The sequence below is a fragment of the Humulus lupulus genome, chromosome 8 (genome assembly GCF_963169125.1).
Source record: "Humulus lupulus chromosome 8, drHumLupu1.1, whole genome shotgun sequence".
NCBI classification, from domain to species: Eukaryota; Viridiplantae; Streptophyta; class Magnoliopsida; order Rosales; family Cannabaceae; genus Humulus; species Humulus lupulus.
In genome coordinates, this window is record NC_084800.1 from 35,389,487 (window position 1) to 35,461,575 (window position 72,089).

A 72,089-nucleotide genomic window follows, 5' to 3' on the forward strand; every position below is an offset into this window, starting at 1 on the left:
TAAACTTATAAAATTCATAACTATTGCTATGAGTTTCCAACTAAGTCTCGGTTTGAACCAAAATCCACAGAATCTAAAATACTACAACTACTATTAGCTAGCTAACTAAGTAAAATTCTGGGACGCTAGAATGAACATTGTCACACTACAAGGAGAAGATGGTTGTTGGGTAGAACAATTTTGAAAGTAGGTTATTGTGCAAAATGTATAAAGCAATTACAATTATATAACTCGTTCAAAATTAATCAAACCACATACAAATGTTCAGATGAAGTACCTGGATTGGTCTTGAGGAATGTCACACAACCTTCGACATGTAAATGACTCAGGAATTTTGTGAAGACGACCAATAAAACACTCTTTAGAGCACTCTCATTAGAATACTCTTAGCAGCTGATATAAACAACTGCATAATAACAATGGTAAATGTTGCTGAAAAACTCTCTTAGTAATATTTAGAATTCCAAATGATAATGTAAAGAGCCCAAAAGAGGAACCTAAACATCATTAATTAAACAAAAAGAAGAATGTTGTGATATTTTTTCATCAATTTCACAAAAAATTACTACAACACAGCCAATCTAATACTATGTTTCTCTCAATCATTTTATCAAGATAAGTTGGTGGAAATAAACCCCTTTTATATTGCATTTTGCACAATAACCTACTTTCAAAACTGTTATAAACTGTTACAGATGGTCTAAAATTTAGACAGGTGGTCGAAAAAATACGACTACTGGTCTGAAATTTAGACAAGTAGTCTAAAATATTAGACTCATTTTCGAAAAATTAGACAAGCTGTCAAAAAATTCTGGATTTCTCTATCTCGAAAATAGCCGAAACCACCATTAATTTTTTCAAATTTTCAAGTTTTAACCTCCATAAAACCCTAAAAATAAACCTAAATCCTTACTTATACTTTCAATATACTAAAACAATCCTTTTGCATTTTAAATCTACAAAAACAATATAAAAAATCTCATATTTTATATATAAAAAATCCTTTATAAACCAATGTAACGCCCTGCTTCCTGAGAGTCGTTACTAAGTGAGTTTAAACACGTGCATTCAACTCGCTAATCGAGGTTTTAGAATAAATAGTGTAATTCAGCCATAAACAGAGGAAAAAGCTTTAGAAATAATTCCATTTCATTGAAAATCATAAAAGTTTGACACCTGGGATCCCAAAATACAGTTTAGAAACATTTACATCATATAAATCGAACCAAGTCGACTAAACGACAAAATCTAAGTTTATTTACAACCATCTCCCAAAATCCTCTGGCTGTGGCAGCCAGGCTAGCCCAACATGTACACGCCGCCTCACGCCTGCTGCACTCATGTTCGGTTGGCTTTCTCCTTACCCTTACCTACACCATAGAGCATCTGTGAGCCGAAGCCCAGCAAGAAAACCCACAAACAGATAACATATGCAACACATATATCAAGCACATAAACAGGCCACCAATGGGCTAAACACATACGGCCTAGCCGTCCCAGGAGTTTACCAAGCCCTGGGTTCGCGGTCCACACCGTGAGGATATCCCAGGTATCCTTTTAGGGACTCACCCTGGCAACTCGCACTCCACGTGCTCAACGCTGCTCCCGGCCCCTTGTCGTACTCGGCCTTGCACTCATCGTGCCTAATGTCGTTCCTGACCCTTTGCCGTTCCCGGCCCCCTGTCGACCTCGGCCTACACCGTTCCCGGCTCTTGCCGGTCATTTACATAATAGCATTCATATCATAATAAGCAAGTACAGAATTCTAGCAAATTCAGTCAAAGGGCTACGCCCTGCAGTTCAAACACATTGGGCTCAGCCCTGCATACAAGCTCTATGGGAACAAGGGTTTTCTTACCTGAGTCCCGAGCACAGTCCTCTAACTTGAGCCTCGCCGAAACCCTAGTCACAACACATTAACAATATCCATCCATCAAGTTCTAATTCATTAAATAATTTTAAACCATACCCCTAACCTCCGGGACCTTGAATTCTATTAATCCGGGTGATAGAATCCATCCCGAGCCTTAATCATTGAGTTCCCTAAACCTAAACACCCTTAAAAACACCAACTAGCTCTAAGAGTCGCGGCCCCACCCTCAAGCGCCGCGGCTAGCCTCAAAACGGAGACTAGCACTTCACTGACACCCACACGGGTCGCGGCGCGCATGAACTTCTCGGTCTCCCATGGCCGCGCGCGCACACGGGCCGCGGCCCTCACCTCCAAACCCAGATTTCTGACCCTTTTTCCTGTGTTTTCTTCAAGCCAATCCTCCCCAAAACTAAACTAACAATCCCAACTTATCACCCTAATAGTTTCTAGCACAGAATCAGCTTCAAAACCCAACAGAGACTAGCTCCAAATTCAGCCAAACCAACAAGAACAAACTACAACCTCAGCCAACATGCAAACTCAGATATTCAACCTTAAACTAGCTAATAAAAGTATACAATTCAACATGATAAAAACTTACCTTTGCTAGATAATACTTCTGAGCCAATCCCCTAGATTCCAAGCTACAATTCTCCAATTTTCCCAGCTTGTAACTCTGAATTTCCCTGGTTTTTCCTCAAGAGCTTTCCCCTTAGTGCAGCTCGGAGAGTAAAGAGAGAATATGGTAGAGTCTAAGGTCGATTTCTCCAAGTTTCCCAACTATTCCTCTACTTTGTTTTATTTAACGTAATCTATGTGGTTACCTCAAGGCTCGGGGTACCAAAACGTCCCCGATGGCAAAATGGTAAATCTCCCCAATATCCCCTCCTAGACATTCTATCCTCAAGTATACCTCCAAATATTTATTTTCATAACCCAACAACCCCATAATATATCTGTTATATTATTTCATATAATATATTATTAGATTAAATAATCTGACAAAATGTGATTTGTCACACAAATGTGATTTGTCACACCTTGTAACATATTATTGAGAGTCACAAAATTGGACACATGTGTGTGTCCAAATGTGACATATTTTGGAGTTACAAATTTGTAACTCCCAAATATTACCCAATAATGTGTATATTATATGTTACACATTTGAGATTGGATTTCATAAAGCCATATGAGAAATGTATGATAGAGATGTGATTTTAACTCTCATATTGTGTATGGAAGTTACAAAATCAAGTGGGAATAAATTGGAACGTTCTGAAAAAAAATTGAAAAAATTTGTTGCTGAACTTGACTGAGCGCCGCGTTGCCTGGAACATGCGCCGCGTTGCCTGGAACATGCGCCGCGGCCCTGGTGGCTGACAGCTTCTTTGAATTTTGGTTTTTATCCAATTTTGAACGTTTCCAACAGCCAAGTAACTCCCAAATCTCTATTTTAATTCCATAAAACATCCAATTAATCATTGGTAACAGCCATGGAGGTTTGTGGAATTTGAAATTCAAAGGGGTATCTCAAACTCTATAAATAGGAGTCTAATGCTCACTTGTATTACACACCATTTTTCATCCACAAAGCACTTGGCTGAAAAATACACCAAAAGGCTTGGTAATTCCAGAGAGCTATTTCCTAGAGAGATCCCTTAGTGCTTAGAGAATAGGGGGAAATAAGCTTTTGGACAAAGGTCTTGAACCTTGTTCAAGTTGGTGATCCCCACTACTCTACACTTTGGTTGTGTGAGAGTTAGTTTGTGTTTTCATTCTTTTGTTCTTCTTATTTACTTGTATTGTTATAGTATTGAGTTTGTAATCTTCTTCTTCTACATCTTTTTATTTACTTGTATTTTGAGCAATTGAGTTGTAATACTTATTTAATCAATATTATCTTGTCCATTGTATTTTTGCATAGAGTTGTATTTGGTTTTTCCATAATTCCATTGAGCAATAATATATATTCTCTAACAATATCTAATACCCAAATTACCCCTCGACTCGCCCCGAGTCGGATTCTCGACCCCGTTGTGACTTCCTGGCTAACCGCTCCCCAGGACTGTCTCAGATCATGCTGCACAGACATATCACATATATATAACATTTATCACATTTATGCCCCTAATATCCAGATGGGGCCCACATGCACATTTAACTCAACTAAACATGCATCATTATCATATATTAACATAATAATCTATTTATTGCCCTCCAAGCACACTAATTAAGGCCTTAAGCCTTATTAGCAAATTTTGGTCGTTACAACTATCTCCTCCTTACAGAAATTTCGTCCTCGAAATTACCTGAACAACTCGGGATACCGCTCAAGTTCCCATGTCGCTTCCTCAATTTTGTTGTTTCTCCACAGCACTTTCACCAAGGCGATGGTCTTGCTCCGCAAGGCTTTATCTTTTCAGTCAAGAATCTGAACCGGCTTTTCCTCATACGACAAATCCTGATCAAGCTCCAGATTCTCAAAACTTAGAACATGCATTGAATCTGACATATACTTCCGGAGAATGGATACATGGGAAACATCATGAACCCCTGATAAAGCTGGAGGCATCGCTAGTCTATAAGCTACCTCTCCAACTCGTTCCAAAATCTCGAAGGGGCCAACAAACCTTGGGCTCAACTTGCCCCAAACACCAAACCGTTTCACACCCTTCATGGGTGAAACCCTAAGGAACACATGATCACCAACCTGAAATTCCATGCTCCTGCGTTTCAGGTCTGAATAACTTTTCTGTCGACTCTGGGAGGCGAGCATACGCGCTCTAATCTTCTCAATCGCCTCATTGGTCCTCTGAACCGAACCATCTTTGGACCCAGATATCTCATCTCACCTGTCTCATCCCAATGAATAGGTTATCTACACTTCCTTCCATAAAGCATCTCGTACGGAGCCACTCCGATAGTCGCCTGATAACTGTTGTTGTACGAGAACTCGATCAAAGGGAGATACTTACTCCACGATCCCCCAAAATCAAGCACACAGGCTTGCAACATATCCTCCAATATCTGAATCGTCCTCTCAGACTGCCCATTCATCTGAGGATGATAAGCGGTACTAAACCGTAACTGCGTGCCCATAGCCTTCTACAGACTCTCCCAAAACTTGGAGGTGAAGGTGGGGTCTCTGTCGGATACTATCGACCTCGGAGCCCCATGAAGTCGAACAATTTCCTTCACATACAACTCAGCATACTGCTCCACAGTATAAGTTGTCCTAACAGGCAAAAAGTGGGCAGACTTGGTATACCTATCCACAATCACCCACACCGAGTCATGTTGTCCCACAGTTCTCGGTAAACCAACCACAAAGTCCATAGTAATATCTTCCCACTTCCATTCTGGGATCCCCAGAGGCTGCAACAACCCTGCTGGCCTCTGGTGCTCAGTCTTAACTTGCTGGCAAGTTAAGCACTTAACCACATAATCCACCACATCCTTCTTCATGCCCGACCACCAATATAGAGCTCTCAAGTCCTGGTACATCTTCGTCGTACCCGGGTGCAAAGAATAGGGAGTGGTATGCGATTCATCTAAGATCTCTCGTCGGATATCAGAATCCATTGGAACACAAATCCGGCCCTTGTACTTCAGTAACCCCTTCTCTGAAATGGAAAAGTCCTTTGTCGCTCCGACTAAGGCACTCTCCCTATGACCTCGCAACTGGGAATCTTTCCCCTGCGCTTCCTTGATCCTCTCAAGGAATGTAGACTGAAGAGTGATGTTGGCCAACTGACCAACCAGCAATTCTATACCTGCTCTGGTCATTTCCTCAGCTAACTTGTCAGATATCTGCCTCGAACTAAACAACTGTCCTGGGCCTTTCCGATTCAATGCATCAGCCACTACATTAGCCTTCCCAGGATGGTATAGGATATCACAATCATAATCCTTAACCAACTCCAGCCACCGCCTCTGGCGCATATTCAGATCCTTCTGAGTAAAGAAATACTTTAGGCTCTTATGGTCGGTGTATATCTCGCACTTCTCACCATAAAGATAATGCCTCCAAATCTTAAGTGCAAACACCACCGCTGCCAACTCCAAGTCATGCGTAGGATATCTCTGCTCGTATTCCTTCAACTGTCTCGATGCATAGGCTATCACTTTACCAGATTGCATCAGCACGCACCCCAAACCCTGTCTGGATGCATCACAGTAAACCAAAAACTTTTCATTCTCTGTCGGCAAGCTTAACACTGGCGCAGTGATCAATCGCCGCTTCAACTCCTTAAAAATGTTCTCACATCTATCCATCCAGACATACCTTGTCTTCTTCTTTGTCAGTTCTGTCAATGGCGTAGCTATTCTGGAGAACCCCTCAACAAACCGCCGGTAATACCCTGCTAAACCCAGAAAGCTTCTCACTTCAGGAACATTGCTCGATCTAGGCCAATCTCTGACCACCTCAGTCTTACTTGGGTCAACCAGAATCCCCTCCTTACTGACGATATGGCCCAAAAATGTAACTTGTGGCAACCAGAACTCACACTTAATGAACGTAGCATATAACTTATGCTCTCTCAACCGCTGTAAAACCAACTGCAGATGCTGCTCGTGCTCTGTCTCTGACTGGGAGTACACTAGGATGTCGTTGATGAATACTATCACAAACTTGTCCAGATAATCCTTGAAAACTCTATTCATCATGTCCATAAAAGCTTTTGGGGCATTGGTTAATCCATAGGACATAACCAGGAATTCATAATGTCCATACCTCGTTCGGAAAGCAGTCTTTGGTATGTCCTCCTCTTTAATCCTTAACTGATGGTAACCTGATCGGAGATATATCTTGGAAAACATTGTTCTTCCCTGTAGCTGATCAAATAAATCGTCGATCCTAGGCAGTGGATACTTGTTCTTAATGGTTAACTTGTTTAGCTCCCTATAATCAATACACATCCTAAGGGATCCATCTTTTTTCTTAACGAACAACACCGGAGCACCCCATGGTGAGAAACTCGGTCTGATGAATCCCAAATCAAGTAACTCCTGCAACTGAATCTTCAACTCCTTTAACTCCACCGGAGCCATTCTATAAGGTGTCCTAGATATTGGTTCCGCTCCTAGTACCAATTCTATAACAAAGTCAATCTCCCGCTGCGGCGACAACCCTGGCAGATCTGCTGGGAACAAATCCGGAAACTCACACACCAACCTAGTCTCACCCGGTCCAACCGACACCACCCTAGAGGAATCCACAATGCTCGCTAGGAATCCTATGCAACCTTCCTGCATCAGGTCTCTAGCCCTCAATGCTAAAATTATCGGTACACGCGGTCCAGTAACTGACCCCACAAACACAAATGGTACCTCCCCTTCTAGTTCAAAAGTCACCATTCTGCGATTGCAGTCAATCGTTGCCCCATACTTTGATAACCAATCCATTCCCAAGATCATATCAAAATCATCCATCTCTAACTCAATCAGATCAACAGATAGTTCCCTACCATCTACCTCTACTGGCAATGCTCTAATCCACTTCCTAGAGACTACCAATTCTCATGTTGGCAACAAAGTCTGAAATCCCCTAGCATACACACCACTAGGTCTACAAAGCTGATCTATCACTCTAGCAGATACAAATGAATGGGTAGCCCCTGAATCAAACAATGCTGTATACAACTGAGGGGCTAGCCTCCGCCTCAGTTTGTGTCAAAGTGAATACCTTGGCAGAAGCAAGACTGTCACTCTGCTTCTGCTCCTCCTTCTTAACTTGAGGGCAATCCCTCTTCAGATGGTTGTCACTCCCACAAACAAAGCAGGCCCTGATCCTGCACTCACCCTGGTGTCGTTGCCTGCACTGCGAACACACTGGAAAACTCCTCCAATTGTCACTGCCACCCGGACGGCCAGTGGAAGCGCCCCGTGCCCTCCTATCTGAACTAGGAGGAACACAGGAATCTGGGGCCTTCCTCTTCTGCTCACTAGAACCACCACCACGACTGAACCCAACAAAAGGAGGCATTGTCCTCCTGGCATCGCGCCTAACAGCACTATCCTTCCAAATCTGATCTTCGGCCCTCTCAGCAGTATGGGCCCTGTCCACCACCTGGCCATAAATAGTAGTCTCTGGATCCAGGGTAATATTCACATCGCAGGCAATCATAACATTCAACCCCCGCACGGACCTGTCCCTTCTTGCCGCATCAGTCGGCACTAAATCTGGCGCAAACTTCGCCAATCTATCAAACTTTATAGCATACTCCATCACTGTGGATCGATTCTGAGTCAGGTTGATAAACTCATCAACCTTCGCAGCTCGAACTTCCACACTGTAATACTTCTCGTTGAACAAGTTTCTGAATTCTTCTCAGGTCATAACGGATACATCCCTTCTCTGAACCACCACGTCCCACCAAATGCGAGCATCCTCTCTAAACATGTAGCTAGCACAGGCTACCCTCTCATTCCCCTGAACTCTCATAAAATCTAGAATTGAGGAAGTCATATTCATCTACTGCTCTGCCCGCAGTGGGTCTGATCCACCCTCGAAGGTGGGAGGATGCTGCTTCCTGAACCTCTCATACAAAGGTTCCCACTTATTCTCCATAGCAGATTGCACTGGCACTGGCGCTGCAACCTGCTGCACTGGCAGCCCAGTAACCTGAGGCGGGGCCTGCTGCCTCAACTGCCGCAACTCTTCCTCTGTCCGCTGCAGTCTTGCTTCCATCTCGGCAAACATCTCTTGCCAATTCTGTGGGGCAGGTGGAGGGTCCTGACCTTGGTTGTCATCCTCGGCTCTACTGCAGCAGAGTCTAGCTGATTGTCGAGGCATCTCAACAAATATGCCTGCAACCAACGACGTTGCTCATCAGGCATGATAACAACATCCAAAACCACCTCCCAAACACATCATTCATCCACAAATAATAACTCATATAACATATAACACACAACGGGCCATGCCCTAGCATCATGCATATGTTAACTCATTCAGCATGCTCTATATAAGATATGCAAGCAACCAGGGCATTCAAACACATATTCAAACATATTAGCCAATCTTACCAACCAACCCTAAGTTGAGCCTGTCACTGACAGCGAGTGTACATGTTCGGTCAATCTCCAGAACCAATAACCTTGGCTCGCTCTGATACCAAGTTGTAACGCCCTACTTCCTTAGAGTCGTTACTAAGTGAGTTTAAACACGTGCATTCAACTCACTAATCGAGGTTTTAGAATAAATAGTGTAATGAAGCCATAAACAGAGGAACAAACTTTAGAAATAATTCCATTTCATTTAAAATCATAAAATTTTGACACTTGGGATCCCAAAATACAGTTTAGAAACATTTACATCATATAAATCGAACCAAGTCGACTAAACGACAAAATCTAAGTTTATTTACAGCCATCTCCCAAAATCCTCTGGCTATGGCAGCCAGGCTGGCCCAACATGTACATGCCACCTCACGCCTGCTGCACTCATGGTTGGTTGGCTTTCTCCTTACCCTTACCTGCACCACAGAGCATCTGTGAGCCAAAGCCCAGCAAGAAAATCCACAAACAGATAACATATGCAACACATATATCAAGCACATAAACAGGCCACCAATGGGCTAAACACATACGGCCTAGCCGTCCCAGGCGTTTACCATGCCCTGGGTTCGTGGTCCACACCGTGAGGATATCCCAGGTATCCTTTTAGGGACTCGCCCTGGCAACTCGCACTCCACGTGCTCAACGCTACTCCCGCCCCCTTGCTGTACTCGGCCTTGCACTCATCGTGCCTAATGCTGTTCCCGGTCCTTTGCCGTTCCCAGCCCCCTGCCGACCTCGGCCTACACCGTTCCCGGCTCTTGCCGATCATTCACATAATAACATTCATAGCATAATATGCAAGTACAAAATTCTAGCAAATTCAGTCAAAGGGCTACGTCCTGCAGTTCAAACACATTGGGCTCAGCCCTGCATACCAGTTCTATTCAAACACATTGGGCTCACCCCTGCATACAAGCTCTATGGAAACAAGGGTTTTCTTTCCTGAGTCCCGAGCTTTCCGAGCACCGATGTCCCGAGCACAGTCCTCTAACTTGAGCCTCACCAAAACCCTAGTCACAACACATTAACAATATCCATCCATCAAGTTCTAATTCATTAAATAACTTTAAACCATACCCCTAACCTCTGGGACCTTGATTCTATCAATCCGGGTGATAGAATCCATCCCGAGCCTTAACCATTGAGTTCCCCAAACTTAAACACCCTTAAAAACACCAACTAGCTCTAAGAGTCGCGACCCCACCCTCAAGCGCCACGGCTAGCCTCAAAATGGAGGCTAGCACTTCATTGACACCCACACGGGCCGCGGTGTGCCCATCCTAGGGCCGCGGCCCTCACCTCCAAACCCATATTCTCACCCTTTTTCCTGCGTTTTCTTCAAGCCAATCCTCCCCAAAACCAAACTAACAATCCCAGCTTATCACCCTAATAGTTTCTAGCACAGAATCAGCTTCAAAACCCAATAGAGACTAGCTCCAAATTCAGCCAAACCAACAAGAACAAACTACAACCTCATCCAACATGCAAACTCAGATATTCAACCTTAAACCAGTTAATAAATTGATACAATTCAACATGATAAAAACTTACCTTTGCTAAATAATACTTCTGAGCCAATCCCCTAGATTCCAAGCTATAATTCTCCAATTTTCCCAGTTTGTAACTCTGAATTTCCCTGGTTTTTCCTCAAGAGCTTTCCCCTTAGTGCAGCTTGGAGAGTAAAGAGAGAATATGGTAGAGTCTATGGTCAGTTTCTCCAAGTTTCCCAACTATTCCTCTACTTTGTTTTATTTAACTTAATCTATGTGGTTACCTCAAGGCTCGGGGTACCAAAACGTCCACGAGGGCAAAATGGTAAATCTCCCCAATATCCCCTCCTAGACATTCTATACTCAAATATATCTCTAAATATTTATTTTTATAACCCGATAACCCCATAATATATCTAATACCCAAATTACCCCTTGACTCGCCCCGAGTCGGATTCTCAACTTCGTTGTGACTTCCTGGCTAACCGCTCCCCAGGACTGTCTCGGATCGTGCTACACAGACATATCACATATATATAGCATTTATCACATCTATCACATTTATGCCCCTAATATCCAGACGGGGTCCACATGCACATTTAACTCAACTAAACATGTATCATTATCATATATTCACATTAATTCATATATTAACATAATAATCCATTTATTGCCCTCCAAGCACACTAATCAAGGCCCTAAGCCCTATTATCAAATTCGGGTCGTTACAACCAACCTTTTGAATGAGTGGTGGCTAGGTTTGTGGAGAAATGGCAGCATCCGGTGATGAGCAGCGTTTGCCGGTGGTGGTGGTGGTGGTGGTGGCGGCGGCGGGAGATGATATTGGTTGTGGGTGGATGGGTGAGAGGAAGAAGATGATAGTTATTAAGGTTTTTATTTTAATTTATTATTATTTTATTTTAAGGGTAAAATAGGTGTTATATTATTTCATATAATATAATGTTAGATTAAATAATGTGACAAAATGTAATTTGTCACACAAATATGATTTGTCACACCTTGTAACATATTATTGAGAGTCACAAAATTGAACACATTTGTGTACCCAAATGTGACATATTTTGGAGTTATAAAATCAGTTACAAATTTGTAACTCCCAAATATTACTCAATAATGTGTATATTATATGTTACACATTTGAGATTGGATTTTATAAAGCCATAATGAAATATGGCTGTTGGAGACATGTTTTTAACTCCCAATAGGTGTTTGGAGGTTACAAAATCATGTGGGAAAGGATTTGGGACGTTTTGGAACGATTTAGAAAATGACAATTTTTGTGCTGAAACTAGGCTGTGGCAGTGACCACTGTCTTTCCCTGGCTGCGGCCTGGGGGACAGAGGCCAGTGGCCGCGGCCAGTGAGGCTGACAGCCTATTTGGTTTTTCAGTTTTTTCCAAATTGAACGGTTCTAACATCCCAAATAACTCCCAAATCTCCATTTTAATTCCATAAACATGCAATTAAACATTAGTAACAACCATGGGGGTTGGTGGAATTTGAAATCCAAAGGGGTATCTCAAACTCTATAAATAGGAGCCTAATGCTCACTTGTAAGACACACCATTTTCCATCCACAAAGCACTTGGCTGGAAAATACACCTTGAGGCTTGATTATTCCAGGAAGCATTTCCAAAAATCTGTGAGAGATCCCTTAGTGCTTGAGTTAAGGGGAAATAAGCTTTTGGACAAAGGTTTTAAACCTTGTTCAAGTTGGTGATCCCCAACCCTCTTCACTTAGGTTGTGTAAGTGAGAGTTTACTATTGTTTTGTTCTTGCATTTTTCTCTATTTCTTTTCTTCTTATTTTCATTTTCTATTTACTTGTAACTTTTGTTTAGAGTTGTAATCTTCTTTTCTTTTGTTTCAAACACATTTCCATTACTTGTAATCTTTTGTTTAGAGTTGTATCTTTCACCATTCTCTTCTTCTCCTTCTCCTTCTTCCTTTTTCTTTCTTTGTTTGTTTGTATTTTCAGTTATAGAGTTGTAACACTCTTTTTAATCAATCATTATTTATTTGTAATATTTTGCATAGAGTTGTATTATATTACCTTTTCCATTGAGGCAATAACATATATTCTCTAACAATCAAAAGCTTAACTCTATTTGTTTCAATGGAAGGGGAGACCATCAAGATCATGAACCAAGATCTAGTGAGGTTGGATAGGTTTGATGGATCCAATTTCACTAGGTGGCAAGACAAGGAGAAATTCCTTTTGACAACACTCAAGATAGCCTACATCCTTGAGTCATCCTTGGCACCTCTAGCCAAGCCATCTGACAAAGATACTCTCGAGGAAGTGGAGAAAAGAAGGAAGAGAGAAGAGGACAACCTTCTTTGTAGGGGTCATATCCTTAATGCCCTATCCGATAGGTTATATGACCTCTATACCAATACCAAATCCGCAAAGGAGATTTTTGATGTCTTGGAGAGTAAGTACAAGGCCGAGGAAGAAGGTACAAGAAAGTTCTTAATTTCTCAATATTTTGAATTTTCTTTCATTGATGGGAAAACTCTTTTACCTCAAATTCATGAGTTACAAGTGATTGTAAACAAGTTGAAAGTTCTAAAGATTGAGCTTCCCGAGGCCTTCCAAGTTGGTGCAATAGAGGCAAAATTACCACTAACTTGGAGGAGCTATAGGAAAAGAATCCTCCATAAGAATGAGGATTACACTTTGGAAGAGATCCAAAAACACATTAGAATTGAAGAGGAATCGAGAATAAGAGACAAGGGTGTAAATGAGTCTAAAGATGAGACTTCCAAGGCCAATGCGTTTTCACACAAGCATCCAAAGGGCAACAACAAAAAGGGTAGTGGGAACCCTTTAGGTCCAAAGAAAGATCATGGACAATTCAAAGACGTGAGAGGTCATTGTTTTGTTTGTGGAAAACTCGGGCACTATGCTAGAGTATGTAGGTATTGAAAGGACCCACGTGAGAATGAGGTAAATGCTATAGAAAAGGAAGAAGAGATCCTAGCATGATTAACATGTTTATGTGCCTTGTTGGGAAAAAATTTATTTTGTAATAAAGCTTGTACTCTTGAAAGCTATCAATAAAATTAAAGTATTATTCTATGATAATTCTTTATTTTTCTATGAGACATTTGTGAGAGACATTAACAAAGTTTCAAAATGAACGTGTTAAAATAATAGGTAAGAGTGTAGACCTATTATTTCATAATGTGATTATTTGTTTGAGAAATTCTCACATTATATTTATGTTCGCATTTTTATTTTGTGAAATACATAAAAGAAAGAGACTTAGTAAAAGTTGCTTTGAAAGAAAAGTGTCTTGCTTTAGCAAGTAAATGAATCAAGATAAACGTTGAGGTTTTTTTTTATCTTGATCTATTGAGTGTTTATCATGTAGCTTAAGAACTCAAGATGAACTTTGAGAATCATAGGTTTAGATTTATCTTGGAGGATAAATGACTTATTAGAAATGAAGAGATTTCTATTCTAAAGTGATATTTTATTGTCACTATGTGAGAAATGTGGGGGTGATGCTCCAAAGTTAATCAATTTATTTTGGTGTTAATTAATTGATTGATTTGGTCATTCTATCAAATAGGTGATTTGGAATTCCACATTCTAAATCACATTGGCTATATATGTATAGAATGAACAAATCTATACATGTTTGGTGTCTAAAGTCATTGTTTGTAATATTTTGATTCAAGAAGACATCAATTTAAAACATAAAGGAGAATTTTAGAAACAAAGAGGTTTCTAGAATTAATATACAAATGTTTATCTTGGATTTTAAACTATAAAATAGTGGGAGTGCTGACTATGGTCAAAATCACTATTTTAAAGAGGTAACTATTTTAATCAAACTATGGCTAGCAACAAAGTTTGAATAAAATAATGAGAGTGTCTAAGTATGCATACATGAGAAAAGAAATGATTCAAATGGAATCATTTCTACATCTCAAGGGATGGGACTTAGACTCCCTAAAGAGATTCACGGTTGATGGTAACCTATCTTAATACTAGTCACCAAACAAGTATTAGGTTCAATAGGTAATAACAAGTCAATCAAGTGAATAGTAGTAGTACTCAAATTTTGTCTCATCTAAGATATGAGTACTAGTGTGTTACCAAAATGAGGGTTAAAACCGAAAGGTTTTTTTAATAGAACGTAGTCTTGAGAAGACAAGTATTTTAGGGTAACAAAATACTGTAAGAGTTCTACCTATATAGACCTAGGGGTGGTGCCGTCCCTCATGAGAATTGGGAGTCATTCTCAAGAAAAGTCTATGAATGGAATGTGCACATGGCCATTAACGATGCAAAAGCGAGACATTGAGGTCTCAAGTGAACATAACAAAGGTGTGTGTGTTATTACCAGCTTGTTATGTGTTATCAAGGGATAGTGGTTCAATGCTTCGACAACCAAAATTTCAACAAACTTTGTGATAATTACACTAAGGTAAAATTCAAGTCGAAAGACATTTTACTTTATGCACCAATGCAAAGCTTTTTATAGAGAGTGATTATTTAATCAAGTGGGAGAATATTATATTTTAATATAATGTTTGATTGATTAAATAAGTGTTACAAAAAGTGATTATTCAATCTAGTGGGGGAATGTTATATTATTTCATATAATATAATGTTAGATTAAATAATGTGAAAAAATGTAATTTGCCACACCTTGTAACATATTATTGAGAGTCACAAAATTTGACACATGTGTGTGCCCACATGTGACACATTTTGGAGTTATAAAATCAATTACAAATTTGTAACTCCCAGATATTACCCAATAATGTGTATATTATATGTTACACATTTGAGATTGGATTTCATAAAGCCATAATGAAATATGGCTGTTGGAGACATGTTTTTAACTCCCAATAGGTGTTTGAAGGTTACAAAATCACGTGGGAAAGGATTTGGGACGTTTTGGAACGATTTGGAAAATGACAATTTTTGTGCTGAAACTAGGCTGTGGCCGCAGCCTGGGGAACAGAGGCTAGTGGCCGCGGCCAGTGAGGCTGACAGCCTATTTGGTTTTTCAGTTTTTTCCAAATTGAACGGTTCTAACATCCCAAATAACTCCCAAATCTCCATTTTAATTCCATAAACATGCAATTAAACATTAGTAACAGCCATGGGGGTTGGTGGAATTTGAAATTCAAAGGGGTATCTCAAACTCTATAAATAGGAGTCTAATGCTCACTTGTAAGACACACCATTTTCCATCCACAAAGCACTTGGCTGGAAAATACACCTTGAGGCTTGATTATTCCAGGAAGCATTTCCAAAAATCTGTGAGAGATCCCTTAGTGCTTGAGTTAGGGGGAAATAAGCTTTTGGACAAGGGTTTTAAACCTTGTTCAAGTTGGTGATCCTCAACCCTCTTCACTTAGGTTGTGTAAGTGAGAGTTTACTATTGTTTTGTTCTTGCATTTTTCTCTATTTCTTTTCTTCTTATTTTCATTTTCTATTTACTTGTAACTTTTGTTTAGAGTTGTAATCTTCTTTTCTTTTGTTTCAAACACATTTCCATTACTTGTAATCTTTTGTTTAGAGTTGTATCTTTCACCATTCTCTTCTTCTCCTTCTTCCTCTTCCTTTCTTTGTTTGTTTGTATTTTCAGTTATAGAGTTGTAACACTCTTTTTAATCAATCATTATTTATTTGTAATATTTTGCATAGAGTTGTATTATCTTACATTTTCCATTGAGGCAATAACATATATTTTTCCTAGGAAGCATGTGAGTGAGGACAAAACACGCTGAAAAGACTCGTGTTAGTTTGTAGGGCCAGTCGTCATTCCAGAAAGCAGTCATAGTGACGTGGGGTGTCACATATTCTCTAACAATGGGTAATACAAAAAAATCATTAATAAAAGAGGTCATTTAGCTAAAATGTTTTGAAAGTAGGTTATTGTGCAAAATGCACTCTAAAGGAGGTCTATTTCTACCAATTTCTCTTCAATTTAAGATATTTATTGTACAGTTAACTCTTGAAGTTTTTTTTTATATATTTTTTAAACTTTAAAGTGGTGAGTCATGAGTTATACGGTTTAGTGAGAAAAAACAGATAGTGATTAACTTCTTTTGACTTTAATTTATTTATTTTTCATTTCCAATGTAATAACAATATATATATATATATATATTCTAACGTTATTTTTTTATTGTTAATAGAAATTGTTATTATAGGTTAACATTTCAAATTATACTATGGGTTTGGTAATTGATAGATTTAATTTTATTAATATATCCTTAAAATATTTGTGTATATATATATTCCTATTATAATTTTCATAATACACTATTTTATTTCTCTTATTCTCTAAAAGTGAAATTCTCTCATATGCATTCTTTCTTTAAGCATTTGGATTCAATAATCAAAATCTTTCTATATAATTTTGCTAGAAAGCAAAAATCTCCAGCCTCCAGGTTATATCATTCTTACTCATTTTTTTATAATATTTTTCAAATAATATTTTATATTGTTATATTATTGTTGTTTTGTTATTTCTATCTTGTTATATTATTTTGATTTGCTTGCTAGTTTGCTTATTCTATGTAATAGTTTTAGAGTCAGAAAAAATATGTCTAATCGAAAATATGCTTCAGGATATGAGAAACTTAAAAATAAAAAAAGAATAGAAAGTTTAGTTCAATCACAAAAATGAGCTCTTGATAATTTTATTTTAAGTAGCAAGAATGATGCATTGAATTTGAGTAGTGAAACAATTGAAAAAAATAATTTGAAATCACTAGAGGATGAGTAAATTATGGTAGAAAATAACTTAGAGAATGAGAATGATGATGCAATTGTTAATGAAGATGGTCAAGAAAATATTAATGAAAATGAAGTTGACATAGAAAGAAAAGATATTCATGATAATTTGAGTAGTGATGTTTTTTATAATATTTATGATCCCGGATGGTGGAAAATTATTGATACTAAATTAAGAGATTTGTTAGTAGAAAAATGTCCAATTAGAATAAATGATATAATTTTTCCAAAAAATGAAAATTCTAGGCATTTTTCCACTTTTTATTACATGAGAAAATTATCGAATGGAGAAGCATATGATAGAAGATGGTTGGTATATTCTAAGGATTTTGACAAGGTGTATTGTTTTTGTTGCAAATTATTTCATTCTAATTCTACTAATAATATGAATCAATTAGGCAATGAAGGAATTAAGGAATGGAAAAATCTTGGTGCTAGACTTAAAACACATGAAACAAGTAATGAGCATATTGTTAACATGAATGCTTGGATTGACTTAGAATTGAGACTTGCAAATAATAAAATAATTATTAAAAGTGTGCAAGAACGAATTAATAAGGAGAAGGAACATTGGAGGAATGTTTTAGTAAGAATAATTGCTATGGTAAAAAGTCTAGCTAAGAATAATTTGGCATTTGGTGGAAATAATGAAAAGATCTATCAAGAGAACAATGGAAATTTTTTGAGTTTAATTGAAATGATTGCTGAATTTGATCCAATTATGCAAGAACATGTTCGACGTATTCAAAATAGTGAAATTCATAATCATTATTTGGGACATATAATTCAAAATGAGTTGATTCAATTATTAGCGAGTGAAGTGAAAAATACAATTTTGAAAAAAGTCAAAGAAGCAAAATATTCTTCAGTTATACTTGATTGTACTCCTGATTTAAGTTATCAAGAACAAATGTCTCTTATATTTAGGTGTGTAGATATCTCAACTAGTCCAATAAGAGTGGAAGAATATTTTTTGGGATTTTTAAAAGTGAATGATACTTCTGGAAAATGACTTTTTAGTGAACTCGCAAAAGAAATTGAAAATTTGAAACTTGACAATAATGCATAAGAGGACAAGGATATGATAATGGATAACATTATAGGAAAGCACCAAAGTGTACAAAAGAGATTATTAGAGTTAAATCCTAGAGCATTATATACACCTTGTGGTTGTCATAATCTTAATTTAGTACTTTGTGATGTTGCTAATTCTTGTGTTAAAGCTGTATCATTTTTGGTGTTTTACAACGTATATACTCATTATTCTCTTCTTTACCTAACCGATGGACAATATTGAAAAAGAATATATCTACTGTGACTGTGAAATCATTGTCTCAAACTCGTTGGGAAAGTCGTATTGAAAGTGTTAAGGTAATTAGATTTCAAACTCCAAAAACAAGAGATGCTTTGCTTGAACTAGCAGAAACAAGTGATGATCCTAAAATAAAGAGTGAAACTAAATGTCTAGCAACCTATGAATTAGAGAATTTTGAATTTTTGTTAGGCATGATTATTTGGTTTGATATTTTGTTTGTTGTCAATTAAATTAGTTAAAATTTACAATGTAAAAATATGGATATTGACAATGCTATAAATCAGTTAGATGGTCTTCTTTCTTATTTTGAAAATTATAGGAAAGATAGATTTGTTTCTGCTATGATTTCAGCTAAAGAAATTGCAAATGAGATGGAAATTGAACCTAAATTTTGTGAAAAACATGTGATTCGTAGGAAAAAAAAAATTTGATGAAATAATTGATGATGATGATGATATAGTAAAATCTGCTGAAGAATCATTTCGGATTGACTATTTTCTTTTTATGATTGATCAAATTATTTGTTCACTTAGAAATAGATTTAAATAATTTCAAGTGTATGCAAATATTTTTGGATTTTTATTCATTTTAAAGAAAGTAAAAGCATTGAATGAAGATGCTTTAAAATATCATTCTTTAAATCTCGAAAATGGTAAAAATATAATGGATTTTCTGATATTGATGGTTTAGATTTGTTTTCGGAATTAAAAGTGTTGAGAGAAATTTTTCCAAATGAAAATAACAGCTCAATTGAAATACTTGATTACATAAAAAAGATTGATTCATTTCCAAATGCATACATTGCTGATAGAATATTGCTAACTATTCCTGTAACAGTTGCTTCAGCAGAGAGAAGTTTTTCGAAATTAAAATTGATAAAGTCTTATTTAAGATCAACTATGTTGCAAGAACGATTGAGTGGATTGGCAATGTTGTCTATTGAGCATAATTTACTAGATAAACTTGAATACAATGATTTGATTAACAAATTTGCATCCCAAAAAGGAAGAAAGATAAATTTTTAAATGAATCAATTATTGTTGTTTATTCTTTTTTAATCATTTTGTTTTAATTGATATTCTTGTTAGGTTCTATGGCTTGGAAATTGTTCGTTATGAAAAAGTTGGGAGAAGAAAATTTGCTTATTAGAGAATTCTTCTACAACTTTGAATAATAAATTTGTAGTACTTTTATTTAGAATATTTAACTTTATTATGTGGGTGTAAAAATTTTATTTAAATTTGGATGATATATTAATATTAAAAATATAGTTTTTTTCTTCTTCATCAAAGGCCCCATTTTAAAATTTTGCCTAAGGCACTAAAAAATATTAGGTCGGCCTTGTATAAAAGAATGACAAACATATTAAATGAAAAATTAAATCAAAACATTATTTATAGTTTTTTTTTAATATATATATAATATGATAATTTTTTTATTCATAAATGATAATTTTTTTAATAATAATTAGGATTATATATTATATATTATTATAATAATATTTAAATATATATATTAATGCAAGTATTAAATATCTAGTTTTGTATTAAATATTATAATAATATTTTATAATATTTAAATTCATATTAATATGATTAGTAAAAAATTAGGATTAGGATTACATATTATTATTATAATAATATTTAAATTTATATTAATATAATTATTAAATATCTAGTTTTATATTAAATATTATTATAATAATAATTTATAACGTTTGAATTTGAATTTATATTAATATAATTATTATATATGTAGTTTTATATTAAATATTATTATAATAATGATATTTTATAATATTTGAATTTATATATATAATTAATAAATATTTATTTTTAGTTAGTTTTAAAAGTATATTCTGTTAAATATTTAGAATATTATATTAAAGTTAACAAAACAAACTATTAAAGAATTTTCGTTATCCACATATTTTTTATATAGAAGAGATATTCAATCACTTTAAAAAGAACTTTTCATTAATTAAAAAAGATTTTTATATAATAGTTATCCAAACACAAGAAATAAGCACATTTTAATCATCTTATACTTTTGATAGATATCAAATAATTTGAAAAAATAAATAAATAATAAATGTGCAAATATAAGTAAGATATCAAATTATTTATTTATTTAGATGACTATTATTTTTTTTTAAATTATTTATTTACTTTGTTTAGATATAATTTTAAAACTAATAGATTTAAAAAAATATTAGAACTAATAAAAAATAACAATTTTCATTGATCTCACAATTATAATATATCTCTTCTATATAATAAGTGTGTAGATAACATAAATTTTTTGTTTTAACAGTTTTTTTTATTTTTTTAATGTTAAATTTAACGGAATATTCTTATATTCACTACAACAAAAAGCAGTATTAGAGGCGGAGGCTTCCGCTGGTAATAATAGGGCATTCCGCCGGTAATGCATATTACCGGCGGGGGTCCGCCGGTAATAATCCACCTGTAATACTCGGTCGGTGATTAGGGGTATTACTGGCGGACTGACACCCCGCTGGTATTCTATTAATACCGGTGGATTAATAGGGGCGGGACTCCGCCGGTATAAAAGATTTGACTTATTTAATACCAGCAGTCCCGTCCCTAGTAATCTGCCGCTAATAAATAAACATAATTTAAGGAACAAAAAAATAAAATAATAACACCATTAAAATAGGAAACAACTTATAAAAACACAAACAAAATTGAAAAAATATGAAATCCAGAAACAAATCCCATTAAAATAATTTATTAAACAACACAATATACTTAAGAACATCATAAATCTGAAATATGTGAAATCTGGAACATATACAATAAAAAAAAATTCATAAAACAACATAACAAACTTAAGAACATCAAAAATCTGAAAACTGTCATGAAATCCATGCCGTGTTCAAACCCCATCAGTGGCCAAACTCTCTGTCATGGTCAAACCCACGAACCTCCCAGCCCCACTATGAACCACCATCACCTAAATATTAGAAAAACCAGTTAGAGAGAGATAGGTAGAGTGTGTGTGAAAGAGAGATATAAAGAGAGACTTACCATGTGTATCGCCGTCACACACCTCGGCCCCAACCATGGTCCAATGCACACCCAGAGGCCCTTAGCTTCGTCAACACCAAAGGCCACCACATTGGCTCCAGAGGGTGCCGCCACCAGCAAGACACAAAGAGTGACAAAGAGAGCGAGAACGAAAGAGAGTACAAGTAAGAGTCAGAGAGAGAGAGGGAGGTCTCAGACAGAGGGGCGGTGGTGGTGCTCGGACAGAGGGGTGGTGGTGGTGCTCGGACAAAGGGGAGGACTGAGAGAAGAGTGCGTCTGAGAGAGGGAGAGAAGAGAAATGAGAGGGACGGACGAAACGATGTGCAAATTTTTTAATATGTAAGATTATTAGAGGCGGGGACCCGCCGCTATTAATATTATCCCGCCGGTAATAGTCTTATTATCGATGGATATTTACCCGCCGCTATTAATATAATCCTGCCGGTAATAAACTATTAGCGGCGGGACCCACCGCTATTAATATATCCCGCCGGTAATAGTCTTATTACCGACAGATATTTACCCGCCGCTAATAAAAAAAAAAAATTTATTAATTTCCACATTATTAGCGGCGGACCTAATAGTCTGCCGCTAATAACCCGAATATTACTGGCGGACTAAGTCCGCCTCTAATTGTTCCGCCTCTAATTTTAGACTTTCTTGTAGTGATTTAACAGTAGTTTGTAAACATCATTTAAACTTAAATAAAATAAAAAATTAAAATATGATATTTTTGAGATATTTTACCATGATAATTATTTAAAAATAATATATAAGTAAATAAATTAAAAATATGATATTTTTGAGATATTTTATAATGATAATTATTTAAAAATAATAAATTATTAAAGAAATTAAAATATGGTATTTTTTTTAGATATTTTACAATAATAATTATTTAATAAAATAAAATTATATGTTTTATAACTTAAATAAAATTTAATTAAACTTAAACTCGTTTATTAAAATAATATTATATTAAACATATAATATAATTTACTGTCAATTAGCAACAATTTACTTTTTTAAAAAAACTAATGAGAAACATAAATTTAAAATCTACGTATAATATTTAATATTACATTAAACTATAATATATAATTTCTTTTTATCGCTCCCAAATTCAAAAACTAGAACATAAACTCAAAAATAAATTATTTAAACAAATTATTAAAACGAGATATTTATTTAAAATTTATATAATATTAATATAAATTTAATAAAAATAATTAATAAATTTTATAAATAAAATTAGAAAAAACGTGTATTACATATTATTTGTATTTAGTATATATATTTATATAGATTCAAATATAATTGAATTATAAGTTCACCGCCTATTAAAACAGAAACACTGATAAAGCCGACCAAAAAATTTCCTAATTATTAAAGGCTTTGAATGGCCGTATGCTGTCGCCAAAGAGTGACACTTGTGATTTACATAAATGAATTTATGAAACACTTAAAAATGTTCTATGAAACAACAAACCAAAAAACACTCAAGTATGTCCCATACACGTGTATAAAACCGGCCACATGCGTTGCATGTGATCAGCCAACGGAATTAAATGATACCACGTGGCACAAACACGTCTACGTACGTAGTCTCTTTCCTTTTTAACAAAAGTCAATCTTTTTACAGCACAACAAAAGTCAATCTTAATTCTTTTATATTTTTTTCCGTAAAATATAGTTTTTTTCTTTTAAGATGTTTTTTATGGACTGTACTATGTGGTATTAAATTGTAACAAATTATGTTTTATAATATATTTTTATATAATTCTATATTTTATATTTACTTATATTTATATATAAATATATAATATTTTTAATCAAATTCAATTCTAAACATATTATTATATAAAAAAATGTTATAAAATATAACTTTTTATATAATACGTTATATAAAAAATAAAAAAAAGTACTAGCGCATTCTCCTTAAGGAAAATGTCATAATTTTTTACATGGAATTTATATTTTTATTTTATATATTCTATTTACTGCAAAATTGAGAAATTTAAAAATTATTAAGAAATTGAACATTTTAACCCAAAAAAAAATATCATTAAAAAACTAAACTTAATTGTCATTGTTTTAAATTCTCAAGAACTTGATAAAATAAAAATGTTGATATACCAAACAACAATGAATACTAAAAGTGTAGTGTTCATGTTAAACATCATAAAACAGAATAAGTTCTTTTTAGAGCTGCAAGAGAAAGTAAGTTATAAAAAAATTATTTCATTATTTTTTTAATGAAAAACATAATAATTTTTTATTTACTCCAATATACTAATTATTATAACAGAATAATTTTTAAAAAAAATTAGAACAGAATAATCTCACAATTACTAACCCCACCGTATTTAGCACGATTTGCAATTAAAATAAACTAAAGATATATTGAAACCGGTCTATCAAAAAAAAAAACAATAATGACTTACCAAAATTGCATATATAAATATATATATTTCATGGGGGTCATAAGAAGGCATCATTACGGGGATCTTAATTAAATTGAATACACGAGGAAAACAACATGAACGTAGTTCTGACGACCATTAATTAAACGCCTGAAAATCAACCCATGCATTAATACATACAAAGACGGTGCTAATCTGAACTTAAAATTAATTCCAACTCCATTTTTTTCGGTATATGAAATCGCACCGTCAAACAAAAAAAAAATTCAAGAAGTAAATTTTTTATCCAATTTTGATTTCTCAATCATTTATCTCTAATCAATAAATATATGCTATATTATTTAGAATAAAAAAATATTTTTATACTCGAACTATGACCAATTCATATAGTACCCCCGAATGATTCATAATATTAAAAATTTCCTCCGAATTATGCTCGTTACACAATCGTGAGACTTCTGTTAGATTTTTTCCTAGATAACTAATAGAATGCAGATGTGGCATTTTGCTGCAGATGTGGCAATTCATATCGTACACCCGAATGATTCATGATATCAAAAATTTCTCCCGAACTATACACGTTACTCAATCATGAGACTTCTATTAGATTTTTTCCTAGATAACTAACAGAATAATGATGTGACATGTTGCTGCAGATGTGGCAATTCATATCGTACTCCCGAATAATTCGTGATATCAATGAACTATACACGTTACTCAATTGTGAGACTTCTGTTAGATTTTTTCCTAGATAACTAACAGAATGATAATGTAGCACTTTCCTACATATGTGGCAATGTCACATGTATAATAATTAGCAATTTTGCTGCTTGAACTTTGACCACTACCAAATCACGTCATTTTTTATCAAAAAATTTAATTTTTTTTATTAAACAAATAATTAAAATCTTAATTTTTTAAATAATCATTTTAAAAGATCAAGAAAATAAAAAATACAAATATTAAAAATCTAATTAATAAAAAATAAGTTATTTTTTCTTTTACAATATAAAATAAATCTATTTTAAAATAAAAATTAAAAATAAATCCTAAAACTAAGTTTTTCTACTTCATCCTTCTTCTTCTTCTTCACTACATCCGCTCCATCCTTCCCAACCACTCTAGGTTCTGCAGCAAGATGGATGGTCGGAGGACACGACGGAGGCAGTTAGAGGATGCAAGAGGAAAGAGGAATAGAACACGTATGTACTGCGCAAATCTTGAATTGAAGGATCGACGACGAGCGACGACCTATAGTAATATTAATGGTAATTTTCATCTCTAAGATTATACTATTTACAGTCATATATTTTATTTTCAGTGTTTCGTGGTTGTTGAAGATAGACATTTGTTTAATTTTACATATGAAATTACTAAAAAAAAAATATTTATAATATGGTTTTCTATTTGATGAACTGCAAATTTTTTTATAATTTGAAAATTTAAGTATTTTTTAATTTCTTAATCTTTTAAAATGATTTTTTAAGGTTTTAGTTATTTTTTTAAGAAAAAAATATTTTTTTAAAAAAATTAATAAAAAATGCACGATTTAGTAATGGTTAAAGTTTGGGGGGGCAAAATGTAGCATCATTACTCTGTTAGCCACCTAGGACAAAATCTAACATAAATTTCACGTTTGAGTAATGTGTATAGTTTGGGAAGAATTTTTAATATTGCGAATTATTTAAAGGGCACGGTTTGAATCAGTCATAATTGGAGGACAAAAATATTATTTATTCTATTATTTAAAATTAGTAATTATTGAAATAATATTTCAACTTTATTATTTTTATTTAAATATTTTAAAGGGCGTATCATATGACATATATTTATTGGTTGAACAAAAATTAAAAACATTAAAATTAGACAGAAAATTGGAAATGTGATACTACATTTAATTTTGTATACTATGCATCTTAAAAAATAAAAATATAAAAATAAAAACGTCACAAATATAATTGATAAACTATATATATATATAGAGAGTATAGACGACACGTAACTCCCTTGAACTGTTTTTTAGTATAGGAGTTGATAAGCATCTTGACAAATTTCTCTAATAATTCATAAATGGAATGATATGATTGTGAATGAATAAAGTCAGCGTGCGCGTAATTTATCAATGCTCCACATAATGATGTTATATTTTTGGGTAGTTGATTATCTCTCTATAATCTTTGAATATCTGTTCTCTATGATTGGAATGATTATATTTCATAAATTTATATGAATTAATATTAATAATTAATTATATGTATATATTTTAGCTATTATATTTTTATTCAATAATTGGGATCGTTAATTTGATAATTTAAACAAGAAATATTAAATGAATCATAATAACTTAGCATCTCAATTTAATAAAAATTAATATATACTTTTTAAAATGTAACCATCATATATATATATAACACCATTGAAACCTCTTTCATTCTTTCTTTCTTTTTTGTATATGTAGTGGTTCTAATAAATAATAATAATTCTTATTTATATTTATTCTTTTCTAATCACTACAATTTAATCTAAATGTTTACATTTTTTTTGTTGCTTGCTTATTAAATTGAACAAAAATTAAATAAATGAGACAAATAGTTATTTTCTAATTAAATACTTTATTGTACAAGTGATATTTTGCAATTTATTTATTAGTAGAAATTATAATTGTATTTAAGAATTATATTTATTAATTTTTACGATTAAGATTAATTTTTAAGTAATTTATGTGCGTTAACAAAATCAAAACTTAATATATAGTATTCATTATTTTAAACTAACACTACAATTTTTTCCAAAAAAAAAAAGAAAAAAAAGAATGACACTATATTAGAAGTCGAGACAACAAGAGTTGGAGTCCAATGGTTGAGTAAATCAATAACAAAATATTTTAGTTGAATTGTAAGTCTAAGTCTAGTATTAGTGTTATTTCCAACAGTAATAATTCCATTAATTAAGTTTCTTAATACGGTGTATGTAAGTGGATTGACTTGAGAGAAATCACCGAAACTATAGTGTTAGAAAATAAATAAAATTATTAATTAGTGAAGATTGACATTGAAAATAATCCATCTTTCTTGTATTTTTTGATACCATCATATTTACGTCTTATTATAGGGTTTGAGACTATTTTATTATAGGGAAGTGATGAAGAAAAGATTAGTGTTTGAAATGAGTGGGTCAAAGAGAGAATATATTTGACTTTTTGGGTCAACAAAAGAAATCGTGTGATATGGAGCTGGGGTTGATCTTGGACCCGCTTGTCTGGCTGTCTTCCATATTTATCATCGAATTTTTGTTCTCAAGTGAGTATCATTCTTTACATACGTTACACGTGTGAGACATCTCAAATATGAAATATACCATACATTAAAATTTTCTAAAAAAAGAAACCCCATATTTATATGACACCCATCTTATCGATTACCCAGAATTTAGATTATATAGTCCGCAATAATTGACAGAAAAGTCATGATCGATTAATTAGGTTTTTTTTCACTTTCAATGTAAGTGTAACCAGCAGACAATATTTTATTCTACCAAGATTACTTGGGTTGTGTGAGGTAAAATTTTTGTTTTTAAATCTTTTAAACAAAAAAAAAATGGAAATATAATTTTTTTTTTTAATAAAAATATGTTTGGTAACTATTTTTGTTTTTAAAAATAAAAAATAATAAACGCGTTTGATCATTTTTATTTTTATTTTTTATTTAATAATATGAAATGTTGATTTGAAAAAAAAAAAGTAAAAGTTGAAAACGGTTTAAAAAAAATTTGAAAGTGAGAAAATTTTATTTTTAAAATTTAAAAAAATAATAAATAAAAACAGAGTTACCAAACATATTTTATGTTTAATTGTCAAATTTTTAATTAATTAAGGTGTTGTTTGGTAACACTTAAAAAAATAGTTTTTTATTTATTTAATTAAAATTTTGAAAATTAAACATAAAATATGTTTGGTAACTCTATTTTTATTTATTATTTTTTAAAATTTTAATTAAAATTTATTAAATTTTAAAAATAGAATTTTTTCACTTTTAAAATTTTTTTAAATAGTTTTCAATTTTTTCTTTCTTTTTTTCTTCTTTTTTTCAAATCAACACCTTATATTGTTAAACAAAAAATAAAAATAAAAGTTATCAAACGCGTTTATTATTTTTTTTTTTAAAAAACAAAAAACAAAAATAGTTACCAAACATATTTTTATTTTTTAAAAATAAAGAAACAAAAATAAAATTATATTTCTATTTTTGTGTTTAAAAAATTCAAAAACAAAAATTTTATCAAACGGGCCCTAAATAAATAACTATTTTTTTTAAGTATTATCAAACAGCACTTGGTTTTTACAAGTTCTTACTTTTTCTGTACGTTTTAGACAGAGTGATTTCTTTAAAACATTTGTCATTAATTTCATGTGCATGTATTTTCTTGGTTTTATTTTTATCATATTTTCTTGATTGCATGCTATTTTTTTTAGAATTTTATTGTAGAGTATAGTTTATATATATAGATGTATTTAATGTGTGCTTTAGCATCTATTTAATATTACTAGTTACAAGGTATTGTTTAGTTTTATTTATAGAATTTATTAATTAATTTTATTAAAATTATATTAATGTTATATAAATTTTAAATAAATATTTTATTTTAATTAAATAATTTATTTAAGTTTATGTGTGTTTTGTTAAAATTGTAATAAACAATACTATGAGCATCTATATATCTATATATATAATTTACTTTCTATAAAGAATTTTTAACACTTTGAATAAATACATAGTCCAAAGGTTAATTTTTAAAAATAAAGAGTTAAAACAAGTAATCGGCCAAAATATAGTGTTTAGATAACCAACCTATCTATTCCTATTTTTAACATCTTGACAAAATTTGAGGTCCAAAAGTTAATTTTTAAAAATAAAGACCCCAACGAGTAATCGGCTAAAATACAATGTTCAAAATGATGTGAACCCTTACAAAAAAATATAAATTATATATAATTTAATTTTTATAAAGAATTTTTAACCTTTTGAATAAATATATGGTACAAATGTTAATTTCTAAAAATAAGGGGTCAAAACGGGTAATCGGCCAAAATACAATGTTCAAATAATCGATCTATCCAATCATATATTTAACCTTTTGACAAAACACGAGTTCTAAAAGTTAATTTTTAAAAATAAAAGGTTCAAACGGGTAATGGCACAAAATAAGTCTTACACAAAATATAAATTTCCATATACATAATTTAGACTTTTTATAAAAAAAATCACACAAAGCGTATAATAATGATAATAATAATAAAAAATAAATGCACACGTACAACAAATTTTTTGAATTTTGTTTTCGGTACTTTAATTATTCAGAATTTTCAAAAACTTGCAAGAGATTTGATATACAACGAACACCATTATGAAAAAAAAATTGTATTCAATACGCCCTCACGTGTCCATATAAGGAACATGTTGTACGAGTAGGGTGAAAAAGAATCCATGTCGTAGCATTCTCCTAAAAGTATTTTAAAATATGTATATTTTTTAATAATTACAAAAAACTGCGCGAAACGCGGTTATGTTTTCTAGTTATCAATAAATCAGATTCAAAATAACATTACATGCTCATATAACAATCCCGGAACACATTTTATTTAGAGCATTGAATTGAATATATATAGATGAAAACATACCTGACATTGAGTCCCCAATGTTCATCTTTGAATCTCTCACGATCTATATAAATAATATTAGAAGAACAATGCAAGAGAGAACTTATGGAGAGCAGCCCTTACCAAATCACATCTGTCAGTCTATTTCCCAACCACATATATGTTCAATATATATGTCTCATATGCCTTCTTACCCTAAGGGGTATATTGGGCCTATTGAGCTTATATTATCAGATATGGTGCACTATGGTTTAATGGGCCAACCTATAGTCTTTAGGGTGCTACCATGTGCCTCAAATGCAATTAGATTTATATTAATCATCCCATTATGGTCTTTTAACTATTCGTAGGCACTGTAGAAAATGATTGTGATAATGGAATTATGTTTGTAATTATATTAGTTCATATAAAATTCTAACATTCTCCCACTTGGACAATATAATCAAACCACCATAATATTGTCCATCACTAAAAGACAGTCTAATAAATCATATATAATATCATATCGATAGGATACATATATTATCTATGATTCGGTCTTAAAGACATTCAAAAACAATAACAATCATTAAACCAAACATACATGTGGTACATTAATTTGAGACTATGCGCATTCATCTCCTTTTGTACCTGTCACTTCGATGAACAATAGTATATACTTATATAAACATATATTCGTAACAACAACAATAAGAAGTGACTTCAATTATCATTATGCATGTTCAGAACAAAACACAAGCTATAAGCAATCCATACAAAATACTAGCATGTTCAATACATAAATAACAAAACTCCCACTGAGCTCAACAAGCTAGGCTCTTGACAATCCCATTCGGGCAACGTGTTCTAAAAACACACATATAGGTAAGTCTTTCGTTAGTGGGTCTGCCAACATGCTAGTGGTAGGCGTGTACTCAATAGAAATGAGGGACTCATCGACTTTCTCTTTAACAAAATAGTACTTTATATCAATATGCTTTGAGCGAGAAGTACTCCTAGTGTTCTTAGAGAAAGCTACTGCTGCAGAGTTATCACAATACAATTTCAGCGGCCTCGAAATAGAGTCTACAACATTCAATGCTGAAATGAAATTCCGCAGCCATATTGCTTGACAAGTAGCCTCATAACACGCCATATATTCTGCCTCCATCGTAGAAGAAGCTGTGAGTGTCTGCTTGACACTTTTCCATAAAACAGCTCCTCCAGCCATCATATAAATGTAGCCTGAAGTGGACTTTTTATCATCCACGCATCCTGCATAATCGGTGTCACTGAACCCAACTATATCAAGAGTGTCAGCTCGCCGATAAGTCAACATATGATCCTTTGTACCCTGAAGATACCTCATGACTTTCTTAGCCGCTTTCCAATGGCTAAGACCAGGATCACTCAAGTATCTACCCAACACGCCGACAACAAAAGCAATATCAGGGCATGTGCATACTTGAGCATACATCAAGCTATTGGGTTTTATGCCCTTATAAAACCATGTCGGACATGTAGCATGTTTTCATATTATCAATAAAAGTAGTAGAAATCATTTAGTTTGACAACCGTGTTGCTTGCTTGTTTTATTACATGATTATTGAAATAATACAAACATTTATAAAATCCCGAACATATGGATAGTTACAATTATAGTGACTAGGTCACAGTGGATTATAGTTGTAATTATATGTTCAAAAGAACGAGTCCTAAGATTAGATCAGTGCATTGGATTTTCACTGATTAGGCAATCTACGATATGATCTACTTACACATTCAGGGTGTGATGTCTTGTCCAAGGCATCGACCAAGTAGATAAGATCGGATGTATTTAGTTACATCGGACTAGGACCGATATTGATTATTGATTGATAAATAAGTATCGTTGTTATCAAATCTAATCAATGTCACAACGTTGACCATATATTAAGCCGATCTTAATTCTGAGTGATAATATTCTGCTAATTATATTATTTAAATCTTTTGACTTGTTCGTTACTAGCTTACCCTACGGTCTAGCCCATACTTACATCTTGGAGATTTATTAGTGTAATTGAGTGGGAGTATTATTCATAGATACGAAATCTATAACTTCTGTATGAGAAGTGAAAAGATGATTTCCTTAATTGCTTTGTTCAAAAGGTTAAATGATTGAGATCTCATTTATGTGATTAAGTTCACGGAAATATCATTTATAAGGAACTTAGTGGGAGTTAAGGATAAAATACTGATGAGGGGTAAAACGGTAATTTGCACCCAGCTCGTTAGTAAGTCATCGATAGAGGATTGACTGATTGTAATGGTTATAACAATGGATAACGTATTTATGGTTTTGAAAATACGTTCTATGAATTCAAGAGTTCAATTCCGAGTCTATAGTGGAGTCACGAGGAATTAATAAGGTAGTGAAATTATTCGTAAATAAATTCACAATAACTTGTTGGAGCTTGATTTCATGGATCCATGGTCCCCGCATCACCTTTGAGTAAATCATCTAGAATGTCTCAATTAATTGATTTAATTATCAATTAGGATTTTTAAAGTTGACTAGGTCAATTTTGGAAAATTTACAGAGATATGAGATTTAGAGAATAAAAGAGAATATTTGGGTAAATTTATTAATATTGATAAATTGGTATCAATATAAATAAATAATATTAAATCAAGTTTCAAATTATAATTAGTTAATTTGAATAAGGATTTAATTAATTAATTAAAAAATAAATAAATAAAAGGTTTTGAATTTAGGCCCAGTTGGGATTTAAATTCAAAATAAAGAGATTGGGCCCAAGTTCATTTATGGCAGCCCAAGGCTTTTAGTTTTGTTTATTATTTTTAATTAATTTAAATTTAAATAAATCCCATTAAGATGCCTATATAAGGAATATGATATATAGGGTTTTTAGAAGCAAGTCAATCTCAGTTGATTTTGGTAAGTGAAAACCTAGACACTCTAATCCTTTCTTAGCCACAATCTCTTCTTCTTTTCTAGATCTCTATCTCATGTGTTGAGAGCCAGCCCACACTAGTTCTAGGTTGATCAAAGGCTTGGTGAGGAAGACTGTGTTGCTGATCTTGTTCAATCTCTTGATAATACTCTGCTACAGAATGGAATCAAGGGTTAGAGAGATTGAAGGATGGAGTTGTTCCAGTTCCGCTGCGTAATGTAAGTTTTTACTTTACTTTATATTTGTATCAATTTCATAGGAGCATGTTCTAGGAATTTGCATGTTTGTGTTGATAATATGTAAATTGCATGAAAATAAATAAAGATCCTGCAATTAGTTTTTCCTACACAAGCTACCAACCAATGACGCATAAGGAATGACTTTCATTTCATCTCTCTCTTTATCATTTTGTGGACATTGGGCCTTTGAGAACTTATCACCCTTCACTATCGGTGCCTTCCCAGGAGAACATGCATGCATATTGAATCTTTTCAAGATCCGATCAATGTAAGTCTTCTGAGACAGACGAAGAATACCATTAGCCCTATCCCGAAGAATCTGAATCCCAAGCACATAGGAAGCCTCACCAAGATCCTTCATATCAAAATGGCTAAACAAAAGTTGTTTTGTCTCAGACAACAGATCAGAATTATTAGATGCAAGCAGGATGTCGTCAACATACAATACTAGAAAAATGAAACTGCTCCCACTGACCTTCATGTATATACATTGATCTACAACATTCTCCTTGAAGCCATTTGCAGTGACAATCATATCGAACTTGAGATACCACTGCCTTGATGCTTGTTTAAGCCCATAGATAGACTTTTTGAGCTTGCAAACCATGTGTTCTTTGCCAGACTTCTCAAAACCAATAGGTTGAGTCATGTAAACATCTTCAAATAAATCTCCATTCAAGAAGGCAGTCCTCACATCCATTTGATTGAGTTCTAGATCAAAATGAGCAACTATAGACATAATAATTCACAACGAATCTTTGGTGGAAACAGGTGAAAAGGTTTCTTTGAAATCAATACCTTCTCTCTGGCTATAGCCTTTAGCCACAAGCCTAGCCTTATATCTTTCCACTTGCCCATTCGAGTCACGTTTGATCTTATACACCCATTTGCATCCAATGGGTCTGCAACCTTTGGGTAATTCAACCAACTCCCAAACTTCATTTTGTGACATAGAATTCAACTCATCTTTCATTGCATCCATCCACAATACAGATTGAGGACTATTCATAGCTTCTTGATAGGTAACTGGCTCAAAAGTGTCTCCTACATCAAACTCATGTTCCTGTAAATAGACAAGGTAGTCATTAGGAATAGCAGACCTGCGGGTTCTCTGTGATCTTCTCACCATAGCTTCATCATCCCCAATATCAAGATTTTCACCTTGGTCTTGATTTTGAGGTTCATCATGAGTTTCTACCGGAATCTGTTCAATCACAGGGTCATTAACAGGAGCGGAAGCGGAAGCTACAGGTACAGGGACATAAACACGTTCTTCCCTGAATACAATTTCTCTTGACCCTTGACTTGAACCAAATTCTTCTTCAAAATAGACAGCTTTATCTGATTCTATCACTCTGGTGGTGTGAGAAGGACAATAGAACCTGGAACCCCTCGATCCAATAGTGTAACCTACAAAGTAGCCACTGATAGTTTTCGGATCAAGTTTCTTAGATTGTGGGTTAGAGGGCCTTACTTCAGCTTTAGATCCCCAAACATGAAAATGACGCAAACTTGGTTTCTTACCCGACCACAACTCATATGGTGTCTTTGGGACAGACTTACTAGGTACTTGATTCAAGATATAAGCAGCAGTTCTTAATGCCTCACCCCATAAAAATTCTGGCAAGCTAGAATGAATCAACATACAGCGCACCATGTCAAGAAGTGTGCGATTTCTCCTTTCAGCGATTCCATTCTGTTGGGGCGTCCCTGGCATTGTATATCTTGCATCAATACCACATTCTTGCAAGTATTTGGCAAAAGGCCCGGGGTTCCTTCCAGTTTCATCATAACGTCCATAATACTCTCCACCTCTATCAGAGTTGACAGTTTTAATCTTCTTTCCCTTTTGAAGCTCAACACTCGTCTTGAAAATCTTAAAAGCATCCAAAGATTCAGATTTTTCACGAATGAGCTCAACATGACCATACTGGGAAAAATCATCAATAAAGGTGATAAAGTATCTATAACCACCCATAGCAGGTGGAACAAAAGGCCCACAAATATCAGTATGAATAGTCTCCAATACATCTGTGCACCTGTCTGACTTGCTCTTTCTAACCTTGGCAGTCAACTTTCCTTTTATACAATCAACACAGGCAGTGAAATCAGAGAAATCAAGATCCTGAAGTACACCATCCTTCACCAATCTCTCTATTCTATCTCTAGAAATATGGCCTAAACGTTTATGCCGAAGCATAGAAGATTTCAAATCTAATCTTGCACGTTTTGACCCAACAATAGCATTAAGAGAAGAAGAACAAGAAGAAGTAGAAGTAACAGGAACAACATCATGTAAATCAAGCTTATATAAGTTTCCACATAAAGTTCCATTTCCAACCAACATAGAGTCACAATACAAAGTCAGTTTTCCTATTCCAAAATGAAGACTATAACCTAGTCTATCCAAAATAGATACAGAAATCAAATTCCTCCTAATAGAGGGTAAATAAGCAACATCATGCAACTCCAAAAAAATGCCCAGTATTTAGCTGCAGTCCTACAGTCCCAAAAAATTCAACTCTGACTTTAGTATCGTCTCCCATGTATACATGCTCCTCCAACTTACTCGGTCTTCTTCGGTTTGTCACTGCCTGCAAGGAATTTGTAACATGAATTGTAGCTCCAGTATCTAACAACCAAGTGTTTAAGGGCACATCAATAATGTTGGACTCTAAACAAACCATCACAAGACAATTACCTTTCTTCTCTAAGTGAGCTTTGAGCTTTCGACAATCAGCTTTCTTATGCCCAAAGCATTGACAAAAGTTGCACTTCCCTTTGAAAATCTCATTCTTATGACCAGTTGAAGATGAGCTAGCTTGCCCATTTCCCTTAGGATGGTTGGCTTTCTTCTTAGGATGCTTTTGGTCACTAGAGTTGTTGGAAGTGAACTTTCTCTTGTGAGGATTGTTTGGGTTCGTCACCATGGAGATACTTCTTGCCCTACCTTTTCTCATGTCCTCCTCTTCCTTGGCAAGAACAGCATACATCTCCCCAACAGTCCATTGCTCTTTCTGAGCATTATAGCTTGATCTGATCGCATCAAACTGAGATGGAATGTTCTCCATCACCAACCAGACCATGTAATCCTCACCAAGGTCCATATCCATGGCCTTAAGTTTATGATAGTGGCCCATGAGCTTGTTAATGTGGGCCCTAATGTCACCTGAACCATTGTAAACAGTGTGATGCAGCATGTTCAAGTGTTCATTCTTGTCATTCTTTGAGAATTTCTTATACTTTCCCTTAATGGCAGCAAGAAAATCCTTTGCATTTTCAGACTTGGGAATACTATCACGAATGGATTCGTCCATGTGATATCTCATAAGCATCAAGCAACAATGATTGGAGTGTTCCCAGTCCTCGTAAGATTTCTTATCCTTCTCAGTAGCATCATTAGCAGGCTTAGATGGTGCATCAATTCTCAAGGCCAAGTCCATTTTCATGAAGGTCAAGTTCATCGTGATATTTTCAATCCACTGCTTGTGGTTGGTTGCATTCAGCGTCAAGACGGCAGGATATCTAGGAATGCTTACAGCTGAATGAGAAACAAGAGCAATAACTATTAAATACAAGTTATAATAAACCATGTCATTTGTCCTCTTTTCTCATCAATATATGATCGCAAAATAACAAATGATCATTATGTATGCTAGAGTTCTTAGACAAACACACAAAATAGAACTCATACACAGGTAAGAATAATCTATTAAACATTATAATCAAATACATTAATTTACTATCGAAAGGATAGATAAATTGTTATTCATAACGTTTAATAAATTTTCTTCACCATATTAAGCATCCTTACCAAGCAATTATTATCGATAGGATAATTAATTACTTATATAGATCTTAATGTAATTTTGGAGGAAAAAACACAAAATTTAAATAAATAATTATTTAAATGTTCCTCTTTACTAAACAATTCACATGCTTAGGCAAGAAAATAAACAATAATTGTTGACAATATATAATAAGATTCATGCCACAAAAGATTAAATACAAATACAATTATGAATACAATTCATGGATTAATCTTGTGCATAAACATATACAAATAGTAGGACATGAGAATAGGAGTGAAATGGTAAAAATTTGGCCAAAAAAGACCCCTCACGCGCCCCCAAAAAAAAAATTTTGTAAAATTTTTTCAGAAAACGACATGTAGTTTACCAAAAACGACTTGTAGTTTACCAAAAACGACTTGTCATTTTTCACTATAAAAACGACCCTCACATGCCAAAATGACGTGTCGTTGTTACGAAAACGACGTGTCGTTTTTACAAAAATGACGTGTCGTTTTTACGAAAACGACGTGTCGTTTTTTATACAAAAATTCGACGCTGAAGGAGGCTCATGTCCGTACGAACGACATGTCGTTTTTTGCCTGACAGAGGCAAAACGACATGTCGTTTTTATCATCACTGTCACCCAAATTTGACCCGTGGGGTCTGCTACTTGGGTCTACGCGACCCGGTCGGATAGGCCATCTCCGGCCACCAAATCGGACTCCGTTTGAGGGGTTTTGCTCCACGTCTCATGCTCTATCACTTTCCGGCCTCCATTTGGATTAAAAAACTCTTAAAACCAACAAACATATATACATTTATCTATGAAAGTTTTTGGAAGAAAAAAATGGGTATCCATGGCCGAAAAACACTCAAAAAATTCCCCAAAATTTTGTCAAAAAATGGTCTAAACCCATTGATGATTAATATACTAATTTTCTACATAGCCATTCGAAATTTCATGTGAAAAATTGGGTATATATCAAAATTTCAAGCCCTAAAATCAAATGACCTTGCTCATGATACCAATTGTTAAAATTGTAATAAACAATACTATGAGCATTATCAATAAATCAGATTCAAAATAACATTACATGCTCATATAACAATCCAGGAACACATTTTATTTAGAGCATTGAATTGAATATATATAGATGAAAACATACCTGACATTGAGTCCCCAATGTTCATCTTTGAATCTCTCGCGATCTATATAAATAATATTAGAAGAACAATGCAAGAGAGAACTTATGAAGAGCGGCCCTTACCAAATCACATCTGTCAGTCTATTTCCCAACCACATATATGTTCAATATATATGTCTCATATGCCTTCTTACCCTAAGGGGTATATTGGGCCTATTAGGCTTATATTATCAGATATGGTGCACTATGGTTTAATGGGCCAACCTATAGTCTTTAGGGTGCTACTCAAATGCAATTAGATTTATATTAACCATCCCATTATGGTCTTTTAACTATTCGTAAGCACTCTAGAAAATGATTGTGATAATGGAATTATGTTTGTAATTATATTAGTCCATATAAAATTCTAACATGTTCTAGTTTTTGAATTTGACAGTGATAATAAGAGATTATATATTATATGTTTAATGTAATATTAAATATTATAAGTAGATTTTAAATTTAAGTTTCTTGCTAGTTTTTTTTTTTAAATAATTTATTGCTAATTGACAATAGATTATACTATATGTTTAATATGATATCATTCTAATAAGTGAGTTTAAGTTTAATTAAATTTTATTTAAGTTATAAAAAGTATGATTTTATTATTTTTAAATAATTATCATTGTAAAATATCTCAAAGATATTATATTTTAATTTGCTTGATTATATTTTAATTTGCTTAATTATTTATTATTTTTTAATAATTATCATTATAAAATATCTCAAAAATATCATATTTTAATTTGTTTAATTATTTATTATTTTTAAATAATTATCAATGTAAAATATCTCAAAAATATACTATTTTAATTTTTTAATTATTTATTTTATTTAAGTATTTACAAACTACAGTTAAATATAAGAATATTTTGTTAAAGTTAACATTAAAAAAAATAAAAAATCATTAAAACCAAAAAATTATATTATCTACACACTTATTATATAGATATAGAAGAGATATGAATTAGAGTAAAATTTTACTTATTTAGTTATGTTTCTTTCAATTTAGAAACTAAATTATTTGATGTTATTTTTTTATAAAAGTAATATTTGCACATAAATTATGCATCAAAATATAGTATTGAGTCTCTTCTTAATATTTACACAAAATGCGTGTAATATTTTGATGTAGTAATATTTTTGATGCACGTAACATTATTCTTTTTATAAAACTTAAGAAGTTAGTGGCGAGAAGTTATTTGCATTTTGGTGCCGTAAGATTTTTCTTATATATGAGTAGACTAATTTTAATGTATGATCTAAATATAGTACCAAGTTTAGCCAAAAAATGAACCATTGTTAACACAATATTTGCAATTGTATACAAAAAGCACAATAATAACTTAAGATGCAAAATTAACATAAAAACAAACTATTATTAATGATCATTTAATTAAATTATAAAATCTCCCATTAATGAATTATATATTATAAAAAATAATTAATGATAATATTGTAATGTGTTTATATTTTTTTGAACCATGTGTTTTGTCTCATTACCTGTTTTGACAAATTATTTTTTGAATCCTGTATTTTGCAAAATATTTCAAATAGAGTCCTAAATCCAATTTTGTTCAATATTTTTATACTAAATCACAAATAACTCATCAAACTAATAATTCAGAACAAAAACATAATCATTCTGCATAATAATTATGTTGTCATATTCAATTTTTTCTTCATCAAAATTGGGTTTAAGAGTATATTTAAACTATTTTATAAAATACAGGGTCAAAATAAAAATTTATCAAAATATAAAGTCCAAACAGGTAATGAGACAAAACACACTATCAAAAAAGTATAAACCCTATTAATTGTAATATGAAAAAATAATTATTTTGTTGTGCCAAATTTAACATAGATTTTATAGCACATTGTATTCTTACACAGTACTAATAAATAACATTTACATCAAAATTTTAGCACTCCATTGTAAATGTTTTTATGTTAAAGACAACACACTAGATGTCGAAAATTATTTAATCCCAAACTATCAAAATACACAATTGAATTTTAGCAGGTTCTTTTTAATAAAACGATATAGACTAAACACAAATAAAGTTCATATATATAGATTAATTTTATTGTTTTTTATGTGGAAAAAGAAAATTCATCAAAGGTTAAAACAGAATTCGCTTCTTTTTTTTTTTTTTATGAGACATGAAGGTTCAGCAAAACTTACCAAAAAAATAAAAATGATAAAGTTCGGAGGCAAAAATATAATATAAGCCGAGACCTGTCAACAAAACTAAGAAAACAAACACAAACTAAAACTAAAACAAGGAAAAACAATAATGAAAACCAAAGTCGAATAGAGCAAGTGTCGATGGCCAACCGGAACCTGTCACAAAACAAAGACTATCCACTTAAAACGTCCAACAGACCCCAACGAGCAACGAAAGGGGCAAAGCACCATACATCACCCACATAGGGACCATGGAAGAAAATAAAAATTCAATTTTATGGTTGAGTTAGTATTTTCATTTGCAATATTCTGTTTTAATACTTTGTTGAATTTGCGTAGCTAAACACTTGAAAAAACACAGCCAACATTGGACATGTCTGCCTCTAAATGCGTATGTACGTTATGTCTTTGAATTTTCAGCGTAGTACACTTGCAATAGATATATATACACAAACATATATCATCCGTAAATAGATTAGATTTAAGACTGGGGCTTTTTTGTTTGGCTATTTATTTCCTATTAATAATGTTCAAATTTTGAGTTTTCAACCCCAGCAAATTCAAAGATCCCAAAGAAGACGAGTTTCAATTTCATGCATATGTATGTACAAACACTTTCCCCACCACAGGCTTTTGCGGAATCTGTCCCAATAAATCTAAATAAAAAAGTCAACTATGGCTTTTTTTAATTTTATTTGAAAACACAGCTAGAGTCGAGAAAGTTTGTCTCCTAATTTCAACACCGACAGTTACATCATCGTATATAAAACATGTAATGTTATGCAATTCACTATGAGTTTTTTTTTTTCTTCACAGCAGTCTCCATGTTTCATTCATGCCCAAGCTAAGGATACCGTAGTTAAGTAATGAATATGACAAAAGCGCTTAGCTAGGCGTTTTTAAATTCTTTCAATCTAGAGTGAGATATAATCCATATATTTTCTTCAAAAGGATTATATTAGCAGGGTCATATATATTTTGGCTTAACATTTTAACATTAACAACAATATATTAATGAAGTGAATATTATTTAAAAAAATAAATACCGGATGTAACATTTTATTTTATTTTTATCTTGTTAACACTCTTATTTTATTATTTAACTCATGAATATTAATATTTTAGTAGTTTATATGTCAAGTGTTAAATAAAATTATACAAAAGTAAGTTTTTGTAATGAAAATCTATATATCTATATCTATATATTTATATAAACGATAACCACAATAAGATAATGTAAAATTATTCTAAATCACTCTATCTATTTTCTTATTTTTTTTATTTTTTTATTCAACTATAAATTTAACTGAGAGATGTTAATGAATCGTGCATGCATATATAAATATTAGATAGAAGCAACATGTAATGCATGTTTGCTTAGTTTTAAAGTTCTAAATATTGTCTAATTTTAATAAAAATTGGTTCACTGTTTTTTTTTAATATATATATATATAATAGAATGAATTATAGTTCTATAGTATATATAAATATTTATATCAATAATCTCTACATATATGACATCTAAACACAAAGTTGACATAGATATATATATATTTTTACATGGCTACATGACATATATATAAAATACAATAATATCTAAAAAGAAATTAATCATAAAAATAAAATAAAAATAGAAAAAGTAATAGTGTAGACAATAGTATACATACATCAACTATTTTTAGTTTCTAATATATCTCGCAATGTCCTTTGGTGAATTTGATGAAGAAAAAGAACTCAAATCACTTAGATAAAAAACAAACTATCACATAAATTTATAAGATAAAAAAAATAATATGTATGTATTTATTATTTTTAAATAAATATTATTTAATTATTTAAATTATCATAAAATATCTTAAATATATCATATTTTAATCAATTAATTTATTTATTTTTGTTTAAGTTTATGTTTGTTCTAATTTTTGAATTTGACAGTGATAACAAAAGATTATATATTGTATGTTTAATATATTATTAAATTTAAGTTTAATTAAATTTTATTAAAGTTATAAAATGTGTAGTTTTATTATTTTTAAATAATTATCATTGTAAAATATCTCAAAAATATCATATTTTAATTTATTTAATTATTTAATTTTATTTAAATTTAAATCATGCTTACAATCTACCGTTAAATATACGAATATTATGTTAAATATAGAAATATTTTATTAAAGTTAACGGAAAAAAAATAAAAAATCATTAAAATCAATAATTTCCGTTATCTACACTTTTTATATAGAAGAAATATATCTATATATTTAAATGACTTAAAGATTAAATTACAACACAGTTATATAAAAAGAAAATATATTCTTACACAAAACATAAATTTATTTATACGTTATTTAGACTTTTTATAAAATACCATGCATTGTGTATAATAATAATAAATAAAATTACACATATAACAAATTGTTTGAATTTTGTTTTCGACACTTTAATTATTCATAATATAATAAACACAATCATAAAAATAAAAACTAAAGTCAAGACGTGTCTACGTGTGCATATAAGGAGCATGTATGTATATTGGACAGGTATCATGAAAATAACTCCTTACCATACAATTTCCTTAAAATAATTAAAAATACATTTTCTAAACATTATAAAAAACTGTACAAATGGCAATTATGTTTTCTAGTTGTATTATAATTCTTCTACAAGACAAAAATAGCTAATTATGGTTGTTTTTGGTAAAATTTTTGTTTTTGAATTTTTTAAACATAAAAATGAAAATATTATTTTATTTTTGTTTCTTTATTTTTAAAAAATAAAATTATATTTATTAACTATTTTTGTTTTTTGTTTTTAAAAACAAAAAATAATAAACGCATTTGATATATTTTATTTTTATTTTTGTTTAACAATATAAGGTGTTGATTTATAAAAGAGAAGAAGAAAAAAAAGTCGAAAAAAGTTTTAAAAAAATTTAAAAGTGAAAAAAATTCTATTTTCAAAATTTAATAAATTTTAATTAAAATTTAAAAAAATAATAAATAAAAATGGAGTTACAAAACACATTTTATATTTAATTATTAAATTTTTAATTAATTAAATAAAAAATTATTTTTTTAAGTATTACCAAACAACAACCATAATACATAACTGTTAGAATGTGGAAAGTGATGCATGGTAAGAAGTATGAGGTTCCATCTCAAAACCAATTAGTGATGAGTGGAGTAACTCATACTCTTATAAATGGTATGATGATCCCACATACTTTCTATGTGGGATTCTATTCTCTAACATCCCCCTCAAGATGGTGGCTATTTTTGCTCACCAATCTTGGACGGTTTGATCGCAAGTAGCTCGTTGGCTCTTTTGGCTCTTTTTGGCTCACTATCCCCGAATCACAAAGGGCTCTTTTGGCTCTCTTTTTTGGACCGGTTTTGGATTTGGATCGGACATACTCGTTAGAGTTTTCTTTTGACTCTGATACCATGTTAGAATGTGGAAAGTGATGCATGGTAAGAAGTATGAGGTTCCATCTCAAAACCAATTAGTGATGAGTGGAGTAACTCATACTCTTATAAATGGTATGATGATCCCACATACTTTCTATGTGGGATTCTATTCTCTAACAATAACAATTTGACACAATATCAACGCATAAGAATTTGACATTTACATACACAAGATAAGTATTATCTCATCTGAGTTGTCGGTATGTATACATCATTAATTATCACATGCACGACAACGTAGCATCTCCATTTATTTATTTATTCACCAACTGGTGAGTAACTATCAAGGAAAGAAAAATTCGACTCTAAATTTTAGTTAAGAAAAAAAAACAACTTGTATTAGAAGAAACCTTATTTGTTTTGAACCAGCTTGATCGTGATCAAATGATGAAACAGTCGTACCAAGCTGTTAAATAACATTATCAATGGACGATCATCACCTCCAGTTTCTTTTCTTCTTTTTTTTTCTTTCCTTTCACGTGTTCCTCTTTCAAAACTATGACCAGACTACTATTAACAAAAGAATCTTTGTTCTTCCTTGCTGACCATAAAAAAATCACACCCAGGAATTCCTAATCCTAACCTATTTTGCACAAATCAAAAGCAATTAATTACTCACTCTATTGAAGAAATGTTCAATTTGCAAGCATCCACGGGACTGTTGACTATTTGTCTTGGCTCCTAACTTGAACCTCTTTGTCCCAACTGAATTCTCCTTGCAATCCTGTCAAATCACAAACATTGAAGAGAAAGCATAAACGTGAATATTTTATTAGAAATAAACTTAGCGTGTACCTTCAAAAGCAAAAAAAACTCAAGTTGTAAAGGAGTCAGATCAAAAACTGTCCAAATTATCATGTAATTTGTAGTAAATAGTTAATGTTTTTCTATTAGACTACTAAAGAAAAAGACTAATGGATTCCATGACAGCGTGCAAATAAAACGCACCACTGATGATTGGTTCAAAGATCTTAGAACTTTGATTCTACCACCTCTTCCATCAGCTCCAACAGCAATCAAATCACCATTGCTAGTGCTTGGACCTTGTCTTGTTTCATTATTTTGGCCCCGCTTGCACCACTTACCCAAGTACCTGTTTGTTCCATCAGGACCAAGCAATCCTCCAGAGAAACATACTTCTCCTGCATTTTATAAAATTGTTTACGTACCAATGTTGTTGAGCAAATCTAGTTTCAATATTATATGCACATATATATATATAAATATATTGATCAATCAAAACCGTAAAATGCAGCACCAAAGTACCTGGGTTTGAGTGTGATATTGGGGTTGAAGATTCTTTTCTAATGTTAAGCATGGGCTTAACTTGTGGAACATCGTCAAAAAGAACTGTCACGTCCTCATCAATGTCAGCAGCAAAGGTCTTGGTGGTATTCTCTACACTAGTTGTTGGTAACATAGTACCTTTTGAATCAGGATTTGGACGTCCATGTATGGGCGTAAGGAATTTTGAAAAATTGACACCTATTACTGAGCAATCATCTTCGTCTTTATCACAAGCCATGGTACTAGGACCAGCTTGAGAACAATGTACATCAATATCATTAGTTGAATCACAGTTGTGTACTTTTCTAGGATACAATAAATCATCTTGCAATCTTCCCAACTTGTCCAAATTAAGTGTGTTTGCCGAAGTTTGTTTACTTTGGTCTTCTAATACATCAAGATTGGCTAAGGAGCTAGATTTACTGTTGGCACCATTCTTACATACCTCTTCATAATGAGTTTTCTTTGAAGCTTTCAACCCCCTCAGAACTTGGTTATCTTTTATTTCAATAGCTATCTCCATTTCCTTTATCCTTGCCTGATGAGAGTAGCAACATGGTAAATTAGGAAAAACTTGTGAAATGAGAATCGCTAGTATGCTCAAGTGTGCTTACTTTCAGTTTATCTATCTTTCCTTTAGCCTTCTCTAATTTTTTAATAGATCGTGACTCTCCCCGTCCAAGAACATTGCACTTGGCCATCAATTCTTTGTAAGTCCTATGAGATATACAGCAAAGTCCGATCACAACATAAGATAGAAATATACAAAAGTAAATGAAAAGGTAACCACTAATTATTGGCTAAAACTAAAAGATATCATATTAGTTTGTGATCAAACAGCTGAATCAACTTCAAGCAATGCGCTTCAAACATAATCTACCAAATTACTAAGGGAAAATTCCTCAGCAGAACAATTTAATGCTATGTGAAATTTTGACAACTTACTTGTTACGCATCACCAACGATCTTCGAAGGATGTCTATCGTATCTTGATTATTACCACCATTACCAAAGGAGGCAAGTTTTAGAACCTCCGCTTCATCTAGCTCCAGATCAGAAATTCTAGATTGCAAAAGCCACGTGACTTTTTTAGCAACAAACTAGAACACATGTAAACAATTCTCAAGAGATTTATATGCCAATTGCCAACAAAACAAAGGCCATTCAACTTTAGCTCAAGCAATAAACAATGGAATGGTAGGTGAAGGTACAAGTCAAGTCTCAAATTAAATTTTCCAGGAAAACAAAAAATCCATGCAAATGCACTCACAATTTTAATGCTGCTAGTTCTTTGGCCAAAGCCATATTCCTTTCTTGCAACCTTGAGCACTCCGAAGTCGATCTACCAAGCTCCTGTTACACAATTGACAAAATATCAAAATTTTAGCTCACGCTAATGGGGGTATGGTCAAATCAAAACCTTAATGAAATGCAATTATTGGTTCACCTCAGTTTTCATATTTAGCAGTTGCTGCAGTAATGCCTTTTGTTTCAAGGCCTCATTCTTCAATGTTGTTTCCTTTTTTTCTTGTTCCTTACAAATACAAAGCTGAAACAAAAAACGCCTCATGAACCTCACAACCGAGAGTCAGAAATAGAAAGATTACGCCCAATAGTTTGTAAGTAATGTCAAAAGTTATAAAGACATGACTGAATGATTAAGCAGACAATAGGATCTTAGTACTCGTATCTAGTAGAATCTGTGCCTCGTTATCTTCTATAAAAAAAAAGATGCCAGCGATTTTTATAAGCTAGAAAGATTAAACAAGAATATTCAAAGCTCAACAATTTCAATTCCAAGCCCAACCCCAATTCGATGTAATGATTATTCATTTCTTCCACAAAATTCCCAAGAAGACAAAAACTTTATCTTAATTTCTTGGTCTCTAATAAAGGAAATGCATTATTACCTCTTGATTGAGCTCTTTGTTGTCCTTTCCCAGTCGTTCCAAGACCGAATCAAGCCCTAGAACCTTAGCTTCCAATCTTCGCACCTCTCTGCGAAGTGCCTCGGGATCTTCCCCACAATCGAGGATCGGTCTCTGACTCTGGGTGACTACAGAATCCCCAATCGATTGAAAGTAAAGCCGAGCTGCATCCTTGCCCTTGCAGCTCTGCTTGCACACAGGGCAAGTGCACTTTTTCGTGCTCGAACAGTACTCGAACCACTGCTGTAGACTATAGTTTCACGAACATGAAAATCGATTTTCCAGTAATTGAAAAATACATAAATATATATATAAAGAGAGAGAGAGGAAACTAACCATAGCTCGTGGAAGACATGGCCGCAAATGGATATAGCTTGAAGATCTTCAACAATGGGCTTCAGATCTTCGTAGCAGATTGAGCAAATGGTTTTCCCAAAGGCGTTGTTGCCATTGACCATCTCTGTTGTTTGATTTTGTCCGTCTAGTTCTGCGATGTTTTGACAGTGTTTGTCAACATGAGAAATGGAGCCAAATTTTCAAACTAGCGAGGGGAGAGATAATGATTCTTGGCGGGATTCCAAAATGAAAGTGTTTTTTTTAACTCGTTAAAAAAATTAAAAAAACAAAATCGATCACCTTTCACCTCTGCCTAAGACCACTCATTAATTTCTTTATTCATTTGCTCTTGTATGATTTTTTTTTTTAATGGATAATTTTTATGCGAATGTTATAACCGTTTGTCTAGCGACCGGCATTCAGTATGCTTAATATCGATCTTGACCTTCACCGTTCTCAGCCTTCGTTGTTCCCAATCTTCGCCATTCATTCACAGTTATACAAACATAGTATAAAACATTCACATAAAGCATTAAACACAAATAATCAGGTCATGCCCTGCTCTACGGGCACAAACAATTTTCTTACCTGTGTCTAGAGCTAACTGATTAATGTGATCTTGAGTACGATCCCCTAAACCGAGCTTTGACGTAAAAACCTAGTCACAACGCATCAATAAATAGTCATCCATCAAACCCTAACTAATTAAGAACTTCAAATTAATATTCTAGCCTCCGACACCTCGAATTCTACTAAACCGGGTAGTAGAATTATTCCAAAGTCCTTAAATTTGGGTTCCCGAGCTTAAGATCCTAAATTGGATATAATCCTCTATTTGCGCCGCGGTGCCCCCAATTAGAGTCGCGACCTTCTCTAAGTCAGAGAGCCTAGCCTGAATTTTTCTTGCACACGCGACTCGGCGCGCCTTGCCCAGGGTCACGACACTAAGGCGATTCAGCGAATCCCCAAGGCCTCTTGAGTTCATGCACTCAAGAACAGCGCCGCGGTGCAACCCCGCAAACCCAGAATTTACCCAACATTTCAAATTTCTAAACTCCTAAAAATTGTTCTAAACGTGCTCCAAAGCCAAATTGAGCCCCAACACACTTTCACTATACTTAGAGCAGTACATAAACCCGAAAAACTGAACCAAAATCTCATTACCACTTGAGTTCCAAACCCCAAAACACTAAGAAAAATAGAGAAATTTAAGAACAAAACTTGCTTTAAACCTTACCTCTGTGTTGATTTCAACCCTGAGCTAATTCCCCAACACTTTTAGCTTCAAATCCTCAGCAATCCTAGCCTTGATTTCTGAAATTTCAGTGATCTTCCCTTAGAGTTCCAAAACCTCACCGAAGGGAGTGAAAGAGAAGGAAACGTGAGAGAGAGGGCTGAGAGGTTGACTTGGTTTCTGGTTGTTTCTCAGAGTTACCTAAGCCTATCCAAGTCTATCACTTGCCTCAAAATGACCAAAATGCCCTTTAGACCAATTCTGGCCCCTTTAATGCCACCAAGGGCAATTCCGTCATTTTGCACCATTTTTGCTAATTCCTCGAGTATTCCTATAAATCTCCAATTAATCCTAGCATACCCAAATAATCACTAAATAATTACCTGTTACTCAATAAATACCGAACACATATTATGTTCCCAAAATACTCCTAGGCTTGCCTCGAGCCGGGTATTCGAACCCGTTGTGATTATTCCGCTAATACGCTCCCTAGGACCACCTCAGCTCCCACCTCTCAAATATATCTCCACAATACTGTGGTCTCAGTCATAACACTCACATAATTTACATTTATGCCATCAACAAGCCAAAATTACAAGTATACCCTTATTAACACAAACGAGCCCACAAGCATATTTAATTCACCTAAATATGCATTTCTAGTCAAATAATCATTTAATCCACGTAATCACATATTGATACACATATATCACAATTAACCACGCACTAACATAATTAATTCAATTATTGCCCTCCTAGCACGCTAATCAAGACACTAAGTCTTATTAGCAAATTTGGGACGTAACACATGGGGTGCCTCGAACCGCCTTTGCATCGTGGCACTAGGCAGGTTGCGTCGCTACGCGTGTCAAGTGATTTTAGGTTCGGGGCTCTCGGACTTGGTGAGCATCGCGGCTCAAAATGGGAAAAAGTCAGGAATGAGGTTTTGGGTTATGGGAACCAAGACCTAAAGGCTCGGGAATAAATCTACTACCCGAGTTAGTAGAATTCAGGGTCCCGGAGGCTAGGACTTGGTCCAAAAGCCTTTATTAGTTCGTTTCCTGATGGTAATTCCTTGTTAGAGTGACTAGGGTGAACCGTTAGGCTCGAGAGGAAAAGACCATACTCGGGGCGTCATATGATATTCATTTAGGACATGAGGTAAGAAAACTGCACCCGGTCTGTGATTAGGGCTTGACCCGATTATTGAACATGGTTATAACCATGCTTAGTATGTTTTATTAAAAATGTTTGACTGCGTTGTGCATACTTGTGTTAAGTAATGACTGCTTATCTATTATGTTTGATTGAAAAGCTCTTCTTATGACTCGATGGTTATCTGTTATATATGATTGAAAGGCTCGGCTTATTAGTCGAGGGTTTAGACTTGGCTTATAAGTCAATGGCTTAAAGGCTCGGCTTATGAGTCAAGGGCGACAATAGCATGTTGAACGCATACCGATGTGGTTAAGCTAACCCAAAAGCATGACATATGTTTGAACGACCCTGTAGCTACCTGAAATATAAAGCGCTAAGTACGCTTGGCTAGCCCTAAGGCTAGTTATACATGGAGTAGGGCAATGGGCTCCGCGTGGCTCTATAGTCACTTATCTGGAAAATAGGGTAATTGGCTCGGTGTGGCTCTATGTCACTTATCTGAATTGGATGAATGCATGAGTAGGGTTATTATTATTAGGCATGCTAATTATGATTCTGTAATATGTTTATTTCCTACTTATAAGCATGTTTATGTTTTCTTGCTGAGTCTCGGCTCACGAGTGTTAAATGGTGCAGGTAAAGGAAAAGAAAGGTTGGACCAGCCATGAGTTGGAAAGTTTCAGGGGCAAGGTGTACATATACGGCCTGCTCGACCGCCACGGCCAAGGGTATCTGTTGGAACTAGGGTTGGACCCTGATTTTGCCACTTAGGTCGGATTTTGCATTCATTTTGATTCTGTAACAGTTTTAAACTCCGTTGGGATCCCATGTATAAAACTCAAACTCTTTTAATGGAATGTTTGACTTTTGACCGAAATTTTTAGTACCTAAACCTATTGTTAGTTTCAACTACACGTTTTAAGTCCAAATGACTCGTTTAGTGAGTTAATCACTATTTTAATTACACAGTGTAACAGTCTTGGATTAGGAGGACTTTACAACTTGGTATCTCATAAGTCTAGTTTAGGGTAGTTTTAGAGTGTGTTTTAGTCTTAGTTTCAAGTCAAATTGTGAGTTTTGTATGGTATTATGCTTGTGTTTGTTTTATTTTTAGGGTTTTTGATGTGAATTGGCGAATGGAGAGGAAATGAGTAGATTTGATGGTGAAAATGGGTATTTTGGGAGTCTTTGGCCATTTTTTGTGAATTCAAGAGAGCCGGGAATATTTGGATGACTCTGGTGCAAAAATAAGGTGAAAAAAAATGTGAAATCAAGAAATTTGGAACAAGGAGTCGCAACTTGCCTTTACAAGTTGCAGCTTGCATGAAGACAGAGGTGATTTGGTGAAGGGAACCAAAAACGTCTAGGTCGCGACTTGGTCTATCAAGTCGTGGCGTCTGAGTTACGAGAGGAGAAAGGAATTGGCAGAAAAAGACTCAAGCCGCAACTCAGGATTAGGCAAGTCACGACCCGCCTCACTAAAATTTGAAAAAATGTGTTTAAATACGATTTTTTAGGTCATTTTATAAAAGGGAGTTCTGGGATTCGAGATTAGTAGCTGTTTAGCATTATTGATCTATTTTTCTTCACTTTTCTCTTAGTATTTAGTAGTTTAATTTTATGTTTCTAAACAATTGTTTTATGATTTTAGTCATGTCTGATATGAACTAAATCCTCTATCTAGGGGTTAATGTAGTCGCTTGAATTTCGATTTAATTTTATTATGATATTCTATTGATTATTCTTCTTTATTCTAATCTATATGATGTTTGCCTAATGCTAGTAAATAATTGATCACTATTTGCTTGATTTGTGATTTTGATTCAAAACTTGAAAGATGCGAATTGAATATGCTATCGTTATATAGACATAGGTTACCTATTGGACGAGAGTACCTGTATGACTTATGTAGCAATTAGGTTACCATTTGTTATGCCTACTATGAGTTTAAGCTTATCACATAGATGTAGAAAATTTACATATAGGTTGAGATCTTATATCTTAAAAAAGAACAGGAATCGATTTTTGTTAACCTACTATTAGAATAGGAAGAAGAGATTTAGAACTGAATAGTAAAATTAATAGAATGAAAATTTGATGAAATTAATTCCCTAAGCTTTTTTATATTGATTTTATCGTTTAATTTACTCTTCTATTTACATTTATTTAAATTGTGTTCGTAGTTTATAATTATTCATTTCAATTTTAATCACCAAATAGAAAGTGAAAAGATATTATTGGTAATTGGTTAATAGTCTCTATGGGACGATATCTGTTCTTACAGAATTTATTACTTGACACGACCACGTACACCTACGTGCATATTTTACCAATCAGTATCAGAGCGGTTTAGGTTTAAGGGTTCTGTTGACGCGGTTCTTCGCCAACAGGTAATTAAGAAAAGAAAGAGGAAGGGATTAATGCTTATGTTGAACCGAAATAGATGAATGATCTTGGAAATGAGGTGGTGACACAAAATATGTTTTTTTAGGTGGTTCAAAGGTTAAAATCCTTCTACTCCACCAGTCAATATTATTGCTATATGCTGGGTATTCTTTTATAGGGTATTTTTCACATAATAGAGTCCAACCCTTTGTAACTCCCAGGGTCTCCATATTTATAGGAGAAGGCACCTGGGAGTTGGTAAGAAGGTCATCTCGTGACCTTCTTACCTATCATGTCAACTCTGTGACATTCATGATTAATTCCTAAACCTGACACATACGTGTGGTCAAATTAATAGGTAAGGGGATAATGGGCCGCACGGCCCAACCCAGTCGTGGGTGTCTGAATACGCACGTTCACGCTGCGTGTCCGAGAAGTCAAGGACATATCAGACACGTGATTGTCTGATATATGCACGTTTACCTTGCGTGGTTGACTTTACAAAAGGTCACAGTTCCAACTCTAACTCGTACCACGAGCTGGATACTTACCTCGACTTGCGGCCCTCAAAGTCCAGACTCAGTCCTTAAGCAATCTTGGTGAACCCTTGGGTTACCTCGAGCTAAGGAGGTAGGATCTTATGATGGCAGCTCCGGTCTTGGGGATGTCCACATGGTAGTCATGATTAGGCCGTATCTCAGCTCGTTAATCAGCCCGTGGGAAAATCAGGGCATACATCTGCCCCCCAAGCCTCTGCTCGTGGTACACGACGTCGTGTAGGGCCACAGTAGGGGCTTTTAGGCTTCCCCATGAACTCTTCATATTCCACATTCTACGCAGGCGCCGAATACGTGGAACATCGTGGTTGGTGACTGTACGTCTTCCGAGAACTGCATTTAATGGCCTAGCCTATGCCCAGCCGTCGTTTCGTCTTTCGAGGGGAGGGCCTTAGATCCCACATCAGGGCAATCCAACGGTTCTCCCCACGTGGCCCTTCGTGTATATAAAAGGGGTGGCCACCTTACGCATGGGCCACCCGTTCCTTTGAAATTTTTCAGAAATTTTCCTCTTCTTTTTGCTCTCAAAAATCCCCCCTTTTTTCTCTTTCCGGTTACCATCTTCGGCATTCCAGAAACTCAGGTGCAAGGGCTCCTTCGAAGCTTTGGAATCACCCACTCCGACGAAGCCCCAACCCAGGCGATTCCTTCATCCTCTTCTCAACCAGAATATTCAGTAAGTCTTTTGACCGTGCATGTGTTGAAATTATTTTTCACTGTAGCTTAGGTAAATATTTACTGTAGCCGCATGCAAGGGTTTGCTGGTTTTTTTGTGGGCATGAAGGGTGAAAGCCTTTTAGGTTAGGGTATTGTTTGTAGTAGAAAATCGTTTAGGAGCATGGTTTATAGGATGCATTTTCTGGGGAAAATTTCTTGGTAGGACTTTTGGTAGGCTTGTTCAAAATATCTAGTATTTTGGGTGCAAAACCGGGTAGCTTAGGGGACACGCTTCACAGGCGGTTTTGCCTTTCTTGCCTATTGGAACTTTCCCTCCAAGGCAAAATTCTATCCTGACCCTCCTGACACACGAATTCCGAGTAATCGGGGATCTGTTGGGAGCACAGGCGCGTGTTCATAGAACCACGTGGTCTCACTCTCCACGGGCTGGGCTTACCTCAGCTCGTGTCAAGGAAATACTGATTTTTCTCCATTTTAAGGTCGCCTTCTTCTAAAATTTCTTCTTTTTGTTCGCTAGGCGACCAGATGGGACCCAAGAAGAATGCTCCTAAGAAGCTTGTAAGCAGCTCGTCCTCCCGCCAAGACAAAGGAAATGAGGTGATGGCCGAATCCCCTATCCCCAACTTCGGGCCAGCAGTGGAACAGGAGCTCGAGGTGGTTCCCGACGTGTTCTTTGAGGCGGAGAGGATCATCTCAAAGATTACTGACTAGGCGAGGGTAAACAGAATATTCCTCTCCCACAACATCGAGCTGGGGAGAGGATCCGTGATTGCTCAACCTCCTGCGGAAGGCGAGCGGAGCTGTGCGCCGCTCGATGAGGCGTTCTCGGCCTGGAGCGACAAACACTTAAAGGCGGGGACCTTCCTCCCGTTGGATCAATACTTCGCTGATTTCCTCAATTACGTGAGGTTGGCCCCATTCCAGCTCCCCCCAACTCTTATCGTTTGTTGGCAGGGTTAAGATACTTGTTCCTGAAACAGGAGTGGGAGGTCCCCTCTCCTGCGGACATTCTTTATTTCTTCTGCCTCAAGGCCAGCCCGGAACAGCGGGGGCGAGGTGACGGGTTTTATTACTTAACCCGATTCCCCAACATGGGCGCGGTCATCGAGCTGCCCAGCCACCCCAATGACTTTAAAGATCAATTATTTATGTCGACGGGGTTCCGAAACTGCGAGCTGCACTACTTCAACCATCCTCGTAAGTGCCTTTCAATCTTAGCTCGTAAGTTAAGTACCATTTAGCTCCTCCTGTATCCCTTTCTGACTTAGATTAATTCTGCAGCTATCTTCGTGAGGACAGAGAAGTTTGTGGTCCTCGGGAACCAGTACGAGACACTGGCGGACTTGCCCCCCAGTGAAAAGGACTATCGTCAGCTCGTGACAGACGAGACGATGGTGGCCTGTACGCTGATCTTCCTAGGTCAGACTCTGAACCTAAGGAGGCTCCGGGCGCTTCCCCCAGCTCGCGATACCAGACCTATCATCGTGGAGGAGGTTGCGGGGGATGAAGATGAGGAGGACGAGGTGCCTCTCATGAGGACGAAGAAGCGGGCGTTGGAGGTCGCCCAAAGAACGGACGAGGAGAGGATCCGGTCCAAAGCAGCCGCGGGTCCTTCTGGCTAAGGTAACCCATACATGTTTAGGAGCTTAGATAGGGCCACTGCCGACCCCCGGCTAGCTAGGTACAATCCCAAACAGATCGTCAAACGCCATGGAAGTGACACTGACTTAGATGAAACCCTGGTCCACTGCGTCGACCAGCTCGTGCTAGATTACGAAAGTAGCCGCCCTAGGGGGACCATAGTTGTAGATAACACCCTAACTTTTAGGCCGGTCCTATTCGAGAAGTATGGGACTAACCTTCGGTCATGGCCTTCACTCCGGGAGGGTACCGTAGCTCCAGGACTTAGGCAATATGCAGAATAGTCTAGACCTGAGCCGGCCTCGGATCCAGAACCCGCGCTAGCTCGAGAAGTGATTGTCTTAGATTCCCCCGAAGAAGCTCCGGGGCTGATGGTCGTAACCGTAGACTCTTCCTCTAGCTCGGGGGGTAGGATTCCCCTTTAGTACATATATATACTTGAATTTTGCATTTTTTTCTTTTCTTTCCTTTGCTTTTGTTTTTGCATGAATGCTGACTTGTTTGCTAACCATATCTTTGTTTTGACAGAAGAGATGTCTCAGTCCGGGGGTAAAAGTCTGCGGGCAGCGCTCATTGGGGGGAACTCCCCAGCTGGGGCCTCTGGGCCCAAAATGAAGAAGCTCCGGATGGCGAAGAAAGCCGCCGGGATCCCAACCAAGTCTCCTGCCAAGGAGAAAGAGCAACCCCCAGCTGCTCAGGTCATGGGAATTGTTCCTCCTGCTGCAGGGGGGAGCAGCATGCCCCCACCCCCTCCGCGAGCTCCGGCCTTCGTCCGGGACACAGGGGCGGAGCTCAGGAGTTCGGCAATTTCAACCTCCGAGGTGCGCATCCCAGTTGACCCCCAGGACCTGGAGAAGATTCTAGAGGCCTTTCGGGGGACGGTGTATGAGACGGCGAACTACGCCGTCAGCCACATCTACAAATTCAACGAGAAGGAGCTCAGAGCCATCGAAACAAGGAGCCCAGTGGGCGTGCTGGAATCTTCACTGGGCATGGCCCTAACGGTAAGCTGACCTCAACCTTTATGGTTTTTAATTATCATGCCTTGCCCTGTTTTTCCTTTCCCTTCTCCTTTTTCTTTCTAAGGCAGTTGCCTCTCCGTTTTCGCAGAGCGCCGTCTCCCTTCATCGGAGCATAGCCAGGACCAAGGCCCAGCTCGAAGATATGCGGGGTGAGCATCAGGTGGTCAAGGACGCCCTGGCGGCTACGCAGGCCGAGCTGGAAGAAGCCCGTCCCAAGCTTCGAGATGTCGAGGTAACCAAGGCCGCCCTTGCCGCTGCGCGGGTGGAGCTAGACGCCGCGAAGGCTGGGGCCGAGGAGGCCAAGGCTGCCCTTGCCGCTGTGCGGGCGGAGCTGGATACAGCGAAGGCTGGGGCCAAAACCGCCCTGGAAGCCGAGCAGGCAGCCTTCGGCACCGCCCTGGAGGACATGCTCTATAACTGCTGGGCCTACAACCCGGACAGTGATTTCTCCTTCTTAGCAGTGGACGTCTGGGAGCCCTTGCTGGAAGGGTTTAAAGATCGCCTCGAGAAAGAGGCACCTTCCGAGGCCGAGGAAGCCTCTGGCGCAGCTGAGTAGGAGGGCGAGATGGCGACCTCCACGGGGCAGCCTGGCGGAGCTTAGGGCCTTCCTTTTTTGCTCCCCCTCCTTTATATTTATTTTTTTGTGTAACTTTTGCACAAGGTGTTTCCACCTCGAGACAATTCAATTATCAATTTTATTTTTAATTGACTTATTTCCTTGTCTTTGCGCACTTTAGTTACTATTTTGAAAAAACTTAGTTCGCGTTAATTTTAATCAATATCTCGTGCTCTTTAGGAAGAACAACAATCAATCGATTTAAATTAACTTCCAAGTTTTACGACCTGGTTATATCCAGGAACTTAATTTGAAAACTTAGTTCGTGTTAACTTTTATCAATATCTCGTGCTCTTTAAGAAAAGCAACAATTAATCGATTTAAGTCAACTTCTAAGTTTTATGACCTGGTTATATCCGGGAACTTAATTTGAAAACTTAGTTCGTGTTAACTTTTATCAATATCTCGTGCTCTTTAAGAAAAGCAACAATCAATCGATTTAAGTCAACTTCTAAGTTTTATGACCTGGTTGTATCCAGGAACTTAATTTGAAAACTTAGTTCGTGTTAACTTTTATCAATATCTCGTGCTCTTTAAGAAAAGCAACAATCAATCGATTTAAGTCAACTTCTAAGTTTTATGACCTGGTTGTATCCAGAAACTTAATTTGAAAACTTAGTTCGTGTTAACTTTTATCAATATCTCGTGCTCTTTAAGAAAAGCAAAAATCAATCGATTTAAGTTAACTTCTAAGTTTTATGACCTGGTTGTATCCAGGAACTTAATTTGAAAACTTAGTTTGTGTTAACTTTTATCAATATCTCGTGCTCTTTAAGAAAAGCAACAATCAATCGATTTAAGTTAACTTCTAAGTTTTATGACCTGGTTGTATCCAGGAACTTAATTTTAAAACTTAGTTCGTGTTAACTTTTATCAATATCTCGTGCTCTTTAAGAAAAACATTAATCAATCGATTTAAGTTAACTTCTAAGTTTTATGACCTGGTTGTATCCAGGAACTTAATTTGAAAACTTAGTTCGTGTTAACTTTTATCAATATCTCGTGCTCTTTAAGAAAAGCAACAATCAATCGATTTAAGTTAACTTCTAAGTTTTATGACCTGGTTGTATCCAGAAACTTAATTTGAAAACTTAGTTCGTGTTAACTTTTATCAATATCTTGTGCTCTTTAAGAAAAGCAACAATCAAACGATTTAAGTTAACTTTTAAGTTTTATGACTTGGTTGTATCCAGGGTACATCTTAGTTCGCGTTAATTTTCATCAATATCTCGTGCTCTTTAAGAAGAACAACGATCAATCGATTTGAATTAACTTCTAAGCCTTTTAAGGTGACCTGGTTATATCCAGGCACCATATGCCCCCCAAGTAACTGGGAAAGGGTCTTTCGTGGTTACTTTAGATTACACTTGTAAATATGTACAATCATAAACGAAAAAGTTAATTCTCATTGCGCAATACATACAAAATGACCTTTTTGGCCTTACAAGGGAATCATTGATAATATCTCTTCAAATGGATGGTGTTCCAAGTTCGTGGGACTGCCCCTCCATCAAGCCGAGCTAATTTATAAGATCCCTCTTTAATGACCTCGATGACTTGATATGGTTCTTCCCAGTTCGATCCCAATACTCCATCCTTGGGATCCTTCATGGCCAAGAAAACTCTTCTGAGGACCAGGTCGCCAATGCTGAAGGCGCGCTTTTTGACTTTTGAGTTAAAATAACGAGTGATTTTTTGCTGATAATGTGTGAGCTGGAGCTGCGAATCTTCTCGTCTTTCATCCATTAAGTCTAAGGAAGTGCAAAGTAGCTCGTGGTTGCGATCCTGGTGGTATGACTGGACCCTATGCGAAAGTACCTTAATCTCTACGGGGAGGACTGCCTCACTCCCAAAGGTCAGGGAGAAAGGAGTATGACCCGTAGGAGTCCGATGCGAGGTCTGGTATGCCCAGAGAACCTGGGGGAGCTGTTCTGGCCAGACCCCCTTCGCTTCATCTAGTTTCTTCTCGAGGCTCGCCTTTAACGTCTTGTTGACAGCCTCGACCTGGCCGTTCGCCTGAGGATAGGCCACGGAGGATAAACTTTTCACAATTCCGTACCTCTCACAAAACTCGGTGAGCAGGTCGTTGTCGAACTAAGTCCCATTGTCAGAAACAATCTTCTTGGGCAGCCTGAATCGGTAGATAATGCTCTTAACCACGAAGTCAAGGACTTTTTTGGAAGTTATCGTTGCCAAAGGTTCTGCCTCAGCCCACTTCGTAAAGTAGTCGATGGCCATCACGGCGTAACGGACCCTGCCCTTTCCAGTAGGGAGGGCGCCAACCAAGTCAATCCCCCAAACCGCAAACGGCCATGGGGACGAGATCATCTTCAGCTCGACTGGGGGAGCTTGGGCAACTGTGGCGAATCGCTGGCACTTGTCGCACTTCTTCACGTATGAGATCGAGTCCTTGGACAGAGTAGGCCAGTAATATCCTTGCCTCAGGATCTTCGAGGCCAAGCTTTTCCACCCAGTGTGATCTCCGCAAAAACCCTCATGCACTTCCTGCAGAATGGCCTTTGCTTCGTCTGGAAGAACACATCATAGGAGAGGTAGGGAGTGCCCACGTCGGTATAGCACCCCGTCTACTATCGTATACCTGGGAGCTTGGTACAACACTCGCTGCGAATCATTGCGCCCTTCAGGTAGCTTTCCCTCGGTGAGATACTCAAGGATGGGGGTCATCCAGGTCGGTCTAGCGTCGATCATCTCAACCTCCGTCCGGACTTCTTCTATACTTGGTTTTTCCAAAAATTCTATTGGTACTAACCCCAAGGTCTCCGTTTCCCCGGAGGTGGCGAGCTTGGCAAGAGCGTCGGCGTTAGCGTTTTGCTCTCGAGGTATCTGCTTGATCGAGCCTCGCCCAAACGCGGACAGCTCAACTTTTACCTTTGCTAGGTAGGCAGCCATCTTGGGTCCTCGTGCCTGATATTCGCCCAGAACTTGGTTCACCACGAGCTGGGAGTCACTGAAGCACTGAACGGAGCTCGCCTTCAGCTCCTGGGCTATCCTCAGCCTGGCCAGCAAAGCTTCGTATTCGGCCTCGTTGTTGGAGGCCTTGAATCCGAATCTCAACGCCGAGTGGAACCTGTGTCCCTCAGGGGATATCAAAATGATTCCAGCCCCGGAGCCGTTCTCGTTGGATGAACCATCCACGAAGATCCTCCACGACGCCTGGGACCAGGTGACCTGGGGTGAGTCTTCTGCAGGATCCTCCCGGAATCCTGTGCACTCTGCTATAAAATCGGCCAGGGCCTGACTTTTTATGGCAGTTCGTGGGGTATATCAAATCTCGAACTGACTGAGTTCGATGGCCCACTTTAACAGATGTCCCGATGCTTCAGGTTTTTGCAAAACCTGCCTTAAAGGCTGATCGGTCATGACGTGTATTGAGTGGGACTGGAAGTACGGCCTGAGCTTTTGCGAGGCCGTGATAAGGCAGAACGCAAATTTCTCCATCAACGGGTATCGGGATTCAGCTCCGAGAAGTCTCTTGCTGATGTAGTAGACTGGCTTCTGAACCCGGTCTTCTTCTCGGACTAATACGGCACTGGTTGCATCCTCAGTGACAGCTAAGTAGAGAAAAAGAGGTTCTCCTGCTTTTGGTTTGGATAATACGGGTGGCTCGGCCAGATGTGCCTTCAGGTCAAGGAAAGCGCTTTCGCACTCTTCTGTCCACTCGAACTTCTTATTTCCTCGGAGCAGGTTGTAGAATGGCAAGCACTTGTCGGTGGATTTTGAAATAAACTGATTGAGGGCCGCCACCCTTCCTGTCAGGCCTTGGACATTTTTGCGCGACCTGGGTGAGGGAAGCTCGAGCAATGATCTGATCTTGTCGGGGTTTTCCTCGATTCCTCGGGTATTGACGATGAAACCCAGGAATTTATTCGATGCGACTCCAAAAGTACACTTCTGTGGATTAAGCCTCATGCCAAACTCCCGTAGTATCTTGAAGCATTCCTCCAGGTCGGAAACATGGTTATCGGCAGCCTTTGACTTGACTAGCATGTCATCAACATACACTTCCATGGTCCTCCCGATCTGGTTTGCGAACATTCTATTTACTAACCTCTGGTACGTAGCACCAGCGTTCTTCAACCCGAATGGAATGACCTTGTAACAATAAACGTTAGTCGGGGTCATGAAGTTGGTGTGCTCCTGGTCCGCCGGATTCATGGCGATCTGATTGTAGCCTGAGTATGCATCCATAAAGGACATGAGCTTGTGCCACGCCGTAAACAATCCTTGGGGCAGGCTTTATTCAGGTCGGAGAAGTCGATGCAGGTCCGCCACTTCCCGTTGGGCTTTGGGACCAACACGGGGTTGGCGACCCAAATCGGAAACTTGGCTTCACGGATAAAGCCGCATTTCTTGAGTCGAGCTACTTCTTCCTCTAAGGCTTCAGCCCGGGTTGTTCCTAGGCGTCTTTGCTTTTGGGACTTTGCAGGAACGCTTTTATCCAGATGAAGGGTGTGCATGATGACACTCGGGCTGATTCCCACCATGTCCTCATGTGACCACGCAAACACATCCAGGTTATCCTACAGAAATTTAGTCAGCTCTGCCTTCCTCTTGCTACAGAGGTTTTTCCCGAGCTTGACCATCCGCGAAGGATTCTGCAGATCGATGTTTATTTCCTCGAGCTCCTCAATAGCCTGGAGCTCGAACCTATCCTTGCCTATTCGGGGGTCAATATCCTCACTTAAGACGATATTTTCCCCTTCGACGCTCTGAGGTTTTTCAATCTTAGGACCAACTAAGGGTTCTTGAGATTCCTCTCCACCATCTTGGATGGCCATTGCTAGCTGCTCGGGTTTCAATTTTCCCTTCATGGAAATGTTGTAGCATTCCCTGGCAGCGAGATGATTGCCATGGACAGTGCATATTCCCGTGGAAGTAGGGAATTTCATCGCGAGGTGACGAATGGAAGTGACGGCCTCAAAGGCTATGAGCGTGGGTCGTCCCAGAATTGCGTTGTATGCAGCGGAGCAGTCGATGACCACGAACTCGAGGAGTTTGGAGACTATCCGAGGTCATGTCTCCTAGGGTGATCACCAGCTCGATTGTCCCTATAGTCGCTGATCCTTCTCCCGAAAAACCATACAACATCATGGAGGTCGCCTTTAGCTCGGCGACAGTCAAACCCATCTTCTCCAGCGTGGATCGGAATAGAAGGTTGACCGAGCTCCCATTATCGATCAGCACCCTCCTAACCCTCCGATTAGCGAGCTGAACCGCTACGACCAGAGGGTCATTGTGAGGGAACTGGACGGGAGTTGCGTCTTCTTCCGTAAAAATGATCGGTTGCTTCTCCAATCGCTGCTGCTTTGGTAGGCGTTGCTCCGGGACGAACTCAACTCCATTATGTGCTTTGAGTTCATTTATGTACCTCTTCTGGGCACCCCTCCTCGTGCCAGCCATATGCGAACCTCCAGAGATGGTGGATATCTCCCTTCCTATCACGGGAGGAGGGACGTCCTGATCTACCCGAGACCCGGGCTGACTGGCCGGGACTTCTAGAGCAGGTCGACTTGCTGGAACCTTGTTCCGCGCATACTGGGCCAAGGGGCCGGCTTGGATGAGAGTCTCGATCTCATCTTTCAAATGCCTGCAGTCATCAGTATTGTGGCCAACATCATTGTGAAAACGGCAAAATTTGGAGGCGTCTCTCTTCCCCTTCTGGTGCTTCAACGGCTCGGGCCTCTTCCAGGGGAGGCGAGTAGAGTTGGCTAGGAAGATATTCTCCCTAGACTGGGTGAGCTCTGTATAATTCGCGTAGATGGGATTAAACTTGTCTACGAACTTATTCTTCTTTTGGCCGTGCTGGCTGCCCTCGCCATTCCCCTTTCTTTTGCCTCCACCGAGCTGGTTGTTCTATGTGACGTTTTGGGTCGCTGCCACGACCTCCGTCCTCACTCCAGCGGGTTGCTCAGGGACCTGGCTGGTTCCTGCAGCTGAGGCTTCGGCCTCCTCCAAGTTGATCCATTCCTGGGCCCTGTTAAGGAATTCGTTCACCGAGCTAACTCCCTTTCTTTGTATATCTTTCCAGAGTTCCCCTCCGACGAGGATTCCAGTCCTCATGGCCATGAGCTTGGAGCTGTCATCCGCGTCTCTGGCTCGAGCAGCGACGTTTGCGAACTTGCTTAGGTAAGCCTTCAGAATTTCGTCGGGCTGCTGCCTTACGTTAGCCAGAGAGTCGGCCTGAACGCGGGCAGCCTTGGAGGCTCGGAATGCCCTTTTGAAGTCAGCCGAGAAAGTTTTCCAGGAGCTGATTGACTGTCTTTTGCCTTGCTTGAACCACTGCCTGGCTGGTCCAGTCATCATCAGGGTGTTGAACATCCCTAGATGATCCGACAGATCTCCGTCTCCATTGAACTTAGACAGGTACGGCATACGGAAACCAGGTGGGCACCTCGTTGCTGCTATGCTGGGGGCGAAGAGCTCCATCTCGTCCCTCGAATCGTACTCATCTTTCTCTTTGTCCGACATGAGCTTCCTCATCAGCTCCTCCATCTGGGCCAGGCGCTCAAGGGTTTGGTCCTGATTTCCTTGGCTATTCCAGGGCTGTTCAACAGCTCCGGATCCATTGTACATATTTGGTGGGTTGTTGCCCCTCCTATCTTGAGATAGGTTATTTGGGTCATTCCCGCTGTTACGTACTTCGGACAGGGCCCCCCCTGAGCGAGCGTGGCTGTCGCCTCCTGCTGGCTCCCCTCTATGAGAGTTAAGGCGATCTCGCAGGTCGCCCCCTTGGGTGGCTCGAGGGCTTTGTGCCAAACTTAGACGCTGACACAGGTCTCCGCCAGAGAGGTCGCTCCGGTGACTGTCGGTCCAGTAGCTCCTGTTAGATAGGCTCGAAGTCCGCCTTTGGTGGTGAGGATCTGGGCTTTCCCTCGGCGCCCTGCTTCGTCGGGAGGGCCCTGCAGAAGGCGGGTCTCTCCTGCTACTTCCATAGGCCGGAATATCTCGAACGGGCCAAGGAGGAGATGGATATCTTATTGGAGAGGGAGGATGCCTGACCGGAGAGGCGATCCTGGTTCCGTCAGGCCGGATGAGGTTAGGTGGGGGCTTCTCGGCCCTGCCAACCTGCGGGTCCCACGCCTGGCGATCAGGACAAGGCGTCGGACGGCTGTTGGGGATGGGCTGATGTTGCGAGCCTTCCCCGTATCTCCTTCTGGAATTTCCTCGAGCTTTCCTGGGCGCGCTCGAGGCTGGTTGGGAGCTAGGAGTTGAAGTTCTGACCGAACGGATGTACTGCTGTTGTCCGGCTCTAGTCATTTCTCCGAAGTTTGCCTCTCGACGGTGCGATGAAGGAGTGGAGTTGGCTGTCGAAAGTCTGTCCGAGCAGCTATGCCTGGACCGATTACCCCGGCGAGACTTAGGAGCCTCGACTTGCCTCTCTCCGACGTTAGCGTCGGTTGTGAGAGGGGGTAGTCGGGCCAGCACGTCTTTGATCTGCTGATTAGCTATTGCTAGCTGGCTCCTCAGCTGAGTATTCTCCATCTCCACCGCAGTGTAATAACATGGGTTTGGATTAGGTGGCCGGGGCGCCGAACTTCCAGTGTCATCTTGGCCCGCCGGCTGTTTTCCTGGCCGCTGTTGGACTTCAGGAATTTGTTTGTTGGGGATGGCGACATGATGAGCCTCCTGCCCATCATGTTGTTCCATCTCGTTACCATGTCTGGATCGAGTAGTCACCATGATTGGATGTTTGCGACAGCACCAATCTAACTTGCTCTCAATGAAAGCACCAATCTGTTGACGCAGTTCTTCGCCAACAGGTAATTAAGAAAATAAAGAGGAAGGGATTAGTGCTTATGTTGAACCGAAATAGATGAATGATCTTGGAAATGAGGTGGTGACACAAAATATGTTTTTTTAGGTGGTTCAAAGGTTAAAATCCTTCTACTCCACCAGTCAATATTATTGTTATATGCTGGGTATTCTTTTACAGGGTATTTTTTACATAATAGTGTCCAACCCTTTGTAACTCCCAAGGTCTCCATATTTATAGGAGAAGGCACCTGGGAGTTGGTAAGAAGGTCATCCCGTGACCTTCTTACCTATCATGTCAACTCTGTGACATTCATGATTAATTCCTAAACCTGACACATAAGTGTGGTCAAATCAATAGGTAAGGGGATAATGGGCCGCACGGCCCAACCCAGTCGTGGGTGTCTGAATACACACGTTCACGCTGCGTGTCCGAGAAGTCAGGGACATATCAGACACGTGATTGTCTGATATATGCACGTTTACCTTGCGTGGTTGACTTTACAAAAGGTCACAGTTCCAACTCTAGCTCGTACCACGAGCTGGATGCTTACCTCGACCTGTGGCCCTCAGAGTCCAAACTCAGTCCTTAAGCAATCTTGGGTTACCTCGAGCTAAGGAGGTAGGATCTTATGATGGCAGCTCCAGTCTTGGGGATGTCCACGTGGTAGTCATGATTAGGTCGTATCTCAGCTCGTTAATCAGCCCGTGGGAAAATCAGGGCGTACAGGTTCCTGAAGATTGGTTGGGCATGTACACTCAGTGCTGAAGACAAGCTCGACTCAGGGTTAGGTAACTATTGATATGAATATGTGTTTACCTACCTATTTCATATATGAATGACTTATTTGCATGCTTGAATAGGAAGCATGAGTTATACGGATAGGGTCTGGCCCTTGACTGTTGTGTGGATGATAAAAGACATGCTTATTAGCACTATTGCTGCTATGAATATTGAAGGAATGCTTATTAGCATTGTTATTTGTTTATAATTGCTGAATGCATGCTTATTAGCATTAATACTACTTTTGGAAGCTAGAGAATGTTTATTAGCCTTGTTAAATGCATATGAATACTAAGAACGTGCTTATTATCACCCTAATTGAGCATGAATATGAACCGACTTGCTTATTAGTATGACTGTTGTATGTGAAAGCTATTGAACTACTTATTAGAATTGTTATTGTATGTGTATGCTTATTTGTTCGGTCTTAGACCGTGGGGTGGTGTTGGGCACCGTTATTGTTGCCTGATGAGCTGAGTCATTGATTGTAGATAAACTTGGAAGTATGCTTCGAAAGCAATTAAATGAACTAGCTGACGCCAAAATTAAAGTCAGAGATAACAACCACGGTTAGAATCCTCCACCAACTCTTCAGAATTGGCAACAAGTGCTTGCTAACATGTAAGCTAGATTACAGAGGTATGAAGAAGAGATCTGCCTACTGAGATAGCAACAGGTTCCAAGAGGGAACGATGCACCAGTTGTGCCACCTGTTGTGGCACCAGTCTTATAGCAACAACCAGGGGCTAAGAATAGGTGGGAGCCTCTTTCTGAGTGCTTCAGGAAGTAGTACCCTCCTACCTTTGAGGGAGGGCCAAACCCACAACGATTTGAGCAATGGATGGGTATGACTACCTCCATCCTGGACTTTATCGGGGTGGCAGGTAATGAGAGAGTGACATGCGCCACGTTTATGCTTCAGGAGGATGCCCGAATCTGGTGGGAAGTGATATCCCAGACCTAAGATGTGAAGACTCTGAGCTGGGAAGGGTTCAGAGAGTTGTTTAACAAAAAGTACTATAATAATGGAGTTAGAGCTACAAAGTCATATGAGTTCAGTAATCTGGTGCATGGCACCATGACTGTGACATAGTATGCTCTGAAATTTGATAGGTTGGTCAAGTTCGCTTTAGACTTGGTGCCAGCTGGTGTGATAAGAAATGAGAGATTTGTTCAAGAGCTAAATGTTATGATAGCCCGAGATGTTAAAATTACTTTGGTACCTGGAGTGACGACTTATGCTCAAGTAGTGGAGAAGGCCCTTACTGCTGAGGGTGCAGAGAACAAGATTTGGTGCGAGAACGCGACCAGAAGGAATTCAAGGAGGGTGAGACCTCCCTTTACTGGATCTGGTAGGGGCGGAGGCCCTAGTGACCAGAAGAGGAAGACCCCAGATACTGTTATAGTTTCAGGCCCAGGCAGAAGGCCACACGATATACAGGTTGCCCGCCAGGCACGACAATGAAAGCTGGATGACTTATCTAGAATGTGCCAGATGTAGGAGATGTCATATGGGAGAGTACCGTGCCAATGCCTGCTTTTTATGTGGTATAGTTGGGCACCTTAAGAAATATTTACCAAGAGTGAAGAAGGAAGAACCAAAGAAGGCACATAGCTTGGCTCCAGCTCGAGTGTTCGCATTAACGCAGCCAGAGGTTGGGGTTCATCCCTCAGTAGTGACAGGTCAACTCTCTATCTGTAGCACTTCTTATACTGTGTTGATTGATTATGGGGGTACTGTAGCGTCTTGAATTTGCTAATAAGGTTTAGGGCCTTTATTAGCATGTCGGGAGGGCAATAATTGATTTAATTAAGCTAATATGTGAATTTGATGATTATATGATTATAAATGCATGTTTACGTGAATTAAATATACATGTGGGCCCCGTCTAGTTATTAGGGGCATATTTGTAATTTTAGCCCGTTGAGGGCATAAATGTAATATTTGTGTATATTGTGATTGATACCACGAGTGAGTGATGATATATTTGTGATGTGCGATCTGAGACGGTCCTAAGGAGCAGTTTAGCTAAGTAGTCATAACGAGGTCGAGTATTCGGCTCGAGAGGAGCCTAGAGGTATTTTGGGAATACAATATATGTGTTCAGGAATTACTGGGTGAGGGGTAGCAATTTAGCAATTATCTGGGCGTGTTGGGATTAAATGAGAATTTATAGGAGTACTTAAGGAATTAGCGGGATATGGAAATTGACGGGATTGCCCTTAGCGGTATCAGGGATTTAGGATTTACCTTAGGGGTAATTGGGTCATTTTGTACCAAGGAATGGTTTAGAGCAGGCTGTGTAATCTTGAGAAACCACTGAAAATAAGGAGAAGAAAAACAGAAACTCTTAGCTAGCCCTTATTGTTTTCTCTCTCTCGGCTCCCTCTATCTTCTTTGGTGCTTGAAAGCTCGAAGGATTTTTTTGGAGATTTAAACTAAGGAACCGAAGGATTGGAGGCTTGAAGTGTATAGGAATTGCTCAGGCCGAAACCAACTCAGAGGTAATGATTTTGTACTGAATTTTCTAAGTGTTTTGCTGAAACTCTTAGTATGATGGCATAGGTTCTAGTTTGATTAAATTTAGGTGTTAAACTTAGGTTGTGATGAGGTTTTTGCTGAAGTTTTTGGAGGTTTGTATCAGATTTGTTGCTTGGATATGAATCCTAGGCTGAATTCTAGGATTAGGGCTCGAGTTTGGTGAGTTTAAGGGAGATTGGCTCGTGAAATGCATGGGAATTCTGAGTTTAGAGGCTCGAGTCACGACCCTGTTCTTCAGGATGCTTGAACGAGGAGGCCTAGGGGCCTAAAAAATTTGCCCAGGCGTCGCGGTGCAAGGTGTAGCGCGCGCAGCCCATGTCCTTCAGCAGAGAGGTATTTTGCCTCTGACTTGAGAGCCGTGGCCCTTAAGGGGCTGGGCCGCGACTCAAATGCAAATAATGGCTGTTTGAGGGTTTTTAAGCTCAGGAATTCAAAAGTTAAGGCTCTGGAAGGATTCTACTACCCAATTTAGTAGAATCCAAGGTCCCTGAGACTAGATTAATATTCCAAAGTTATTTATTGGTTTAGAACTTGATGGATGGTTATTATGAATGTGTTGTGACTAGTTTTCAACGAGGCTCGGGTTAGAGTACTGTGCTCGGGATCGCGGTATTCATATAGCTCAGGACACGGGTAAGAAAATTGTTGTACCCATAGAGCAGGGTGAGCCCTATTGTTTGTATCGTAGGGCGCGACCCTAATGTTTATGTTCTTTATGCGTTTAAATTTTTGTGAATATTATTCTATGTGATGCATGTTTGTGAGTAAACGGCGAAGGTCGAGATCGACAAGAAGTCTGTAACGTCCCAAATTTGCTAATAGGGCTTAGGGCCTTGGTTAGCGTGTCTAGAGGGCAATAATTGATTTAATTATGTTAATAAATGAATTTGATGATTATGTGATTAGATATGCATGTTTAGGTGAATTAAGCATGCATGTGGGTCCATTTGGTTATTAGGGGCATATTTGTAATTTTAGCCCGTTGAGGGCATAAATGTAATATTTATGTATATTGTGATTGATACCATGAGTGAGTGGTGATATATTTGTGATGCACGATCCAAGACAGTCTTAGGGAGGAGATTAGCTAAAAGTCACAACGGGGTCAAATACCCGGCTCGGGAGGAGCCTAGGGGTATTTTGGGAATATAATATGTAACAACCCGAATTCGCTAATAAGGCTTAAGGGCCTTGATTAGTGTGCCTGGAGGGCATAATGGGAATATGTGTGATTTTAATGATTAAGATGCATGATTATGGTTTAAAGCATGTTATATGACTATTTGAATATTTGAGATGCATGACTATGTGTATTAGTATGCATGTAGGCCCTGACTGGGTTAGAGGGGCATAATCGTAATTTTGGCCATTATGGGCATAACTGCTTTGATATATGTGATAATTGTCGAGACCACATTATTATGTGGATATATATGTGATCTGTGACTCGAGACGATCCTAGTGAGCAAAGTAGCGAGAAAGTTATGGCGAGGATTTATACCCGGCTCGGGGTGAGCTTAGGGGTATAAATGGGAATTTAGTGAATATACTGGAGTCTATTGTGACATTGAGGAATATTATTGGTGATTAATTAGGTATCGGGAATTAAGCGGGAAATATTAGAGACACTCGAGGAGTTAGCGGGAATTGGGTAAAATGACTAAAATGCCCCTAAGTGGATTAAAGGGTTTAAACTTAATAGGGAGGGCATAATAGTCATTTGGCTTACAGGAGTTGAGTATTACTAAGGCTTTATGTTAGTGGGAATTGTAGAGAAGTGTAGGAGTCTGAAAAAGAAGGAAAAGGAAGGGAAAAGAAAGGGGAGAAAACAGAGAAAGTCTTCTAGGTCGGTTTATATTTCCTTCATCTGTTTCTTGAGGATTTCTGGAGTAAAGCTCAGAGGGGAGCTGGGATAAACTAAACATCAAGGAGTCTAAGCTAAGTTTGGGGAATTGGCAGAGGTTTAGCAAGGATTCATCAACACTTGAGGTAAGACTTTAGAGTTCTTCACTTCCTGTTTCTGGTTTTTGAGCTATGGTGTTTAAGTTGAATTGGATGGAAACTTTAGGGAATTCAGGCCTAAGGCTGAGGAGGAGCAAGCCAAGGAAGTCTAGAGGCAACTTGAGGTCGAAATTCCACCAAAGGTATAAATTCTAAACTCTAACTTTGTTGTTCAACTGGTTTCTGCTGAGTTTTAGTGTTTAGGAGTGGCTATGGTGAATTTTGAGTTTGGGGATGCATGTGCTTGAGTTTTAGGTATTTGAGGTGCTTGGGATGAGTGGAGTATGGTCATAAGGTTGTTTTTGAGGTTGGGAAAGATTTGGAAGAGTTTTGGTTGAGGTTGGTTCGAGGAAATCGCAGAAAGGAGAAACTGATGCTGGTCTGTCTGTGACTAGCGCTACAACGCTAGCCTTTGGGCGCTGTAGCGCTAGGCCTTGAGTGCTGAGGGGATTTTGCTTCTGTTTGTAGCGCTGTAGCGCCTTCCCATGAGCGATGTAGCGCTACCCTGCCTTCTGAAGGGGATTTTAAGGTTATTTGCAAGGGTTTTTTACCAATGGTTTGGGGTTTGATTCCACCACCTTGTTTGGTGGAACTATGACTTCCCGGGGGCTCGGAATTATCCCCGAGGCTAGGTTTTGTACTTGAGGATTGATGATGACTTTGGCCTGTGGTTGTGTTTAGGTGAGCGCTAGGGCTCGAGAGGGATCGTGCTCAAGGAGTCGAGGGATCAAAGCTAGTGAATTGAAAGGTAAGAGAACTGCACCCGGTTGTATGTTTATGATGGGACTAAGTGCTCCCGATACTTGTATCATGTCAATGATGGTATTACGCCATGGGACATGTAAAAGCGGCCTAAGAGTATCGTTTATTATATTTGCGCACAGGGCGCGGCTTGGGCACTGGTAGCCGAGGACAGCTTAATATTCACTGAGCTCGGCTTAAGCGGGCCGGAGTCAGTGGGATAACGGAGGGAGCAGCCTGAGAGCGCTATCCCTAGTTATCATTTGTGCAGTGATATGTGATATGAATTGATATGCTTAGTATGTTGAATACTTGGTCATACTGAATGATTATATGTTTGAGAACTTGTGATGCAATGTGAGATATGGATTTGTCTGTTGATTGCTTATGCTCTGTTGTTGTGTTTTCTTCTTGGGCCTTGGCTCATGGGTGCTACGTGGTGCAGGTAAAGGCAAAGGCAGATTGGACCATGCCTGAGATGGAGAGCTCCGAGGTGGAATGTACATAGCCAGCTGTTCGATCGCCATGGTCGAGGAGTGGATTAGGACAGGGATTGCCTAACTGGTTGTTTTGCCTTAGTATGGCTTGTTATCGTATCTGAACCTTATAACTTTTGTAAACGATCTTTAAACTTGTACGTGTAAAGGATAATGTTTCTTAATGAAAATGTGACTTTTGAGACCAAAACATTTTAAACCCTAGTTCCTTTACAGTTTCGATGACACGCTTTCAATTAAACGACTTGATTAGCAAGTCTGGCACTTTATAAACACACAGTGTAACAGTCTTGGCTATCCAGGGCGTTACAACTTGGTATCAGAGCGTCCTAGGTTTATGGGTCCTGAAGACTGGCTGGATATGTACATTCAACGCGAGAGACAAGCTCAACTCAGGGTTTGGTAATTGTGTATACATGATTATGTGCTTAAATGATTTGAGTGAGATATGATTGTCGATATCTGATTGATGAATAGGGAGCATGAGATACTGATAGGGTCTGGCCCTTGACTATTGCATGATGTTATTGAGGCATGCTTATTAGCATCGCTGTGCATGTGAATGAATATCTGGATAAATTACTACACTTTGATTGTTTGTGAATGATTGGAGTTCCAGTGATGGATTATGAAAGGATTATTACCCTGTCATCATAGCCTAATTGTCGAGTCGTTGATTACAGATTGACTTGAATAGTTATGCGTTCAAGAAAATCCACGCGACTAGCCGGCAGGCCTGGGGCTAGAGATGATGACCAAGGCCAGACCCCTCCGCCAGTCCCTGAGAACTGGCAGTAGTTAATGGCCGACATGCAGGCCCGACTTCAGAGCCAAGATGAACAGATTCGAATTCTGCAGCAGGCTCCATCTGGGAGTGTTGCCCCTGCTGTGCCACCAGCGATGGTACCTATGGTACAGCCAGTTGATGTTGGGAATAAGTGGGAACCGTTGTATGAGCAGTTCAGAAAGCAACAGCCCCCGATCTTTGAGGGTGGACCAGATCACTGAAGGCTGAGCAGTGGATGACTATGATCACTACTATACTTGATTTTATGAGAGTGGAAGGACATGACAGGGTGGCCTATGCCACTTATATGCTGAGGGAGGATGCCCAAATCTGGTGGGAGGTGGCATCACAGACTAGGGATGTTGCTGCATTGACTTGGGAAGGGTTTAAGGACCTATTTAATCAGAATTATTATAATGTTGCCATCTGGGCAGCGAAAGTGAATGAGTTCGTGGGGCTGGTTCAGGGCAGTATGACAGTTACAGAATATGCCTTGAAGTTCGACAGACTTGCGAAGTTCGCGCCAGATCTTGTGCCTACTGATGCGGCTAGGCAGGACAGATTTACCAGAGGGCTGAATGCTATGATAGCTCGAGATGTAAGAATTACCACAGTTCCTGGAGGGACTACTTATGCCCAGGTTGTGGAGAAGGCTCTTAC

At 37.2% G+C, this 72,089-nt stretch overlaps 1 protein-coding gene across 1 annotated transcript; it reads right to left on the bottom strand.

The window, feature by feature from the left end:
- Window positions 1-43,783: 43,783 nt before the first annotated feature.
- LOC133796769 (uncharacterized) lies at window positions 43,784-47,274 on the bottom strand. The gene is made up of 9 exons (XM_062234419.1): window positions 47,014-47,274; window positions 46,660-46,927; window positions 46,197-46,298; window positions 46,020-46,102; window positions 45,695-45,811; window positions 45,364-45,466; window positions 44,729-45,287; window positions 44,411-44,604; window positions 43,784-44,186 (listed from the first exon to the last, which is right to left on the bottom strand). The coding sequence occupies exons 1-9, from the start codon at window positions 47,133-47,135 to the stop codon at window positions 44,070-44,072; spliced, it is 1,665 nt and encodes a 554-aa protein (XP_062090403.1). The 5' UTR covers window positions 47,136-47,274; the 3' UTR covers window positions 43,784-44,069.
- Between the last annotated feature and the right edge of the window lie 24,815 nt (window positions 47,275-72,089).

Excerpts from the sequence above, each read along its gene's own strand:
- LOC133796769 (XM_062234419.1), bottom strand. The coding sequence starts at position 47,135 with ATGGTCAATGGCAACAACGCCTTTGGGAAAACCATTTGCTCAATCTGC. Across the intron at positions 45,288-45,363 it reads GAAAGATAGATAAACTGAAA|GCAAGGATAAAGGAAATGGA; the intron begins GTAAGCACACTT and ends TACTCTCATCAG. Across the intron at positions 44,605-44,728 it reads AATATCACACTCAAACCCAG|GAGAAGTATGTTTCTCTGGA; the intron begins GTACTTTGGTGC and ends TATAAAATGCAG.